The sequence below is a fragment of the Coffea arabica genome, chromosome 1c (assembly GCF_036785885.1).
Source record: "Coffea arabica cultivar ET-39 chromosome 1c, Coffea Arabica ET-39 HiFi, whole genome shotgun sequence".
Classification (NCBI taxonomy): Eukaryota; Viridiplantae; Streptophyta; class Magnoliopsida; order Gentianales; family Rubiaceae; genus Coffea; species Coffea arabica.
In genome coordinates, this window is record NC_092310.1 from 10,027,726 (window position 1) to 10,099,814 (window position 72,089).

The following is a 72,089-nucleotide window of genomic DNA, read 5'->3' on the forward strand; positions in this document are numbered from 1 at the left end:
TTCTGATGAATATGGTGGTAATTGTAACTGGAATTGAAAAGTTTTTTTTTCCTTTGCTCATTAATCTGTTCAAAACACAGCTCCAGAAAAATTGTATTTGAAGTAAAGATTGGTTATACAGCATATGGTTTCCTTCTGTCTCTTTTTCCAACTTTTTGCTTTTCTTTTTTAAATTTTTTCTAGCAGGGGAGGGGTGGGATTTAAGAAGCGGAGAGGATCAACTTTTTGCTTGACCTAGTTAAAATTTAAATTTCTTCTTAGCAATTGAAAGTAGGTATCATCATCTTGCAATCCTGGTCTTTTTTCACTTATCATTGTGCAGCATATGTACTAAAGAAACTTATCTCAGTTGGGAACCAATTAGCAATTAGTAGAGAGCGTCAAGATCTTGCTTTTGGATGCTTGGGAGACTGATTTGGGACTTAGTTTCTTTATAAAATGTGTAATGCAGGAGCCAACTATTATGTAAACTTCAAAGCTGAATTTATGAGAACTGAACTGGGTAAAGTCATCCTAAAGTTTATAGTTGTGACTAAGCTGGTGCAGAGCTAATTAATCACTGGATCAAGATCAACAAGATTGCTGGCAACATTTTGCCAGAAACAGTGGCAAACTTTGGGAAATTAATCTTATGTGCTGTCCAGTTTAACTAAATGATAATATGCTCCAACTCCCATTGCATCCCCTCAACCTCTAGATCTCTAGAAAATGCTTAAGAAAACCAAAATGAGAGAAATAATCATTTAGCTGATGAGTCTACTTATTTCTTGTAGCAGGGCATATTGCATACTTGACATCCAAGATAGAAGATTAATGTTAAACTGAGCAAGTTCTATGAGCACATCTGTAATGATGTTGGATACCTAGAATAATTACATATAAGCTGAGTGAATGGGCAAGAAGTTAGTGACCTGCTAAAATTAATGTACGACAGTCAAACTACTTAGGATATAAAATGTTTGATAAACTAAGCTTTTTGCAGCTGTCTTTTGGTCTAAGATGGTAAAATATGAGATTTCACCTGAAACTTTAACTGTTCATAAATGTACATATCTTTGCTAATAAGAAATTCCTTTACTGTGCTGTTGCAGAACCTTCAATGCAATCCAAGATATGCTCTCTCTGGAGATTGAATCCTACAGGTTCAGGATTTGCCACTGTGGATTTTCTGCTATTGTTCTAGTGTTCGTGTGCAGACTATTCAGAGGAGCTTATATGGTTGCAATGCATCTCACAGAGATTAGGTTTTTGGTGGATTAACCTGAAGCAAGGTTTCATACAGTTACACGGAGGGTCTTCATTTGCAGATGGTGAAGTTTATCCATACTTGTAGATAATTTGCTCCTGCTTGAAATACTTTAATATTTGCTAATCAGAAATTCAGACCCATGCACAAATGAGAATAGGGACAAACATGAAGCTGTGATAGCGTTGTGCCAAAGAGTTGCCATGAAGCAAGCCTGACAGAAGGCAGGTATCTATTCATGTGGTCGAGAAAGCTGATATGCTCAATTTTAATGAATATTTTTCTAGATTGCTTAAATAAAAGATAACAGTAGTTATTAAATTATTTCTTGAATCTTTCTAATCCTTGCAAATTTTCATGGAAGGTTGCATACCCATGCTTAGAGATCTTTGATTGCTGCACAATGTGTTCAGCTAGAATACAGATCGCTAATTGGATTGCAGTATTATCTCAATATGTACACAAAAGTGTCATTTTTCTTTGTTTTGCTATTTTAATGTTCTATATACTTAAGCTGGAGAAAAAAAAGAAAAAAAAATTAAGATAAAAAAAAGGCTGGAGAAGAATTTCTATAGGAAATGACAAACAAATTCATTGAACAAAAGTTTCTAGCTATTGATATTTTTAATTGCCCTGGATTTTTATCACATGTTCTAGAATTCGTCTCAAAGCTTGAATTCATGAAAATGAATGCTACTGAAGTAGCTGGTGGATTAAATATAATATAGTCAACCTTGAATTCAGAATTAAAAGCTTTCTTTCTTATTTTTCATTCCCGGTTTAATACATAACTGAAGTACTGTCTGAGGTTCAGATAGAAAATTGCATTATATTCTCCTTTAAAATCTTTTAACTAGATTTTGCTGAGTTTATTCAAACTTACTGCTGCTTGGAGAGTTACAAGTTAAAGTTGCTTACCTCGATATTCTCATTTAGCTTGGTTAATTATACGAGTCATAGGGAGCAGGCCGCTACATGCCCTGTTATCTTTGCAAGATTGTAACTTGTTTATCTGTGAGTTTGAAAGTTATTGATTACCTGGTTTACTTAGGTTAATGACCAGGTCCACATCAGCTAGGTTGCTGAACTATTAGATAAGGTGAAACATATCTGACAACGTTAAATGTTGGTGCCTATGAGTTTAAAAGTTTGACCTCTTCTTTGTCCCCCAGCCAGAATCCCCCCCCCCCTCCCTCCTCCAACAAATGATGAAAAAGTGGGAGAAAATGCTGAGGATGTCAAAGAAAAAGAAACAAGATACATCAATGCCAAAATTCCATACATATTTAAAAAATTAAGTTGCAGAGTATAGCCCAAGGAAGCATTTGCATGTTACCTTCTTGACATGTTAAAGCCAATTTGAAGATGCTAGCAACTTATCATGTGAAAATCTTTTGTAAACTATGCGTGTATAGTTTGTATTCTTGCCTAAAGATGCTAAAATTTCACTTTTCATTTGAAACTATTGCCATTCAGATGTATTTGCTTTTGTATTTACATGAAATTCATTTTATTGGACAGTTACAGAACCTTCAAATCATCTTAACATTGCTTTCTCTGGAGATTGGCTCTAGGGAGTCCAGATTTTTTTCCCCATTCACGGCATGCAATTCTGGAGTGAAAGCCATGTGAAATCCCAATTCTCATAATTTCTTAGGGATTAGTTTCACGAGTGAATAAAAGAGAAGGTTTTTGCAGTTGCAGAGAGGACGTTGATTTGCAGATGATGAAGTTCAGCTGTACCTTGAAGACAATAAATGAACTGCTTCTGTTTGAAATAAGTTTATTAGCTTCCAAAGTACAGAACCATGCTCAAGGTGGAACTCCTGATACCATTATGGCAAAGATTTGATAGAAGTTCAGCCTTATCTGGCAGATAATAAACGAATTGCTTCTTGTTGGAGTAAGTTTGTTCGTATAGAATCATGCGCAAGGAGGAATAGAGGTGGAACTCCTGACAAGTGATACCATTAGGAAAAAATCTGCACAAAATGCAGCACAAAAACAAGGAGACGAGATCTGAGATACAAGTATATACAATGGTATAACTTGTGCAGGTTAGCTTATATGCTTTAAGTTTTTAAAGAAAAGAACTAAATGCTGCTGCTTTACTGGATCTCACCAGTGATTTTTGTCCCTACGAATTTAGAATTCCAATTTTATGTTTCAAAGTTTTCATTATTTCTTTTTGTTGGGCTGCGACGAATGTAGTTCATTATGTACATATTTGTCTTGCTGGTGCTGTATCTACAATATTCAGGTGTATTATTTTGTAAATAGTAGATAAGTATGTTTTAATGCTAGCGTCATGCCCCAAATCCGAGTCTCTAGACTTATTGTGGCACGCCATACTCGTGAGATCTTACTCCCACAAATACAAGGTTTCATGAACATAACTTTAAAAAAAATTCACTAAAATTTAAAATTTAAAATTAATAAAGAAATACATACTTTTCATTTAATATATCTGCTAAACACCTTATTCGGTACTCTTAGAGTTTAAACCTTTGTCTATTTACTTCTCTCTTATCTTTTAAACGTACCTGATTTTGCCTTCTTGATCTACAAGAAAAATGAAGAAAACATAGGTTGAACAATGTATGTTCAGCAAATAGCACACTTATTCAGTTGCCAAATCATATAGCTATTTATACCATATATTTGCAAATTTGATCACGCAATCCCACATGCATATATCAATTTGAAAACCTCTGGCATCGTTTCATATATTATAAATACATATCTCATTGAGAAGTGAGTGGCATGAGCAAAAGTGGTCTCTATCCAATATAGTACTCATTCCCGCAGGCTGTAGAGATGGACCTTGTCCAAATGTGATATAAAAACATGTGACCAGACATGATCATATTTATCGAAAATTCATGTAAATCATATAACATGCCAATCTTCTAACGTTTCTGGAAAAAAAAATAGATAACATGTCAATCATATCATCTCATTTTATAAAACATAGCTCATAAACAACTACAAGTAATATCCAACTTATGAGCATTCAGCTCAGAGATTAACCTTTCTCAAAGGGCACTAGATCAAACATTTTTTTATCTTTATTTTATCTACTCATATATAGGTCAACGATTGGGCATACGGCCACAATTGACCATCTATAATCGATTAAGCATTTTTCCTAATTTTTATTTGATCATCATAACATGATAGGATTATACCTCCTATCGTCTATCCCATAACCGTTCAGAGTTTTTCATAACTCAAATTGATTTCACACATCACGTGCATCTTTCTTTCATTTCATGATAACATACTACTCAATTCATATTTCATAGCATAGCAAAGTACTTCAAATAAGTATACACAATTCACTTTACATATAATAAAGTAAGATGTTCATGTGAGAAAATTCATATTTAGCATTTCGAAAAACATAGAAGGGTATGCAACAGCTACCTCAAATTGCTCGTTTGAAGAGGTTCTTAGCATGTCCTTTGACTTACTTTAGACCTATAACAAAAAAACATATATACTTTAGAATAAATTTTATATACACTATCACGGTTGAATAGATAATACATGAACAAATTTTAAATTTTAAATTCAAATTTTGCACATTAAAATTCAAATTTTGCATAAATGTTATATATCTAATGGTGATAGTCACTGACAGTGTATATAAGATTAATCCTATACTTTAATTAGTTCACTTATCCTTAAAGTGCCTAATCCTATCTTAAATAACCTTAAAAAACAAATGTTTGGACATCCTTTAAGTGTACTTGAATAGTTTTCCAAAATAGAAGATTTCATGTTTTGGAAAGTTTTCCTTTTTAGAAATTGCCATAATTTGGTTACCCATGAAATAAGTATTATTTATTTATTCATTTGCTTTTGTAGAGATGGCCTATATTAATTTAGGTCAAATTTGAATTTGAGGTATGGATCTAGACTTAAGTCCATCATGAATTAAAATTCTTTATATTCAAGTTTGGATTTTGAAACAATCTTGCACTTTTGATATTGTTATTAGGTTTATTTGTCAAAACATAGGTTTTCATAACAAAATTTGGACTTTCAAACTTGCTCAAAGAATATGTGTAAAAAATTGGGCCCTAAGATCCCAGGATCGAGTGTGAGGCCCACATTGAAAATACTACACTTTTAATTTTTAAGGCCTGTGAAATAAGTTTACTACATTTATTTGGAAAAATTTAGTATATACAATAAGTCATTCAGTTCAATTAAGGTGGCATTTGGTTCGCACATCGGAATTGGATTCGGATTCGGAATCAGATATCTTGGGTTTGGAATGAGATCATTCATTCCAATACATTTGTTTGGTTCAAGTATCTGGAATGTGTATCATTACTATAGTTGATGTTTGGTTCGTCGACTCTTTCGGAATGGAATATAATAAATATATTATAAATCACATTGTAAATGATAATTATTGGCTCTTTGTAAATGAGATATAAGAAATTTTTACTAATTAATATATTAGTATAAATATATTAGTAAATTTAGTCTAACTGATTAATAATTTCTATTAGTAAACATGTATAATTATTAGTATAATTGATAATATTAATTATATTACACAAATTAATATACATTATATAATATATATAACTAATATTTTTATTATTATTATTATAAGTTTGTAACTAATTAAATTAAATATTATATATAAAATTAAATATAAATATACAAATGTTATAATATAAATATACAATTATAATTATATAATATATACAAATATTAATTATACAAATATTTTATATAAATGTAATATATATTACATATTAAATATAGTTGTTATTATATATTATTATATTTAAAATAATAATAATAATTATTATTATATAATTTATTAATATTACATACATGTATATATTATAATTATACGCACATATAATATACATTTATAAATATACATATATATTATAAATATATTATTATATAATATTAATAAATTTATAATATATATTATATAAGTATAATTATATTTAACTAAATAATTATAATATATAATTATATAATATAATAATATCATTATTATAAGTTTGTAACTAATTAAATTAAATATTATATATAATTAATTATAATTATATGAAAGTTATAATATAAATATATAAATATTAATTGTACTAATATTTTATATAAATATAATGCATATTAATTAGATATAGTTATTATATATTATTATATTTAAAATAATAATAATTATTATAATTATATAATTTATTAATATTATATACATGTATTTATTTTAATTATATGCACATATAATATACATTTATAGATATACATATATATTATAAATATATTATTATATAATATTAATAAATTTATAATATATATTATATAAATATAATTATATTTAACTAAATAATTATAATATATATTTATATAATGTACTAATATTATAATTATAATATATTATATATATGTATATATTATAATATATAATAAATATAATATATATAAATATTAATTATATCATTGTATAATTATAATATGTAATTGGATTTGTTTCTTGGAATCAAACTTGGGAATCGGACAAAACCCACCAAAATACTTGGGAATGGAGAAACACCAAATTTTTAGAAATCATTCCAAGATTTCAATTCCCATTCCAGTGAACCAAACACCATTTATGGGATTCATTCCATTCCCCGAATCCGATACCCTCTTACCAAACGCCCCCTAAATTATCTAGCCCATCACTGGTTTTGTTCAAAAGAAGTGATAATAATTCAACCAAAGCCCAAATTCCCTTTGGTCCACACGTTAAAATCAACTCTTAGCCCAATTAAATGACCGAACCTAAGACCACCTGGACCAACTCTTTTTAAAACAATCTAACCCATTTAAGTTTGATCCATTTTCCCCAAATTTGGCCCCTTTTTCACCTAATAACCCGACCCATTACCTAGGGCGTAAAAGATTAATGCTGTTTCACAGCTAGTGTATTGAAAATGCAATCACTTTTCATGAATGTTTGCCTGCTTCTGGCACAAGGAATTCCTTTGGTATTCAAGTATTTGTGTAGTTTTAGAAAATCTAAAATATGGCTGGAAATTAAAAGCTCATTTTGATTTATATTTTTTGAAGTTTTTGTAGAAAAATACACTATAACAATTTGATATATATGAGATAAAAAAATAATTGAAACCTGTGTTCAAGGAAAATAAATTTTTTTTTGAGAAATTGAAAAGTAACAATCCAAACAAGGTCTAAGATAATTGAAGGATAAGGAACTTTTATATATTTCCTTCGAAAAATTTCTAATGTTTTATCGAAAATTCCTTAAGTAAACTTTGTTTCTTTTTTTTTTTTTCAATTTTTATTCCTTAAATGTAAAACTCAAGCTAGTGATATACGCCAAATATTTGTGTAAGAATGGGTGTAAAGTATCATTCAGTAAATAATTAGACCAATATGTATCAATACAGTATCATTGACATTTTCATTGTTCAGTCGACAAAGTGTATATAAGATGCCAATGACTTTGTACCTTTTTCGATTCTCATACAGATTTGGGAAAATTAAGGTAGAAATATTTAGCACAAGAGAAGTTTATTAGTTCTAGTGAAATTTATGGACTTTTAACTCCTGTGAATTTGAGGAGTTACCCGGTTTATTGATAAAAAGAAAGAATAAATAAACCTAGGAAAAATAACATCGTCGACCCTATATTTTATGTTAATTACAAATCTTCCTATTATAATTGCTCCGCAGTATTATCATCCTCAAATGCATTCTCGCCCAAACTAGCGAAACAAAACCTGCTTGAAAAGCCAATTCAGTTGAGTTTAATTAAGTATCAAAGATGGTATTCTGATTTTTTTTTATTTTGTCTCCAACCAACCTCTTTGAGACACTTGACTACTGTCTGTTTCAGGAAAAGAACTATAATCTGTAAACTGTATACATTAGACAAATTAGGCAGATAAAGCTTGGGAAAAAATGTTTGGCCTAGCTAGGAATGTGACTAAGATGATCAGATTCTTTAATGTTATAAACATGTCCATGCAATAAATATAAGAATTATTTTATGCCTAAGCATATAAGATAATAAAAAAAATATTACATCGTTTAGGAATACTTGTATGAATAATAACTAGACATACTTATTACAAACTGTTTACAATGAATAGTAGCATATTAAAAAAAAAAAGGATTAATCACATTTTATTCCCTTAAAAAATACTCCATTTCTCAGTTTACCCCCCTAACCTTTAATTTTCTTCACTTAACCCCCTTTAGGACAAAATTACCCTTGCATTATTTTGACTTTTCATTTACCTTGTTTTCCTTTCTTTTATTTCTTTTCCTCTTTCTTCTTTATTTAATTCTTCCTCTTTCCCACAAAAATCTTCACCTTAATGATTGAAATTAAAAAGAGGAATTGCAGAGATCTATCTTCTCCTTAAATGATTAAAAAAAATATTCAAATCACTTTCCTAAAATATAATTTTTTTAGCCTTTCAATTCTTTTAATTTTGGGTTTTCCTCTTTTCTTTCTAGTTTCTCATTTTATTCTCAAGAAAATATCTTAAGATGAAATTATTTTCCTTTCTTTTATTTCTTTTTCTCTTTCTTCTCTCTTTCCTTCCCAATAGAAATTCCATTTCAACGAAAATTTTTGTTTGAGTTTATAATTGCATATTTTTGGGTGAAGGTTTAAAAAACATCAAAAACTAATTTTGATTTTTTGTATGATGCCACGTGTCACAAATTTCAATTAATGATTATTAATCAGGTCATAATTTCATTTTTAAGATGTTTTCTTGGAAATAAAATGAGAAACTAGAAAGGAAAGAGGAAAACCCAAAATTAAAAGAATTGAAAGGCTAAAAAAATTGTATTCTAGGAAAGTGATTTGAGTATTTTTTTAATCATTTAAGGAGAAGATAGATTTTTGCAATTCCTCTTTTTTAATTTTAATCATTAAGGTGAAGATTTTTGTGGAAAAGAGGAATAATTAAATAAAGAAAAAAGAGAAAAAGAAATATAAAAAGGAAAACAATGTAAATGAAAAGTCAAAATAATACAAGGACAATTTTGTCCTAAAGGGGATTAAGTGAGTAAAATTAAAGGTTAAGGGGTAAGCTGAGAATTGGGATATTCTTTAAGGGGATAAAATGTGATTAACCCAAAAAAAAATGTTACATCGTTTGGGAATTGGTGTAGTAACAACTGACTCTTGCTAATTGTTTTTATTTTATATATACTCTTGCGTAAATATTTTAAACTTTGGGATAGAATAGAAGAACCATTAATATAAAATGATGGATATGGTTGATCGACATATTTATTATTATACTTACTAAAGTTTGGATTACAAAATTTTATGCTGTCAAAAAAAAGGGAAAAAAAAAAAGAAAGCTGAAGTTTGGCATCATGATCTAATACAACGCGTACTAGGTAAAGTGGATTGTCAAGATACTATCATTATAGCTTACATCATGTAAGTTCCATGAAGAAAATGATTTTGATGTTTTACTCTCTACTCGCAATTTGAAATTTAACTAGGCATCAAAACATAATTCCTCGAAAACATTCCTTTTACCTTAAATGTTAGATACTTGCACAGTCAGAATTTTTCCTTTAAAAAATTAAATACATCCATTCCCAGAAGTTAACATTTTTATTTTGCTGCAACTGCATCAATATTAAACTACTTTTGAAGAAAAACCCAATTGAATTTTGGGTGAAGGGGTACAAGACGAATTCTCTCCTAGTTTATATTTATTTATTTTTTGTGTTTAGATAGCAAAATAGATATTAAAATTTGACACTTACAAGTCGGAAGGTATGATTTGATCACTCTTAAATGATACCAATAAACTAATTCAGTACCACCTAAAAATTTTCTATAATTGTGCTATGCTACAAAAACAGGTGTGTTAAAATTCCAACTTATGAGTCTATGTCACCATATTTTTTTTTTCTGTGTGTTATTTTTGTTTTCCATTTTCCAAAGGGAAGATGCCACTCTTATTTCTTGTACTAGCTCCGTGAGAAGAGACTCTCTCATTAAATAGTACAAAAGAGTCACACACACACACACACATAATCCTTATAAGCCACTCTTTTTTCTTTCCTTTTTTTTTTTTTTTTTTGTAATATGACATATGATTGATAAAAGAGGATTGCAAATATAAAAAGGTGACTAGAAACGTATTTATGAAATTTGTAAACAATTTTTTCCCAAACAATAACATATGAAAACAAACAAGCACAAATTATAATGTTACAGCAATTTTTGGTAAAATGCCAACATTGTCCCTTGCAAACTTTTATATTGATGGCATTTTCTAGTTTGAGTAGGAGGGATGATATTGGCATTTTAATATATAACTTTTTAGTGTAAGGTGTGGTGTGTGGTTATATAATAGGGTTTCCCCTCCCCCTTTCCGTCTATCCCACATCGATTGTGAATGGTGTGTGTGTGTACTATTTAAGGTCCTTAGTATAGCCTGAAAGTCAGCATGTCTTTTGGGTTGGGCTGTAAGTTTCCCTTAGGTAGTGTGTGTGTGTGTTATTTATGGTTGTTGATGGATAAGGAAAACCATGGAGTGGTAAAAGCCGTTGACGATTGTGAGTGGTGTGTGTGTGTATTACTTAAGGTTTGGCAATAGTCTTGGTGTTTCCCCTCCCCCTTTTCCTCTATTCCACATCGATTGTGAGTGGTTCAGCATGCCTTTTGGGTTGGGCTGTGGGTTTCCTTTAGATAGTGTATGTGTGTGTTATTTAGAGTTGTTGATGGATACGGTTTCATAATAGGGTTAATTTCACTTCCAATCCCTTAACTATGTTTAGATTGTAGTTTGCATTCTAAACTATTAATTTCAGCACTTAACTACCTTTGACTTACTAATTTTTGCAATTTCCTACAATTGACCAAACTCCAGCAAATAAAAACAGAGTCGGCCGGCCATAGATTGATAGAAATACCCTTTTATTCCTTGCAAAACTCTTTTCCTTCCACCAGAAACTCATCCAGCTCTTATACTTTCAAACTTTCTCAAACCAACAATAAGTACCAAATGCAAGTTATCTCTTTCCCATCACATTGACAATGGTTTCTAGTCATGGAACGATCACTTTGCCCTAACATCGCGTTAATTATTGCCATCACCATGGTCATATCCTCTATACCGACCACCTGAGCCACCACTTCTCCTGCGGTAGTAGTTGCATCATGCCATTAGATTATCAAAGAATCAATTACTCTCAACCCTAATCGAGCCAGATGCCTTGTACTTTATTAACCCTCCTCAGATGTGGGGTTAAAAAGTCGCTATCACGTTCTTAACCCCATTCAAATTATGAGTTTTTCTAGAATTAAGGATGGCAATTTCTAGGCCTTTTCTTGTTGCCAACCAGGTTGAACATAAAAAAGTAGTGCCTAACGTTCCAATTGATTCCTTTTTTTTTTAAAAAAATTGTCTTTGACAGAAAATCTAACCTTTAAGAGAGATAGAGAAATAAGCTTTTGAGAGATGATGAGTTTTGCTAAAAAAGCGAAAAGATTGGAAAAGTTGAGTATAAGATTGAAAAACAATTTCTTGATCGTGTATTTTCTCTTACTAAGGTAAATTCGACTATTTTATAAAAATAATTGTTGAAAAGTTTTTCAGATTAGATAAAAACTTTTACAAGTATGAATAAATAAACTCATTTCGATGAAAAAATTACTTCAACATACATGAATAAAAAAACTAATTTCAATGAAAATTATTTTAGCATAGAACCTTTTTAGTTTAGACTATACACTAATGCTATTAGGGAGTATAAAGTGGCAATTTGTAACAAAAAAAAGTGCAAAAATGAGTTCAACTAAAGCCAAAACTGTAAATTCAACAATTAATTATGAAACTAATTCTAACCAATTTAGCCAAATATTACATACACAATATGATTTTGTAGGAAGTTGGTATTACACGTTCACTTTTTTTCTTTGAAGTCCAATTAAATCAACACTTTTAGGAGTACAAAAAAACTTTACTAAATATTTTTAATTTTTAGTGTAGATTATAAGATAGGGAAGCGTGAACTGTGTTTACCTACTTGTGAAATAGAAGCAACGAAAAGAATAAAGGAGCAATGTTTAGGTGCTCATTTTTGACCAACAATCATCAAGATGATTCCTACGGAAATTGAAATAGATAAGCATGGCAGTTGAAATTTTTTAGTTTCCATTAATGTTTTGAAACTCAGACCGTTAATTGAACTGATAAGGTGTTCGATCGAGATTTAACCGATCGGATCAATTCAATCCTAGTTCAATGAATGTTTTAAAAATAATTTATATAAATATATATGTACAAAATAAGACATGCAATGGACTAATTTAAAACTTTATATGATGAAAATTTTAATATTTTCAAAGAATTTAGATTTTCACAAATAAAAATTTTAAATTATAAGTTGCAACAAATAAATTTTATCTCAGTCTCACTTGTATCTACCAAAAAATAATTTTAAATCCAACCCAAAAATACCACAATATTCTAAAATGATACAAAATTCACGTCCATGGGAGTTAGACATTGTGAGTTTAAATTTTTAATTCACGTTTTTAGAATTTAGATATTGCAACTTAAAAAAAAAGTTTGGAGTTTAGAGGAAGTTAGGAAAATAGAAAATAGGGATGCAAACTTGATAAGAGGCAAAAAATGAGAAGAAAGTGAGTGGATGTGGCATTTAATAATTAGTCTTTAGAGTTAAGGAAAACCTATTCTTATATATATATATATATATATATATATATATATTCAATTTAATAGACAAAAAAAAAAAACAACCGGTTCAACAATTCAATCCGGTTCACACGGTTTAAATGGTTTTTACAGATTTTAAATCCAGTCAACCCGAGGTATGAACCGGACCGGACCTATGACCGATCCATGGTCCGGTTCGGTTTGGTTTCAAAACAATGGTTTCCAACGTTAGTTAGTGATGTTTCACTGCACCTTCTCCAACTAAAGTTAAACAAGCATAGTTAGTAAAACCAATCCCAACCAGTGATAATCAGTTCATACATGTGTTCCTTGGCCAAATATGCATCGCGAAAAGCCGAGAATGAATGTATAAGAGAGGATCCAATCCCCTTATTTACTGTGTGAATACAGAAAATTTTAATACTTGAATGCCTTTTAATGAGTGCTCTCATTAACCAAACCCATATTAATATATGGATTAACTTTTTTATGTATTAACAATGTAGTAATTTTTTTACACTAATAGTTTTATTTATATGTCATGTCACATATGCATAATTTGAATTTTAATTTTGAATTCATGTTATGTAATATGATCTAAACCTGTCAGTGTAAAAAAAAAAATTAGACGCTAATAGTGCATAAAAAAGTTATGCTTAACATATTATAAATATTAATTTTTTTTATACTAACAACTTTGAATGTGTGTGATAAGTGCATGTTTTGAAAATTTTGAATTCATATTATATGTGGTATAACATAAAAAGTAGTGTATACTTAATATATTACTAGTTGTTCAAAATCACTTGTAGCTAGTTTGGGAGGAAGAAACTGAAAAGAGCAAAAAGGTTTTGAAAGGATAATAAAATTTTCCATTATCTGGGAGCAAAAATGTGAAGGAAATTGCTAATGGTAAAAGGGGGGGTTTGAATGTAGGGGCTGTTCTTATTTTACCGGAGGGGTTTGAATTAGCTCCCCCGATCGTATTTCTCCCGAGATTAAAGAAAAGATAGGCAATTTGTTTGTCATTTTTCATCTGTGAATTGTTAATCAACCCACCTCATTCATCGACTCTATGCAATCTAATATTTCTTTCACACGAGTTCTAAATTCTTGATCAATGGAGGAACAATATCACCATTTTTGTTCAATAAGATACCAAAGAAAAGATTTGGAAGGATTTTATCTCTCTTCAAGTAAAGGAAAACTTTCCGCCCAAAATTAGTCAAAAAGGGAAGGAAAGTGCGAAAGTCCTCAGTGAATTCTCGAATATGACAAAACTACTTTTAAAATCTCAATACAAAAAATTTTAATTTTCAATGAGTCCCCCCACTACAAAACACCTCCTTTCACTTTATAGAAAGAACATATTTGAAAAGTAATTTATTTAAATATCTTTTCTTTTCATTTGTATTCAACTTACAAAAAAAAAAAAAAAAAAACCTACTCACCTTCTTTTCTTTATTAAAACTTTCAAAGAATAAGTCCTTTTCCATCCTTTCTTTTCTTTTTTAACTTACCCTTTCTCTTCTCTTCTTTTCTATTCTAAACTCCCAAACTAGCTATTAATCATTGAATTGGTATTTACGGGAAACAAAATGAATTGTTTTTCCTGTTTTCCGAGCGTACCCCCTTCCACCTTCCCTTTTTATCCATTCTCAATCTCACACGCCACGTCGAAGAAATACGCACACATACACAAACACACAGTCACACACTTCATACACTGAATATCCAACACAGATTGCACAGTACACTACTTTTGAACTGCAACTGTCTCTAACTTTCTATACCAACCCTGCAGAAACCAATCTTCTCACACTTCTGAGCTGGTCTTCTTCCCATCAAATTTCAATATCTATTTCTTGTTCATACTTGTCGTAACTACTAATAGAGTCTCTTGATCTGGGCTTTTGCTATTTTTCATCCTAAACCCATATTTCAATCCATTTTGCTCAATTCCTAGCTGTTAACAGCATGTCATAGAAAAGTTCATCTGGGCTCTTGGTGGATTGGAGTTTTATCTCAAGATTTGGGAGATTCTCACCAATGGGTCTTCTAATCTTGCAACTGGTGAGCTCAATTTGTATTGGAGACTCTGGAAGCGAAATTAATTGTGTTGAATTGGATTCTGGGTTATAGTTCCTTAGCTGCACTGAAATTATGGATCTGGGCTATTTCAATTTGCTTCAAGTTATTAGCTTTTCTTTGATGAATTTGTAGATGATTTTGTACATATGCTTAATGATCTGATTAGACCTGTTACTGTTGAGTTCTGCTGTCCGACCTGGGAAAAATTCTGTCTTTGACATGGTAACAGTTGTAATTTAAGGTTTGTGGTAGAATTTTGTACTCTTTTAAATGTGGATTTCGGCTTGGTCTATTCCAAATTGGTAGGATTTTTTTTCCTTTAATCTTTTGACAGTTTCATTGTACTCGCATTTTCAATAGTAAATTAGCTTGAGATGCTTTTACTTAATCAGATGTTGATTAAAAGGATGTACCTGTGATATTCATTTCAGCAGCTTACCACCTGAATTGGCATTTCAGATAATCCTTTCTATTTGTGCAACTTGTCACATTGACTTTCTCCCTTAGAAACTCTTCATATTGGCAATATGATTTTATAGCCAGGTTGAAACTTGTTAAACAGAGGAAGATTCTCAATTGATAAGCTTTTTATATGAGTATACATAAAGTTTACATAGGAGTGGAATATGTATGAAGTTTCAAGATACGTTGTTAAATTATTTTCTTTAATTTCTTCTCCAGTGTTCACAAAATATGCATGCATTCTTGTGATTCTATGTTACTATAGAAACTAGAGGTTAGTGTTGATTTTTAAATGCTTCTCTTCATTTGGCAGATGTATGTATCATGTGTTTGATGTTCTTTGAGGGTAATGGGTAGAGGTCGAGGAAAGGGAAAGAAGCTAACAGTGACTAACAATGATGATGAAAGTGGGGAGGAAGAAAAAATTCCTGCTCAGAAGAGAAGGGGAAGACCACAGAAACTCCTTAAAGATGAGATGGATGAAGAAGGTTCTGAGAAAATAGAGTTGGAAAACAGTGACGACACAAAAACTGGATCATCTAACAAAGAGAGTAAAAGTTCTTCTGTAGACAATGTAAAAAAGAGGAGACGAAATTCTCTACCAAAGGAGAAGATTGATTCAGGGAAGGAGGAAAATGGCAACGGAACCTTGTCTGCTTCTGGTGAACCAGTCAAGTATAATGGTTTTCGGAGTAATGGGAACAGAAGGAAAAGCAAGCCTCGTCGAGCCGCTGAAGCAGTTGTTGAGTGTCAATAACTGTAGGAGTTGCTGCAACAGAGATTAGTCAATTCCTTATTCACCAAAGCAGACAGATCTCCTGCCAGATCCTGGATTTTGTTATTTTCCTTGTACTTTCGTGATTTTGATAGTCCTTTGTCGGAAAATCCTTCGTGAATTTCAACTGAAAATCAGAACTGATCAAGGTTTCATCACCATCCTGACTGTCACCTTTATTCCCAGATATGAGTTGAATTGTCTGTTATTATGCGCATGTGGTTTCTCTCTGTTCTAAGAGTTTGATATCAGTGCCTCTATGGTATACGCTGAATTCCCAGAAGGCAAATTTTGTTCTTGCAGATGCTCCTCTTTTGTCCTAGACTGTACAATTTATGACCTCAAGTTCCTAAATATTTTGCTTGTTTGATTTGAAAGACTAATAAGAAATATTATTGTTACAAGTTGAAAAGTTCTCTCAGTGTATTTTTGCTTTCATCAATCTCCAAGTTATGTTGATTCATCTCTATGATCTGTGGACACAAAATATTGATCTCTTGTAATTGATAATGTCATCTACCAGGGAGTTACTGCTGTCCTTTGCGTTCTTTTTCCTTTCATTTTGAGTCATAATGGATGTTCTGTTCTCTATAACTATGGGGAAATGCCACATCTCTGGTCTTTTCACTGCACATACAAGAGAACCTTTCCCTTTTCCTCGGAAGTTAAAATTGTTGTGCCCTTGTTCTGGATATGATTACGTTTGTTCTGCACACCTACAATCTGTGGTTGCATGCTGAATGGGCGTTTTACTCCTGAATTTCAGAGCAGTTGTGCTCTTTGTAAACTGCCGTTGAAGTTGTGTTAAGTGGTTTCAGAATCATGAATTGAAAAGTTTGAGCATGGATGAACTTAATTGTGGAAGTTGCTTCTAATCATGATGGTCCTTCAGCTGGAATCTGAGTGGCATTACCCTTGCAGCAATCAATGTTTTTATACTTCGGATTTGAGTAGTCTATTTTTTCAGTCAAAGGAAAATATTTTGTGTCTTTGTTTACAAGAAGACTTCATTCATTCCATAGATATATTTTAGGTGCAAGAGCCTTTGGAAGTATAACTTGTTTGGTTTGAAGTATTTGCATTAGCTTAAATTTGATTCGAGGCTTACGTTAACTGGCTTTCCTCTGTTGAGCTAGAATCTAGTGAATTACCTACTCTGAATCTGTGAATGAGCTTTTTTGTTCTGAAACGATGGTCATAGGCTACCTACTAGGTCATGACTTTGAAAGCTTTGATTATGTGTAGTCTGGATGTTCAACCACTAAAATGGTAGAATGTACCATGTTTCCTTGATGGTCTTGATGGTCATGGGCTACCTACTGGTCTGGATGTTAAACTACTAAACTGGTAGAATGTGCTATGTTTCCTTGATGTGGTGTTGCCAAACCTTCATCTGTTACTGATAACAGATTCGAGAAATCGTGGTGATTTAGGTTTTAAGATTTGAATACTATTGAGGATCTTCTCATTTTTTTCTTTTGGAAATTTTCCTGTAGAAAAAATGTAAAAGTAGTCGACTGCAAACTAACGGATTGCAGAAACCATAAGAAAAAGAATCCTAAAAAGTGAAGAATCCAAATAATACAGTGCAGCTGGAATTGCCATATTATAGCTGTATATATGACCTTCAAAATCACCCAAAGAAAAACAATTGAATTCTGCATATACATGATTAACTACAATCAAGCACATAAACAACTAAAGAATTGATTTAACAAACTAATTAACCATCTATAATCATGGAAATGTTTAGACCTTAATCAGAACAAAGTGCAACCACAGCTGCACCATTTCTTCAGGCTTCAATCCTCTTCACAATATACTTCATAATTGTTCATATACTTCTTTTTGAACTTTATTCTAGATTGAGCAAGTGATGCATGACTCGATTAAAAGGGCGTTTATTATTGCTTCTAGTTTGTTATGGATGTTGAATTTGCCTCTCTCTTCTTCTGTCAGGAACCCATGTTGGAGAACATGCTACACTGGAATTGCTAATCTTTGAAGCCCAGGATTGACATCTGAAAAAGGCAAATTCTTTTCAATCACCAAAAACAGGGTCCTCTGCCGCGCCCAAAATTGTTTATGTAATTGTTCAACACCAGTGGAAATTGTGGTTGTTTTTTTCCCTCTGGAGGAGGACTAGAGTCACCAGTTTGCTGCATCGTCACTTGATCATGAATATTGATCACAAGAGGCTCTTCTTAAAAGTCTTCATCTTTCTTTGCCCACACAATTCCTTTGAGGCTGTTGATTTTTGCTCAAAGAATGGTTCTTGTTGATAAAGAATGAGCAAACTGAACTCGGTACTTTTTGCCGACCAAACCATTCTTTTCCCTTATCCTCCAAAGCATTCTTCAAAGGTACTGCCTATTCACTTGATGGACAAAGTCCAACCTCATCAGCAGAATTCTTCTTGTCTTTGGCAATCTGGTTCTAGTACTTCTTTGCAAAAGAACCAATTTTTTACCCTTATTCACCAAAGATTTTTTGAAAGGCACCATTTTTTTTTTTAAATCAAGGGACAAAATCAACTCATCTTGAATAGAAATGAACCTTGCTCTGCAAAGATTAATTCTCTTTCGAGGGCATAGGTGAAAACTTAAAACCACCATTCTTGATTTTCCATGTGATATGGTGATCAGAATTCTAGAAACAAAAATGCAAATTTTTAGCTAGAATTAAACAGTATATTTCAACAATGAAATCTGCAATTCAAATTCTCATTAATTGATCTAATTGAAGTAACAGAGCTACAGAAAAAGTGGAACAGGAAAGAAGGGGAATTGAGAATGCAGGAAAACTTGGCGAATAAGGATGAGAGAGAAACCTCGATAGAGCAATCTTCGCCAAGTTGCATACGCAAAACAGGATCCAAAATCTGACGAAATACATCCAATCCTACTACGATACAGCTACTGCAAATAACTAACTCCACATCATCCTGCTTACATTGTGAAAAGTGAGCAAATGGAAAGTGATAGCTTGAGCCAAAGCTTCACGCATGCACTGCTTCTTGGCGAAGTAAAGCGTGATCCAAACTCGCGCCTTCGTCCCCAATCTTCCAGTAATCAAACCAGGTCTCTCTTCTCGGCTTCGCGCCTTCGGTACAAAATAGCAGAAATAACAGCATTTCAACCTACCCTTTCACCATTTGGGTTTTGTTAATTTCCTTAAGCTGTTTGTCTTTTTGGAAGAGCATTTACCAAGAGAAAATAGTTGCTTTAGTTCCTTATCTAAATGGATCTAGCAAGATTAGCATTTATCTGAGCAGTAATTTTAAGGTATACTACTAGTATCACTCCGTAGACAGCATGGCAGAAGAATTGTAGAAAGGGTAAAATACAAAAACCCCCTTATGTTTTGGGGTTCGGTCACGATGCCTCCTCATTATTTAAAAACCCTCACATAATCCCCTTGTACTTTGGATTTCTTTGAAACTTGGACAGAAATCATCCAAATTAGCAGAGTTTGAATGCACGCGCGTGTCCAGCAAGTTTCAAGAACAAGAGTATATATGCGGCTTAGTCGACCATTCACAAGACAATAATATATGTTCAAATGAAGTTTATTGAAGATTAGAGTTTAGGAGCTTACAACGTCAAAACTTGCTTGATTGTTGATTGAAGCTTCCTCCCAAGTTTAAAGTCTAAACGAGTTTGTATTTTAGAGAGAAGGAGGAGGATTTCTTCACCTTAGAGAGAAGTGAGTTGAAGGAATTGTGGCTCTGTTTGGATTCAAGTATTTTTCAAAAACTAGCTTTTCAAATATAATGCTATAATAATATATGAACAAAAACAACTCCAAAACACCTTATCCATACAACATATAAAATACAACTCACAAATATACAAAAACATTTTAAAAAATTAAATTTTACAATATCTTCCACCTATCATCACCCACCAACCCCACCCACCATTGCCACCACCCCCTCCTTCTTTGTTTCTCCTCCCTCTTCTTTCTTTCTTCCTCCTTTCTTCCTCCCCTCTCTCTCTTTCTCGCCACCCCTGCCTCTCCCTTCCCCACTCTAATCTAGCTTCAACTAGATTGTGATAGGGAAGAGGGGAGGGAAGGGGAGGGGCCAGATCGGGAGGGGGGGAAAGGGAGGGGCGGGGGGTGGCGAGGAAGAGAGGGGGGGACGAGAAAGAAGGAAAAAGGAGGTGGTGACTACTGTGGATGGGGGTGGTGGCAGTTATGAGTGGTAGTGTTAATTTTTAAAAAGAACTTTAAATTTTTTTAATTTTAAAAAATACTCCAAAATATATTCCAAAATTCCCTGCAAAAACACCACATCAAATCTCCTGATCTGGCCCCTCCCCTCTTCCCTATCACAATCTAGTTGAAGCTAGATTAGAGTGGGGAAGGGAGGGGCGGCGGGTGGCGAGGAAGAGAGAGGGGGAGGAGAAAGAAGGAAAAAGGAGGTGGTGGCTATTGTGGATGGGGGTGGTGGTAGTTTTGAGTGATAGTGTTAATTTTTAAAAAGGACTTTAAAATTTTTTTAATTTTAAAAAATACCCCAAAATATATTCCAAAATTCCTTGCAAAAACACCACATCAAATGGTGAGTTTGAGGGGTATTTATAGCAAAATTTTTGTTTTATAACAGTACTTGCTACAATATATATTACCTATAGTGTTGCTACAATGTGCGCTACAGTGTACAATATAGTTTTTACTGTCATGTTTGCACAGTATCTTGACGGATCTCTATTGTGATTTTCAACATTACTGTTTACAATTGTTTATTGTTTGTACAACTTATTAAATTTGTGAGAAAATTCATAACAGCTGGTTCTTGTTTAGGTACTTGTGGTTTTCCTTCTGATTGTAATTGAAAAAAGATTTGTTGGAGTTGTTGGACATATTCTTGTTTATCCGTAATTGAGGCTAGGTTTGCTACTGTTATAGACTTCTGCTGCAAAAACTGGCTTGTTTGTAGATCTCTTGATTTGATTGATTTTGGATTCTTTTCAAACCATGCTTGAATGTTTGTTGGTTGAATGAAGTCTTTTGTAAATGCTGGCCACAATTTCGTATACTCCTATCAGATAAGGATTGGAAGAAATTGGGTTTGTTTGAGATATTCATACTTCTACTGATATACCCATGCTACAGAAAAGATTGAAGACTAGTGTAGGCTGGTGAGAATATAATTGCTTGGTGATTCAAATTAGTTGGTAACCTTCTTTCACATCTGGTGCGAGTATCTGCAGGTTTGGTCAGTGTGCATTCCACCAGGTTACAAACCAGGCAAGGAAATTGTACTTCTTTGTCTTCATAAAATAGAGTAGGTGTGAATGCTGGTTTAGTTCATTTTGTAATGAAAAGGTATGAAACGAAGATGCCTTATAATCCCAATAGGTTTATCCAAGAGGATTAAAAGGAATTGTGAATGGTTTAGGTCAACTTAGGTTGATTCCCTATTCAAAGGGCCTAATAACTTTGGGAATTTGTGCCCAAGAATGGGTATTGACTATGGGATTACCATTGTTGTCTTTTTTCTATGGGATTACCATTCTTGTCTTTTAATTCTCTGTCATGAGGTTTGAAGGTTATAGACTAGGAATCTGTCAAGATAAGTTTATGTTATAGACTGGGAATCTGTCAAGATAACTTTGTAGTATTTTAGGGTTTCAGTTACTGTTTGAAGTACAAAATGATGGTTTGGAGGGATAATAGATTTGGCAAATTTGTTTGGGTCATTTTGTAGATCTAGCTCAGTTAGGATGAGGTTCATGAATGAATTTGTTTTAAAGTAGTTGCTAGGGATGGTTGGTTTAAATGATTTTTGTTTGGACAATTGTTTTCCTATATTTGGAGCAGGGGGTTTTAATTATTGTTGACAACTTGGACTGAGAGTACCAAATTGCTTAAGGTTTAGATAAGCAAGTGCCTTTGTTCCTCAACCATAGAGCTCTAGCTCAGTGGCCACCACCACTCTTGGTGGGGTGGGAGGTCAGGGGTTCAATCCTTGGCTCCCATCAAATTGTCACTTTAGGTGGCAGTCTTAATTGACTTTCTTCGATTCCTTCCTTTCCCCCTAGATTAGGATAGATTAGGTTATAGGAATTCTGTCGTTTCGACAAAAAAAATAAAAGTGCTTTTGTTCCTCTTCTTCAACCATATCAACCCATGATTTTAATGGAAGAGAAAATAGGGGTTGTACCAGGCTATTGGCTCGTATAGGTTTTGGGTCAGTTGGAAATATTTCAATCATGGGTTGTTTCTCAACCTTTTTGGATGTTTGGGATGAATTTGAGGAGCTTGGTGAGTTTGAATCGGGGTTTTGTGGGTTTATCAAGTGACAAAGTGAAGTTTCTTGGGCCTCTAAGGCTGCTGCTATTGCTTTTTCTTTCTGGTCATTATTTTCTCTACAAGACTTCACGAGTTAGATAATTAGGAAACGAGTTTGAGGACTCTTTAATATATTCAATCTCAAAATTAAAGATTGATAAAATTATTTGCCAGCTAGTATAAATCTGTTTCGAGACAAGGTTTTTAACATTTTTTTCTAAAATATGTTTTGCTAATTTACAATCTACTGTTAATAAAAACTTTTGGTTTAATAACTCTCCTTGAAATTTTGAAACACATAAAGCAATAGCTAAAACTTCTTTTTTAATAGTAGAATAGTTTTGTTGGGAATTATTCCAATGTTTAGAGGTAAAGGCAATAATTTGTTCTTTGCCATCTTTAGATTGTTTGGTATGCCACCATAACATGTATCTGAGGCATCAGTTTCAACTATTTTAAGGATTGCTTGATTAGGGAGAGAACGACAAGGAATGAATTTCATTTCGGCTTTAATTTGGCGGATTATGTGAGTATGTTTGTCTGTCCACAAGGGTGATAATTTTTTGAGTCTATCATACAAAGATTTGGCTAGGTTATTGAGATCGGGGATAAAGTCTGCAATGTAATTGAGACATCTCAAAAACCTTTGAAGTTGTTTTTAAAGGATTTTATCTGAGAATTTGCGAGCAAATTGGATGATCTTTTTATAGGATAATCGTTCCTAGGTAAAATTCGACATATCGTTTGTAAACTATGACAAAATTAGCCGGTCTCTGATATCTTGATTCAGTTTTTCAACTTTTTGTAAATTCCCATTCTTGCACAAAAAAAGCTACTTACTGTTTCTTGTGTAATTACTCTGAAAACTGTGTTGGAGTGTTCCCAAGATGATTTCATGGGAAAACTGTTGGATATTTTAATAAAAAAGATCATTATTATTTTGAATTCATTCACATGCTTATTTTGAATTCAAATACAATGAGTTACAAATTTTGAAATGAATTTTCAGTTACAAAATGACCATTAAAAATGTAACTTATGAGTTACAAATTTTGAAATGAATTTTCAGTTACAAGATCACCATTAAAAATGTAACTTATGAGATTTATGTCTTGTTTTTTGTAACCTATGTGATGATTAGGTTTTAAGAATTGATTTATTAAATTTTGACTATTATACAATGACTTAGACCTTTTCAAATTTTGTAACTGAAAATATGACACATTTATTCCATTTAATGGTGGTATTCTAATACTCCTAAAATTCTAGCCTATAAATAGAGGCCACTATCAACCAAGTTTTAGACACTTTTCTTGCTATCTCAAAAAACTATCTTCCTCTCACTTCTATTGGACATTAGTTAGGTGTTGAGAAGAGCTTTAGCTTCTCTAAATTGTGTAGATTTAGTAGAAGCAACAGCATAGGCTGGGCTGTTGTACCCCAGAGACAACGTGCCATCAACCTTCTACACCGGGCATAATCCCGAGAGGGGCGCGAATCGTCTTAAGAGAGCGACCTAGTCCACGCCCCACCTAGCCAAAATTACTTTACTTCTCTTTCTTTGACTTTTGTTTTGCAGGTTGATCGGGCATATCAAGTTCTAAAGGAACAATAAATACCAATCACAAGCGTCAAGTATTGCAGACTGTAGTAGATGAAGAATTTGGCTAATTGATTAAAATATTGTTAGATGACAAAAAAGTTAGTCAAATGTGGTGGCTTGGCTGATTGGTATCAATATATGCTCGTCGTGCCATCAATTTTTTTTAAAAAAAAGCTTTCTGGCCGTCGCGCCATATAGGAGCGACGGCTAGAGAATGCAGAAATTTTTTTTTTAAATCTTTCTAGCCGTTGCGCCATGTAGGAGTGACGGTCAGAGAATTCAGAAATTTTAAAAAAAAAAAAAAACCTTCGGTCGTCACGCCATTCAGAAATGTTTTTTTTAACCTTTCTACAATTCAGAAAAATTTTTTCTTTTAAAAATTATTTAAAATCAAAATTTTTAAAAACAATGCAGACAGTCCGACAAAATTTTAAGAACAAACACTGGCCTCGCGTAGCATTTTAGCATTTTAAAGGATGCTAGATTTTAAAAATTTGATCCATTTGTTAAATGATTTAGGGGTTCGTTAAAGAATTAAGGTTTACCATTTTAGCAAGTTTAAGTTATATAACATGTTTAATTATTATGCTTGTTAAATTTAGAAAATGGTTTAATAATATGATTTAAGTTTAAGTGATTGCATAATGGATGGAAGTATTGCTTAATATTATTATGATTTGTTAATTTTAACTTTATTATCTATAATTCCGATAGAATGTTAAAGGAGCCGTAATTGTCTTAAAAAATGAAAAATTACAACACGAATTGCAATTTTTATATTTAAATTTTCATATAAAATGCAATCATATAAAAAGATTAATAACATATTTGTAGAAATGAAGAATTGTTTGTGTGTCATTATTTGGTATACGATAATTAGTTTAAATAATTTAATCAATTAAAATAGCCATAAAATAACTAGTACTTATTTGTTTTGTAGGTATTATCCTATAGGGACCCTTCTATCCAATTATAGGGTTTAATAAAATAACTTGTACTTCTCTATTTTTAAAATATTTAAATGTTATTCAAATTGAAAGTGATTGGATTAAACAGAAAAAGTAGGCAACTAAATTAAATTAAATGTCAAGATTGTGTGGAATGCATTAAATGGATGAGATATAAAACATTGTCGAAAACAAAATAATATCGATGCCTCGTCGTTTTCTTGCCCTTACCCTTGGCCTAGCTAAAATGGTAAAAATTAATTCTTTAAGAAACCCCTAAATCCTTTAACAAATGGATCAAAATTTTAAAACCTAGCATCCTTTAAAATGCTACGCGAGACCAGTGTTTGTTTTTAAAATTTTGTCGGACTGTCTGAATTGTTTTTAAAAGTTTTGATTTTAAATAATTTTTAAAAGAAATTTTTTTTCTGAATTGTAGAAAGATTAAAAAAACATTTCTGAATGGCGTGACGGCCGAAGAATTTTTTTTTAAAAAAAATTTCTGAATTCTCTGGCCATCGATCCTACATGGCGCGATGGCTGGAAAGATTAAAAAAAAATTTTCTGCATTCTCTGGCCGTCGCTCCTATATGGCTCGATGGGCCAGAAAGCTTGTTTAAAAAAATTGCCCGTCGTGCCAAGATGGCACGATAGGCATATATTGATACCAATCAGCCAAGCCACCATATTTGACCGACTTTTTTCTATCATCTAACAATATTTTGATCAATTACCCGAAGTGGATCAGCTTATAAAAGAAAAGTTCGGTCTACTTGTGAAGGAAGTAATAGCCACACATTGATAGTCAGTGTATATAGCAAGTAGTTAACTTTAACTTTAACTGTATATAGCAAGTAGTTAACTTTAACTTTGGAATGAGGTGATCCCTCTTCCTCCTAAGCTTTTTTCTTTTTAAAAAATATAAAATGAAAAAAATGAGAAAGGATATCCTTTTCCCTTATATATAAATCTGAAGGGTAAAAATCATACACTTCCACCAAAAATAAGCAAAAAATAGCAAACAATACTTAGTGCATTATCGACCGAGAATTTACTTGATAAGGGAAAAATGCACTTTTCATCCCTATTGTTTGGGTGTTGGATAATTTCATCTCTAAAGATTCAAGTAAAACACATTTCATCCTCATAGTTTTATAATTTTTACCAATTTCATCCTTAAAGTTTGATGCAAACACATTTCATCCTTATAAGTTCATAAATTTGACTAATTAAGGACAATTGATGGATTGTCAAGCAATTCGAAGGGGAAAAACCCACTTTTCGTCCTTAAACTGTTAGTTAGGGACACATTTTGTTCCCAAACTTTTAGACGCACCATATTTAGTACATGAATTAATTATTTTGGACCACATTTAGTCTAAAAACGGTAAAATATTCAATTTGGATGGAGAAGTTTGACGTGGCCGTTAATTTTGACTGAGAAATTATTTTTACTTAACGGTCACATGTCAAACGTGACTTTCTCCATCCAAATTAATCAATTTACCGTTTTTGGACTAAATGCGGCAAAAAATAATTAATTCATGTACTAAATGTGGTGCGTCTAAAAGTTTGAGGATGAAATGTATCCCTGTCTCAAAGTTTAGGGACGAAAAGTGGATTTTTCCTCTAGCAGAACTATTCTTTCCAATAGATTGCACCAAACAATATGTTATCACAAGCTGCACGTCATTTTTGGATTCTATATAAGGGAAAAATCCACTTTTCGTTCCTAAATTTTGAGTTAGAGACACATTTTGTCCCCAAATATTTTGACAAAACACATTTAGTACACAAATTAACAATTTCTAGCCACATTTAGTTAAAACAAAGGTAAATTGCTCAATTTGAGAAATTTTAGGGCAAGTACGAATTGAAGATGAAGTTTTGCTGCTTGATATGGTGGATTACTCCATTAACTCTACTCCATTTCTTGGTAGATTGTAGATTTGGAAGCTAGGGTTTAAGGATGGAAATTGTAAATCGGTGTGAAAAGGGGAAATTTGGAGAAGGAAAGCGACGAAGGTAAGAGAGAATAAAATGGTGGGTTTTGTTTCATTGGTTTAGACTGATATTTTACTTTTTGTTGATGGCCACATGATACATACATGGCCTTCTCCATCCAAATTGAGCAATTTACTGTTTTTGGACTAAATGTGGCCAGAAATTGTTAATTCGTGTACTAAATGTATTCTGTCGAAAAGTTGGGTCTCTAGTTAAAAGTGTAGGGATGAAAAGTGGATTTATTGGAATGTCATCATTTGACCAAGGAATGTCAGTTAGTAAAATACAAAAAACATTGGACCAACAAAATCCTCAAAATTTGTTTTTTAATTCACTTTCTTGTTTAAAAAATAAAAAAATTTTAGCCACCATTATTCTCTTCTTCATCACAAATTGAACAAAAAGATCGAAAGGAAATGAAGTTGTGGAGAAGAAATAACCCAATTGTAGCCAATTGGACAAATTTTTCAAACAATTCCATTGCAACCAATTGAAGAAAAATATTAAACTGAAAGAAATAATTGTTTAGATTGTCATTTATTTGCAAAACTTTGTTTTATTGCATCATATACATGTTTTTCAAGTTGTCTATCTATCATCTAATCTATTTTTTTTTATCTCACATATATCATATCACAAATTAAAAAAATAGTTTCTTATTCGAACACACTCATTATTATTTATATAATTTAATCAATGACTGAATTAAGTATAAATAATACAATTATTAACAGGAAATGCTAGTCATGTGATGATATTCCATTCAAATTGGTTAACAATCATTCAATTGTCCTTAATTGGTCAAATTTATGAAACTGTGAGGATGAAATGCGTTTGTATGAAACTTTAGGGATGAAATTGATCACAATTATAAAAATACGAGGATGAAATGGATTTTGATTAAAATTTTAGGGCTGAAATTGTCCAGCACCCCAAACATTGGGGATGAAAAATGCATTTTCCCTACTTGATAAGGACTTAGATATAAAGAATTATTAAAACAGTCACTACTTAACGGTCATTTGGCATAGAGTTCTTGAAAACTGAAATGGCTTGTAGTAAAAGAAATTGGATTCTTGACAAGTAATTATTTACATTAGAAAAATTTGTGTTAACTTCTTGCACATAAGCTTCTCAATTGTCTTTTCCATTTGGACTTTCGTGCTTGTGCATCGGTTTTGCATGTGCCATTAAATGAAAGCTACGTAAAAACAAGCCCTGGAATTTCTTGGGATCTCCTTCCCTGTATAAACCTTATGCTCGAGTAGCTATTTGCAAACGTAAAACAAGCCATGGAATTCCTAGGGCATATCCTTCTTGTACTTCTAGTCATTTTCCATGTGCATGGGGCAAATGCCTTTGCCCATGGAGTGTCCGCAAGGGCTCGTGGCTTGCACAAAATTGACCGTGGTGATGCCCCATTATCGCCAAGCTTTGGTATAGATGTACTCAACCGGAGCAGTTTCCCCAAAGGGTTCGTCTTTGGGGTTGCAACTTCTGCTTATCAGGTTTGCAATCTATTTATTTAGCATTGTTTTCTTAATTTTTTTCATCAAGGATGGAATTTAAGAAACAGAAAAGTGGTAAGCGATTTAAATCCAAAATCACTAATTCTTAGGATTTCAAACTTCACCACTACATTAAGGCTTTCACAGATATTTAGTAGTTGATTTCATGATGCCAGCCATGTTTCTCATTTTTGGATATCCTAAAATATTTGTGATGCTTTGACCAGTGCAGTTAAAATTTTTTATTTTTTGTGTTCATTTAATGTATTTTATTTATTGCACCTTGATCCTTTTCTGTAGTTGGAATTCTGAATTTGGAAGTAAAAGAGTAGATGATTAGACGACTATGAGTATCCCTCCGTTGTCGCTAAGAAGTTTAGAACGGAACTACGGATTATTATCTTGTTGGAGCACACACAGGAATGGAATGACTGACTTTCTTCATTTCATATAGGTTGAAGGTGCTTGGAACATTGACGGAAAAGGTCCTAGCAATTGGGATATTTTCACGCACAAATTTCCAGGTCTACATTTTCTCTAACCAGTAAACCTTTCTCTTCTATGTTTAAGGTTTGAGGCATTTAAGAAAAAAAAAAAAAAAAGGGTTTGAGGCATTTGAATGTTCCCGGTCATTTTGTTGTTCATATATGTTTTCTACAAAATTATGGTCAACAATCCTTTTGATTGACACCAAATTTTTTCTGTTCATATGGACTCCTCTTCTCATAGTGTTTGAAGCTTTGCTTTCTACATGAGTTGGAATCGGATAGGATGTTAAATTAAATTACTATAGAAATTAAGTGCTATATGAGGCTAATTAAGTGGTATTTTGCATTTTGTACATAATCGAAAATTTTTTTCAGTGACTTACATTCCAAGGTTAATCAACTTTTGTCTATATCTTCTTGCAAGTAAAACTGTACATTTCTCTGTTTTAAGTTGTAATTAGTACTTTTGTTTGTCGTATTAAATACTATTTAATAATAGTATTGGTCTATGCGGTGAGATTTCTTATGCTTTTGTGAATATTTTTTTATACCATTTCCAATTTATTTAACATCATAATCAAGTGTTTTTCAATGCAATATGTCTAAAGTACTGATAATCTAGTCTGACCAACGTCACTCTGAAAGTACCAGGTAAAATTGCAAATGGCAGTAATGGTGATGTGGCAACAGACTCCTACCATCGATATAAAGTAATGCAAGTCAAATCTTTTTTTTTTTTTTTTTTTGTTAAAGAAAAATTAAACAGTAGTAATACAGATATGATACAGGCAGAATAAGCTAAAAAAAACCAGCAAGAATAATCGATTATTACTGTTTATCATTACTTTTTTTTTTTTTTGGCAAAAGTTCATTTCTACAATTTTATCTTTATGATCATATGACAGGATGATATCAAGCTCTTAAAGGAAATGAATGGAGATTCTTATCGCTTCTCAATTGCATGGAGTAGAGTAATTCCTGGTAAGGCATCAGTGAATAAATCTTAATTACGCTATAATTTTGGCCCACTAATTATCCAAGAAATGAAGCTCAAGTTGAATTTGATGACATACTATTACTAAACTTTACAATGATTTAATTTGCAGATGGCAAGACTAGCAAAGGAATAAATGAGAAAGGGATTCAGTATTACAATAAGCTCATAGACGAACTTCTGGCTAATGGTATATAACATTAAAAAACGCAAGGCTTCTCTTTCCATATGATCTTCTTAACGGTCTATGCATTCATCTTATCAAAGTTCCATTTGTACAGGCTTAACACCAACTGTGACAATTTTCCACTGGGACGTTCCCCAGGCTTTAGAAGAAGAGTACGGCGGTTTTTTGAGTCCTAAGATTGTGTGAGTCTTGATCCCTCTTCATATAATATTGCTATATTAATCTGTTTGGATTTCCCCCTTTTTAAAAGACAAGCTTTTCAAATACAATATTATAATAATACACAAATAAAACAATTCAAAAAAATCTCAAAAAAAGGTTACGTTTGGATTAGCCGTTTTTGGAGCTATTTTTGAAATATTTTACTGTAGTAATGTAAGTAAAAATTTTTTATTGTAGATGAGATTGTTTTTTGAGGCTATTTTTGGTGTTTTTGAGGTTTTTTTTTGTGTTTTTGAAATTTTTGAAATTGTTTTTTTTTTGTATTTTATATAATTATTTTTATTTGTGTATTACTATACTATTATACATGAAAAACTTGTTTTCATAGATATTGTTACAGTAAAGTTTTTCAAAAATACACCAAAAAACAACTAATCCAAACTCAGTTAAGAAGCAATAACAAATCAACGCATATAACACATCAACAAAACACAGTTTAGCAGAAAAGCAAGAAATAAATGATTCAACAAACAAATACAATGTATGTTGATTTCGTAGTACCATAGTAAACATAATTACCGCTCCTCACATTTCAATAATTATACTTACACCCTAAAGAAGGGTTTGTATAATTTCAGGGGAGAATTGCAATTTTGTTACTCAAATTCTGAGCACTGCACCAAATTGTTTCCCAAAATTTTATCATATTTTTTTATGCAAAAAAATTTCTACAAAAAAAAAAAAAAAAAGGAGCATGAATTTTCCTTCGTAACTTCTTACTGTATACAAGATTAGCTGTGAATTTTCCTAAATTTACTACAGTCGTCTCACATGGTAATTTAAAAAAAAAAAGTCCTTTATATCTTCCGCTTGATTTCTTATTCGTCCAAGAACTAGGAGACAAGAGATAATAACATACCTGAAATAGAGCTTTCAACACTTTTAATGACTTTTTTTTTTATTTGAGCAAAAGAGATCAAACTTATTGATAGAGCATTTAAGTTTGTGCAACTCAAGCAAAGAAGCCTGAATAGATGCAAGAGTATCCTTCCCTAGCTAACAACAAGAGGCTACACTATACAGAACATGAGCTAAACACTATCGAAACATTCATGGGAGACCCTTCCCCTTCCATCACCAAGTCCCAATTAGTCTTGGTTCTAGCCACACTTCTCCAAGTCCCAACCACTCCTTGAACCTCAGTAATGATATTAGATACAATTTGTACAGCAGACAAAGACCGACGCCAAAAGATAGCAGAATTTCTTGCCCTCCATGCATGATACACTCTGCATGCAGGAGCTTAACTTTTGAGTTGATCACCGAAGGATATAGACTTCCAGTGTTGACATATCCATTCAAGCTCAACAACCCTGGGGTAAGTACCCGTATATACCGCGCATAAGGCCTGTATCTTGTGCCAAATTGCAACAGCTACGGTACACTAAGAGAATAGATGATCAATGGTTTCATCTGTACATCTACATAGCACACATTCTGGACTACCTGAACAATACCCCCATTTCCTCACTCTTTCTTTAGTATTTAGCCTTCTTCTGCAAGCTAACCATAGAACAAATGCAAATACGTAACCCTTGCTCCATACCACCTTGTACTAGTTTACCTTTTGTCTAATAGGTCTGAGTATTTTCAATGCTAACATGACAGTGAAAATACCAGATGAGCTGGCTAACCAGGCAGTTTGATCCTCATCAGCAATAAAGAGGACGATTCAAGAGTCATCAGAGCGAGTCGTCACGGATATAGTAATATCTGCGATTCGGAGATCGGTATTGTACTGATCCTCTCCGTTCCAGTTATGACTCAGCCGATACGTATCGGTATCGAATGATATAGCGGGCCATGTTTGCATCTAGGATGGTACTCATAATTAGACTTGGAGATATTAGCAGTGAAAAGCATAGAAAATACCTCCATAACAAGAAGAAAAAGATAGGGAGAAATAGGATCTCCTTGTCTTAATCCTCTTTCACTATGAAAATATCCCGTTAAAACACCATTTAAGGTGATAAAAAATTAAGCCATGGCTACACATTTCTTTACCCATAGAATAAATGTTTCAAGGAACTGCATTAGCTTCATAGTGTGAAAAAGAAACTCCCAGCTTAATGTATCATATGTCTTCATTATGTCAATTTTCAAGATTGCTCTAGGCTTTGCTCCTTTTCTACTGTAACCCCTTACTAGTTCATGCATCACCAATATATTGTCCACAATCTGCCTCCCTTCAACAAAAGCACCCTGGTATTCAACAGTTAACAATTTTATGCTGACATTTTGCATCCTTTTTATACCAATCTTTATCAATTTTTCACCCTGGTATTCTTTTGATACCATTATCATTTTTGCATATTCAGCACTTAACAATTTTATTTTACTGATAAGATCGGTATCAAAAGGTTGCTCTCACCTCAATAGTTGTATTTGTGAAAAAATGATCCTTTGTCTGCATCACTCTGGAAGATATTTGACTATAGCTGCTTTATTTCTCCTCTATACCATAGTCAACATGAACTGAGTATTCCTATGTACAACAGAACAAGAGATGGTCTGCTCACGTTTGGCTATCATAGTACAATTGACATTATGTTTCCAACAAAATAGAACTTTGCTAACACTAGTTTTAGTACCATTATGAATATACTGCCAACTAGGAAAACAAAAAGAGGCAATATGATTGATGTTACAAAGCCTCACTTTACTCTCTACAATACCAATGATGTCATAGTTTGTACTATTTACAATTTTTCTTAGTTCCAATTGCTTAATAGGTCATTCAATCCTGCAATATTCCAGAATAGTATTTGCATATTAAAGGGTAAATAGTTTGGTACTTCCCTTCTTCCGGGCTCCTTTTCTGAATTTCTCAACCTTTAATTCTGCATTTTGTTTGGTAGACTCCATCTCTACCCCTCAGCTAGGGGATTGTAGGTGTTCCTTGTCTGTAAAGGAGCATCAATATTCTGCCTGGCTTTTTGACCTTCTATTGCCTTTCTTCTGCTACTAGCCACTGCACTATGCTTCTGCATCATCCAATGTTTCTGGTCAAAATTCTCTCTAGTAAGCAACATCCTTTCCTGGTCTGGAGAGCTCTCCACAATATCAGCCACTTCATGATCTAATACATCATTGACAACTCCAACAACTACCTCATTTCCAGTATAACCCTGATCCCCAGCATTTTCCTGAGCCTTAGATTCAGAGATAGTACTCGTACAACCAGCATCCAATATTGCATTCTGCTTTCCTTCCTCAAACACAGGCGATTTTGTTTCCTTGCCATCCGCATTCCATTTTGTTGGCTTCATTTTAGGCATCCATTTTGCGGTAAGTTTAAGATTCAGGGGTAATGAAGTATGATGATGCCCAAATTTCTTACACTTATCACAGTTCACTGGAACCCATTCATAAACAAATTCCTGATAATCCATTCGTCCAAATTCATTTATGTAAGGTATCCTAGATGGTCTTCCAGTATCAACTCTGAATTCAATACAAATTCTAGCATATGAAACTCTACTTTGAGTGGCAGTTTGTTTATCAGTGTATAACAGCTTCCAAGGTAACTGGCAAATTTACAAAGCCCAGCTTCAGTATAGTAATGACGTTTCAAATGTGGGAGACGAACCCAGACTGGAATTACCTCCAAATCCTCGCTTTTTTATATCCAAGTTTAGAGTCCATGGACGCAGGTATAGCATTTTGCTTGCCAATGACAAAGGTGAGCTTTCCAGATCACGTAATTTGCTCTCCTCATTCTCAAATTTGAAGATAAAGACTCCATTGCGCAATGAGATAATCTCTACCTGCCCTAATTCCTTCCATCGATAGTCCACAAATCTCTTCATCACAGAATAGGGAGGAGAGTACCCTAGGGTAAAACCCACTGCATGCTTCCCATTCTCTCATGGTTCAAAACTCAGTTGAGCTAGAGACGATTTAAACGAGTCATCACCGGAACGGAGCTCTATGTTTCGATATTAGAACGAAATGACTCCGAGATACATAGACTGCTGAGAACTCGGTTGAGAAATTTTTTACACAGATAGAAACGATCGAGTTATCTTGAGTCATCCCTTTACTAATTTTACAAATTTTCTTTTGTCAAATTTTTTTATTATTTTTGTTTACTATATTTTCTTTATATTATTCATAATTTTCAAAATATTAAATATTCAAAATTTGCATTTTATGCCTAACCGATATAAGAACAATTCACGCTGCAACCGCAATCGCGATCTCCTTTGAACTATTTCTCAGTAGCTACGTGAACAGGGCAATTAGGATTTGGCGGACGAAATTGCCAAGGCATTCCCCTGTGGACTCGCCCAGCAACTTGACCCCAAGATCTGGGTTGCACGCGAGGATCCTTATTAACAAAAATGATTGTCACTAAATTGACCAAGTACGACAGCAAGCTGTCCACTTCGACTCAAGTCTGCCCAACGAACTTGGGCCGCCATCCTCTGGTCGTTAGTAGCAGACGCCGAAGCCGTAGAAATTTTCAGGCGTTGAGAGCTACAGGGGCGGTTACAACGGGAACAAGAAAACCACAACAAAACTAAAGAAACAAGAGAAAAACAATCAAAGAAAAAAAAAAAGGAGAAGAACGCACAAAAACAGAACAGATTTGATCCAGTAACGGTGAAGAGAGCTTCGGCGCCCGACTCTAAGGGCCCAATTAGGATTGCAATAGCTTATTTAAAAGTACCTCCTTAATAAAGTTTTCAATAAAAGTACTTATTAAAAGTTTAAGTACTTTTAAATATATTATTTAGAGACATAGTTCAATAAGTACTTATTATATTAGATAATATGTAATTTCAAAATTTTTAAAAGTGTTTATCTCTTTATTTGGTTCATAATATAGGATAAAATAATTAAATTTGATGTTTTATTTTTTAAATCATAAAAGCTATTCTAAAAGCTTTTACTAAGAGTGTTTTTAACACCAAAAACTTTGTTCTTAACTTTATAGAATAATATTTAGAGTAAATTTTATATACATAATTAGTGTATACACTATTATAGTTGGATGGATGACAGATAAGTGAATTTTAAATTTTAAATTCAAAATTTGCACATGTCATATATCTAATGGTTGCATTGCATACATTAACAATGTATATAAGATCAATCCTAATATTCACTAAATATTTTAAAAGTACTTTTAGCACCTAAAAATATTTTTTAATTAAAAGCATCGCGACTCCAAACGAGACCTAAGTCATAAGAAAGATAAGTCCTAATGCATAGTGCACAAGCAAAAGCCTTAATTTGGAATGCCTTTAGTTTAACCATTATTATTCTTTATAAAATACGGCCACCAAATGAACTTTCCACAGGTAATAAATCAAATGGGAGTAATTCGTAGTGTAAAACTTGATATGCATCCGGTTCTACATTTGATGGTGCTATGTACTTTGCAGAAAAGATTATCGCGACTTTGCCAACTTATGCTTTGAGAGGTTTGGTGATCGAGTGAAACATTGGATCACATTTAATGAACCTTGGACCTTTAGTACAATTGGTTATGAAAGTGGTGCCTTTGCCCCTGGTCGATGTTCTGCTTGGAAGAACAATAATTGCACAGGTGGAAATTCAGGGACTGAACCCTACTTGGTGGCACACCACCAACTTTTGGCCCATGCTGATGTAGTCAAATTATACAAGACAAAGTATCAGGTTACTCATTATATATTTGATTTTAACTCATAAATAACTTAATAATCAATTTTGAGTTTTGAATTCCCTATTACTGATTAAAGTGTGAATTTGTTTTAGGCTCACCAAAAAGGAAAAATTGGGATTACACTGGTTAGTGACTGGTTTGTGCCATTTTCCAATTCAGCTCTTGATCAACGAGCAGCCATTCGCGCCCTTGATTTCATGTTTGGATGGTAAGTACGCCAAACTATTCTGCGAGAAGGTGATCATCAAATAATGTACAAAGCAGCCCCCGTAAGAATATTTTTGGGCTAGCACCTATTCAACAAAACATAATAATGTTTGTAAAGGATTTCATTCTGCTTCTTACGGATACATGAAAAAAGTTAGGACTAAAATTACTTCCTCCAAAGAACATTAATATTTTTATGCTATTCTGTATGCAATTTAGGTAGTGAGTAATAATGACAAAAATTTTCTAACGGGCTCACATCATTTTTTGGTGTGCTTATGATCGATGTGTCTTTAGAATACAAAATAAACACAACATATTGACACCTATTCAAAATTGGCATGTGTTTTAGGTTCATGAATCCTTTGGTCTATGGTGATTATCCCCCTTCAATGAGAATTCTTGTTGGCAATCGGCTTCCAAAATTCAGACCTCAGCAATCTAAGAAATTGATAGGATCATATGATTTTCTTGGCTTAAACTACTACACAGCTAATTATGCTGTCCATCTTGCATCTCCTCCAAATAAGGTGAACGTAAGCTATAGCACAGACGGGCAACTTAACGTAACAGGTAAGTTGAGTTCAACTTCCAAAAATGTACTATTACATTTAATCTACCTAATATGCCTATGCTTTTGGGTACTCTACTATTATCAATGGATTTTGAATAATATTACGGCGTATATTATTATTTCAGCGTCGCGCAATGGGCAACTTATCGGTGTACAGGTAACTATTTTTGTACCTTAGAACTATGTTTTGTCCAAATTTTGACCGTCTAATTTTTAACCAAAAGAAGATATTTGTGCAATCGATTCAAATAATTCTATACAAATTTCAAAATTGATTATGCAGGCTGGTTCAGATTGGCTTCATGTTTATCCAAAAGGGCTTTGGGATCTTCTTATCTATATAAAAAGAAAATATAAGAACCCAATCATTTATATTACAGAAAATGGTATTCTTCTACTCTTTTCCACTTCTTATTTTCTTTGCCTATATATATATATATATATATATATATATATATATATAAACTCACTATTAATCTCAATTTTTATCTCTTTCTTGAGGGGTTGATGAGAAAGACAATCAAACATTGACACTTAAGCAAGCTCTTAAAGACAACTTTAGAATTCAATATTATTATCGTCACCTTCAATTTCTTCGAAAAACAATCAGGTAAGTATCTTGAAATACGTCAATGAAGATCATAAACAAATTACTTGCTCCTGTAATTATATCTGATATTTTAATTAACCCTTTTTAACTCGGTTTTCGTTTTCCCATTTTTTCTTTTTTAATTTGCAGCAATGGCGTTAGAGTGAAGGGATACTATGGCTGGTCACTTATTGACAATTTTGAATGGTCTGATGCATATTCCGTCCGTTTTGGGATCAATTATGTAGACTACAAAACCTTGCAAAGATTTCGCAAACTTTCTTCTTATTGGTTTGAGAGGTTCCTCCGCAAGTAAAATGTCTACGCATGAATTTGTCACATAAGGCCGTGCCTAGCTCTATATCCGAGTGGGAAGAAGTGTAAAACAACATCAGCTGGAATTTGTTAGAATTTTCTCATTTTGATTCATTTACAGAATAAATGAAAATGGGCATGAATAGTAAGCAATCCCATTTTTTCTTTTTTCCTTTTCGATTCTATCAATCCTATTGAAAATGCAAATCATCATGCATGTCCAATTTCGGTTTCTCGTTTCTGATTATATTCTTAGAAATGAATATTTTCGAGTCCTTTTTTTTTGGCAAATTACACTTTATTTCTTGTGATTTAGTATTTTTGTACATAACCCCTCATAGTTTCACAAGCTATACATAACCTCCTTATAGTTTGGATTGAAGTATCAAAGTAACGGAATTTGCAATCCATAATAGAGTCATGTAAAATGTCAAAAATACCTTATGTAAAGTTGAAAATTATATATTAACCACAGGGGGGTTATGTATATATTTTGAAAATCATAAGGGAATTTTATGGTAAAACATAAAATCATATGAAGTTAGTGCGTCATGTATATTATATTTATATATTTTGGTCACTTCAACTATTTTAATTTTTAAACAAGGATAATTTCAACATTTTTAAAGGTTCCGTTACGAATGATTATTTCCGTCATTTTGACACTTTAATCCAAATCATGAGGGAGTTATGTATAGTTTTTGAAGCCATAAGGGAGTTATGTACAAAAATATTAAATTATAGGGGGTAAAATATAATTTGCCCTTGTCTTTTCATGAGAAATACATTTCTTGTGGCTTATGTTGTTGATGCTCCAATATGGGAACGTGATCTTACAAATCAAATATATTACCATGATTGACTATAAAAAAAGCTTCCGTACAAAATTCTCGAGATTTAAAGACATCAAATCCTGGATTAGGTTCATTTCCTGTGCTCCATCTTACACCAAATATATAGGTAATACTTATCCTTTTATTCAAGGGTATCCATTGTGGTTTGCTGCATTATCGCATAATTCTCCTATAGTTTAAAAACGTACATATAACTATATCATGGTTTAGGTTAAAGTTATCATTAGTTTTTTCATTAAAACTTACGGTCAATAGTAAAAAGTCAAATTCAAGCTAATAAATTGACATATTCACCTTTTCACTACTTTTTTTCTTTTTTTCCTTTTCTTTCTCTCTCACTCTCTCTCTCTCTCTCTCTTTTTTGGAAAGAGAAGAGATGATTTTGAAAACCTATAGTTTGACCTACAAAATCTTAATTTTCTCCAAATATAAAAGGAATAGAAGGGAAATAAAAAATAAATAAATAAGAAATAAAAAAGATGAAAGGGAAAACAAAACAAATAAATAAGAATAAAAATTCCAAATCTGTTTTTATTACAAATATCATTATAGGCTTTGAAACCAAATCATTACGGGTATTTTCTTATTCTTATGTATCAATTTTTATTTCAATTTCTTCTTTTTTATATTTGGAGGGAAAAAGAAGTATTGAAAGCGTAAATTTGTCAATTTGTTAGTTTAACTTTGACTTTTTACCATTAGCCATTAGTTTTGATGTAAAAACTAACAATGACACTTTAATCTAAATCATGAGAGAGTTATATTCAGGTTTTTAAACCTTAAGGGCGTTATGTGGCAAAACACTAAACTGCAGGGGGTAAGAGGTAATTTAACCATTATTTAAGTTCAATGGGTCTAAAGGTGATTCAAGCACTAATCAATCACAAGCAGATACAGCTGCAGAGTAGAACAAAAAAACCTGCGATCTAAAATCTACAACCTAACAAGTGACAAACAGAAGAAGAACCAGAACAATACCAATAACAAAGCCAAGTGGAGAGAAAATTTCAGCTGAAATTGGAAAAGAAATTAACAACAACTGACAAAAAGATGACCCGAATTATAGAAGAACTCAATTATAATTGACTTTCTTTAGTTATAAGTTATAACAAAAAAAAAGTGACCTCATGTAGCAGTAAATATGAAAAAGGTGATCGAATTGATTGCATCATCACTTGACTATGCCATCGCTCCACGCAGAAATTAATTTAGGCAAATTTATTCTTTGATCAAATGTCCTTTTTTTTTATGAATTGATCTATATTTTTCTGGTCAGGATTGGGAGCAATGACCAAGTCGAAGCAAACCTAATACTTCAAGCAGTTGATAATACTAACGTTTCAAGAAGCTGAAGTAATCTTGTAAGATCTAAAGAAATAAAGCTTGATTGGAATTTGAACTTAATTTAGCTTTTGTTTTCCTTTTATTAAAGGCACTGATATCCTCCTTCACTTGAAAATTAATACCGTCTCCAGAATATAAAAAAAAGTAGTATTTTGGGAGTTTCAACAAATGGCTTTACTTATATATTAGAGATAGTTTAATAAACCTCCCCTGAAATTCTGACAATTTCACTGAGATTCTTTGAGATTTCAAACATGACATTTACCTCCTTTGATTTGACCATTTTAGTAACCAAACAATTGTATATACAAGGAATAAATTTCAAGTTTTTCATACCCATATTTATTTTTTGGTAATCAATTATGGCAATAAATTTACCACTATGATAAGTTATTTTTTATGGTACTTTACTGTAATGGGGATGTAGATTGTTTCTAAGATGGAGAAGAAAGTGTCCCTATGATTTTTTAAAGTTTGTGAATTTTTTTGAGATGTGGAAGTACCAAAGTTTCATAGTGGTTTAAAGCCAGTTTGTGAAATTTTTGAGCTGTGGAAGTGCCATAGTTTGGTAGTGTTTTAAAGCTGTTTTCCTTTTGAGTTATTGTGGATTTTGACACAAAAAGAAATTCATAAAAAAAATTGTATCATATTCAAAATTATCAGAAAATATTTCCAATTTGCCATTTGGTCATAATAGAAGTTAGGGATAAAATTGATAGTTCTATGGTTTTGCTGACAAAATATAAAAGAAAGGATTAAGAAGGAAAAAAATAATTAGAAAACTCATTCTCTATAAAAGCATACCAATTAAAAGAATTTTATTACAATGTTAAGGCTCGCATCATCCATTTAAATAGACAAGAAAGGTAAGTGTAAAATTTTAAGAGTGTTCAATGAAATTGTGAGATACCTCAAAGGAGATTTCTGAAATTATCCCTTTAATTTAACACAAAAAAGTAGTTATAGTTGAACTGGAACAAAACTTAAGTGAAAAATTAAGATACTACAATGATGAGCTATAGTTGACAGAAATAAAAATGGCACTTGCTTATCCGACTCTGGCAATTTTTTTTTTTCTTTATAGACAGAACAAGTAATACACACAAGTAATCCGATCCTGGCAATTGAAAGTGCAATATTTATTGTGACGTTTCCTTTGAATCTGTGCACTGATCTGATATACCGGCACGTAAAGATTGCCTCAGATTACACAAAACTGGCTACGTGTGACTTCTCAACTTTTCATAAATATGAAATTAAATTCGAAAATATTACTTTCATTATCATATAAAAAACAGTTGCAGTTGAACATACTAGTTCATACTCTTGTTGAATTTTAAAAAAAGAAAAAAAAATACTAGAATGATGGGCTTGATTTGACAGAAATACAAATGGCACTTGTTTATTCCTTCCTGACAATTGAAAGTGCAATTTTTATTCTCACGCTTCCTTTGAATCCGTGCATTGATCTATCGGCAAGTGAAGATTGAATCTGATTATACAAATCTACGTGGGGATTTCTCAACCTCGAAGAAATGAGGTCATAGTTTAACTATTGTAAATTAAATTCCGAAATTTTACAGGACAATATTAGACAAATATCGGAAAGCATTAGAAGACACAACTTTTAGTTATGGGTTAAGATAATCAGCTACAAAAAGATGAAGAAAACTACTAATGAGTGCTTGTTTTGCATGTTTTTCTATGGTTTGTTATGCATATTTTAGTGTGTTTTTATTTAAATTCAAATCAAATAACTAGGTTTCTAGTTAGATTTTGCATTTTGAGGTTCAAGTGAGGAATATTGTGTTTCTATCAATTTAAGTGGTTTAAACTTCATATTTTTATAGGTTTTAATAATTCAATCATCAATTGGAATGAAATGAGAAAATATTTGAGTGATTTTTGATGATTTAAAGTGATTTTGAGTGAATATAAAGTGCAAAATGTTCAATAAGATGAAATGCAATCAAAATCAACAAAATATAAGATTGGCTGCCTTGACATGTTCTGGTATCTTAGTTATAAGTATTGGATTGAGATTATTCTTGAACCATTTTGAAGTTATGATGACAGACTACAATTCTTATAAGTTATCAAAATCCAGTTCTATTGTTTTCATAGCCTAATGTCTAAATTACACAAGAATTTTTCTATTTTGATGATTTGAAACAGTTTTTTGAGCAATGGGGAGTATTTTGATTATAACTCATCACCCAACCTACAAATGATTTGATTCTTGATCTATTGGAAAGAATGAGCTACAACTTTTCCGTTTTAAATGAGAGCTAATTTGAAGTCCTTTTGATGGACCCAAATAGATAAATACACATAATCCATAGGAACTGATAACAGCTAAATTTGTGATCTTTTTTAATGTGTTTCATATCAGTTTTGAGTCCATTTGTAAGATTAATTTGTATAAATTATCTATTTTATGTCATTAATTTGCATCTTAAGTGATTAATGAATTATTATGATTTTATCATTTTACTTGTAAAATTTCTTTGGTTTTGTAGGTAAAATGATTAAGCTTAATTAGATGTCAAATGAGCGAGGATGAGAAGCTTGAGGAGTCACAACAATAGCTAAAAGAAATGGTGCAGGGAAAGGATGAAACTTGAAGAAGAAAAGAAAAAAAAATGGGGAGAAACCTTGGATGAAACTGCCCATGGTTTGTGGCCAGTGAAGCTGTTTCGCACTGTTCTGTACAATCCTTGGAAGAATCCCTCCAGGGATTCGTCCGAGGGATTTATGGTGGTTGTAACATGCCAACTTGCATGGCTTCTCTTTCTTTTTTCTTTTTTTTTTTTTATCTTGGACAAGACACAAAAAGATATTTTGTACCAACTTTTGGAGGACCCAGAAGCTATTTTTGTTGACTCTTAACAAGAAAGAAACACATTATTGAAGAGAGAATTAGTTCTTGACAAGAAAGGGAACTTTTTCTCCTCTTTTCTCTTTAGCTTAGTTTAGTTATAATTTTAGATCTAGTTTTCATTTTTCTCTTTAAGCACTTGAAGAACTCTTGACGTTCAATATATTTTTGATGGCAATGAAGATAACGAAACTTGAAGATCTTATTTCTTTACTTGAATAACCATTTCTTTCTCTTTACTCTCTTTGTTGTGTCATTAATGCTTAGTTACATTGAATACCTGAGTTTTGTTGTTAAATCTACAATATCTAGCTAAATTTTCTTGTTCTAGGTGACGTGCGCGGCACATAACATTTAGCTCATCCACAATCAAGTTTTACTTATAAATTTCTAAATACCCCACACGCGATTTATCGCAAGTATACAAATCGTGAGCGAGTATAGGGTATTAAGAGTTGATCCCATAGAGAAGATTGCAATTACCGGTATTTTTCGAACTCATTTATTATCTAGACTACCATAAATATAAAATTAATGAAAATAACACTAAAAAGCTCCTAGAGATATGGAATTCCTTACTACTCTTACAAGTGAAGTTACCGGTTAAGTGAATGCTATTATCTTGGCTAATTATGACGTAATTTCCTAATGTGAAACCTACTCTCGTAGTGAATTAACTATACTTGTAACTAAATCATATCTACTCTCGTGGTTATGAATTAATTATAAGTTCATTTCTTCTATGAAATTACATGAAACAAGTCACTAAAACCACATAGGTGCACCTCTACTCTCGTGAGTGTACTCCTTAGGTTTATTACTTCTTTGAACTAGTGTTAAATTTCAATTCTCATTGCATACTCAACACCTTTAGATAATCACAACTAATGGCCGGTTAATCATGATTAGAAAAGCAAAAGTGATAAATAACTTGCTCAAAATAATGTCACCAAATAACCAAGTAAACATCATAAACAAGATATAGAAAGTTCATCCATACTCTAGGCATAAACTTTAGAAACACATATTGAAACTCAAATCCAAAACTTGCATTAACAAAACTTAGAGTTCAATACAAAGATAAAGATGTGGAAAGAAGAAAACCCTTGTCACTAGAGTTTCTTGAGCCTCTCCTTCTTCATCTCCCTTGGCCTCCTTGTTGAGCCAATACAAGAATGAATAACACTCAAAACTACCTAAACTAATGAACTAAGAAAAACTAGTGAAAGCTACATTTCTTGTAAGTTTCTCTAGCCTTCCTAAGTTATTTTGAATCTTACAAGTCCATGGCTATATATAGATGAATGTAGTCAGGAAATGAGGCTTGAAACATCCCTTTTTACAGCTGCTAATTGGTTGTCATACGTTCATCCATAACTGTGAATTATTGAAGGAGAAAACAGGTTGTACCAGTGGAGAGCAGCTATTTCTGACCAGAATCTGGCTACTTCAACTGCTATTTTCTCTATGATGGTGGCTGAATTAGCTCTTGTGCAAAACATAGAAATTGTATTCCTTTGACATAGCTGTCCAATGCTTCAAGAATCATCCAAATCAGAGCTTTGTAGACTGAGATATGACCAAAATACCAAAGCCTGGTCAGAACTCTATTTTCAACTTTGGACAGCAGTGTTGAACTTTGGTATTTTGACCTTTTGACTGAGAAAACGGCTAAAGTGGACTCTGATGTCTTCATACCAAATTTAGATGCTTCTCTTAGCTTCAAATTGGTTTAAGAATCATCCCAATCCAATGTTTGTAGCTCAAGATATAGCCAAAATACCAACCGTTGCCAAGGCTGACTTTTTGTTGCATTCTTTTGACCTTAATTGCATTTATTCTTTCACACTTCATATTCTATTTTTATCACTTTAATCCATCATCAATCATCCAAATATCTCCTTAATGTACTCCATTTGATGATTGAATCATTAAACCTACAAAATATGAAGTTTTTACCGTAAAAATCCATAAAAATGTAATTTTTACCACTTAAACCATAAAATGTATATTTTCACTAGAAACTTAGTTTATTAGCTATAAAATTAAATAAAACACACCAAAACTATTTAATAAAACACACTAAAAATAGGTAAAATATATTCTTATCACTAGGGATATATGAAGCTATTTGTGCCTTGATTATGGTTGCATAAAGTTGATTATTGCTATATCTTGTACTTGCTAGTTCACTTATTTTTGTTTTAACACTTGTGAATGCTTAATTACCATTTACAAGCCATGATAGTTGTTGTTAAACTATGAGAATAGTTGACAATGATGGAATGGAATAGGTGAAACCTAAGGAATAGGCACACAAAAGTAGTGGTATACTTAGGTGGATATTTTTGGCATTTCCAGATCTAGATTAAATCTTCACTTTAGATTTCACCATGAGAGAAGGGAAACTATAGTGTTAGGTAAGTTCAGTTCATTGGCAAGAGCGAGTTCCGATGACTTGAGTGAAATGCATCCTTAGCAAGATAAGAGCATAAGTGATAATTGGCTATTTCATCTGTAGATAGGTACATTTAGCAGATTCTATACCCTAGAACATTTGTCTTTAGTTGACTTTCTTCAAGTTGTTAATCTACCTTGCATTATTTTAGCTTTTTGGTGGTTTCATTTAGTTAAAATTCTTGAGTGGTTTAGATAATAGAGTGAGCAAAAAACCTTAGTAGTTGAGAGTGATTCTCGTGGGATTCAACCCTATTTCCTTTGCACTACAATAAATTACTCGTACACTTGCAGTTAACGAGAGAATTAGATTTAAAATTAGAGCGCAGGTATAAAACTCGTTAAGTTTTTTGGCGCCGTTGTCGGGGATCATAGCAATATTAAGGTTAAGTAAACTTTATTAGTCTAAACATTGTGTACATTGTGAATATATTGAGACTTAATAGTTAGAGTAGTTTAAAGTAATTTAGGGGTTGCTTGTTTCATATATTGGAATCGAAAATGGAAATGGAATCATGGACTCTGGTTTTGGAATTAAACTTTTTATTCCAATATCTAGCTTGGTTCACACATTGGAATTAGTATCATTCCAATTCCTGATGCTTGGTTTGATGAGTGTTTCGGAATTAAATGCAATTAAATTCCAAATTTACCCCTGATATAACAATTTTTATAAAATAAAAGAATTACACATACGACAAATTAACATCTCCATAATTGTAACTACAATAGTTATTAACTTTTTGATAAAACATAAGAAAATCACGAATTTTAAAAAAATTAATACCAAAAAATAAATGTAGTGGCTGCATTAACATGGAGTAAATTCCCAAAAAGAGAGTTTTTAAACTAACTTCCCAAAGGATGGCGATTTGTTTAGATATGTTATTTTGATAAAAATGCAACCTTTAAATACGTTATTTTAATTTTCATAAATTTATTTAAATATGAAAAATTGGTTAAATAGCACATAACATACCAGCTCTTTATGGAAAATTGGCAGGTTTTATAGTATGTTTTGTACCAACTCTTTATGGGAAACATACCAACTCTTTATAGGAAAAATTGGTTAAATAGCGGCCAAAGGAAAACTAGTATGTTTTATATTTATAAATTAAATATGTGAAAGTAAAAAAAAAAAAAAAGAAATAGCGCATAAGATACCAGTTCTTTATGGGAAACTAGCAGTTTTTGTAGTATGTTTTGTGCCAACTCTTTATGGGAAATACACCAGTTCTTTATAGGAAAAACTGGTTAAATAGCGGCCAAAGGAATACTAGTGTATTTTGTATTTAACATAAATTAAATATGTGAAAGTTAAAAAAAAAAAAAAGAAATAGCTCATAAGATACCAGCTCTCTATGGGAAACTTGCAAGTTTTGTATTTAATGGCCATAACTATGAAACTGAAAGGTATTCAGGCAAACAATTTTACAAATATGTACAAGGCAACCAGAAGCCCACCCAAACTATACCAGTATTCACGGATCAAATAACCAAAATATCAAGAATCGATTGACCCTTTGTTTCTGAGCTTCCATTGAATGCGTAATTCAAAAAAACACAGTAAGTAACATGAGTGGAATAAAAGTGAGAAGGTGATTGGTCCAGAGGATAGCATTTTGGTCCAGTTAGTGTTATTGTGTCAGATTCCCTTCTTTTCTTTTTTATTTTTAGCTAGCTAGTGAGTAGTCTGAAAAAACAAAGAAGAAAGAAGAGAAGAGCTTGCATACGGAGAAGAAAATTACAGAGGCAACGGAGAAGAAATTTTGGATAAGAGATGAAGAAGAAGAGAGAGGAAATCTGATGAAGAAGAAGACCAGAAGGTGCTGCGTGTGATGGAGAGAAAGAGAGGGTAGACCCGTCATAAATATTGTCTGAGGGAATCAGTTGAGGGTTTTGTCCAAAACCTCCCAATTTGCTCGAGAATGAAGGAAGTCCGATTTTTTAGAAATGATTCCAAAGATTGCATTCCAATAGGCTTAAGTCAAGCAACAAATAAGGGATTTATTCCATTCTGTAATTCCCAAACCCTTTAACCAAGCAGCCCCTTAGTGTTAATTGTTTGGTTTTAGTTTCAGTAAATCTTTTGATTGTGGTTTCTTGTGGTATACAGAGAGTTCTAAGAGTCACTGTTCCATTGGATCCCGAAATTGAAAGGACTCTAAAGAGACAAAGAAGGCAAGTACTATAAGAAGCTATAAAGACTCAAGGTGAAGGAAAAATAACAATTGAATTTCCACAAATTGAACATATGGCAGAGGAGGTGAATACAAGAGTATTACGAGACTTCGCTTTACTAGGAGGTGATGGTTTGCAAACAAGTATAGTAAGACTTACGGCAAATGCTAATGATTTTGAGATTAAACTGATAAGTGAATATTTAACATACATTTTGTACAAGTTTGGCATGAACTTTTGGTATGTTTTGAGAAGATTAAAACCATATTTGAACTCTTTTGGTGATAATTGCTTAAATATTGTTTAAGTGTTCAAAACTTGATAAATGAGTGGATTAACACGTTAATTTTGTGAAATTATGAAGGATTTTGATATATGAAATTCATGCACGAGATGAAGAAAATGTAAAGATTATCTAGAGGATAAAGTACAAGGATACCAGGAGCAAAATGAAGAAAAAGGAAAGAAGTAAAAAACTGGAAATTAACCAGCGGATCTCGGATCCGTGTGAACAAATGGCAATCCGAGCCCTCATCTGTACTTCTGGAGTAGAGCATTCGAGATCATACTATCCGAACTCGGATCTATATGGAAAAGGTCTCGGATCAGTAATGATCCGAGCTCGGATCCTTTTTTACCCCTCAGATCTGAGGTTCGGATTTGCCTCCCTCTTCTGCAAGTGGCACAGCCGTTTTTCTCACTTTTCACACAACTTTCCAGCTATCTTGAGTGAGAGAATTTGGTAGCACATGCTTCTGCAACAAAAGGGAAGACAAAATGAGTTATTGACAAGTCAAAACAACATTTCTTTTGACTTTCTTTACAAAATCTGAGTTGTTGGAATCATGAAGGAGAAAAAAGTGCCTTTCTACCACCTTTTAATGAGAGAAGCAAGGAGAAACCAAAGAGGACCATACATAACTAGTTTTTCCTCTTGTAACAAGTTTCTCTCTAGATAGAAATTCTTGAAAGAGCACTTGGAGACTTCATCTTGTAATCATCCTTCAGTGCAAGACATAGCAGAAATTGGAGGGCTTTACCATTAACTTGGCTAAACTTTTCTTAACCTTCTTGTACTTGTAACTTGAGATGTTTTTCATTAATGAAGTTATGAGTTTGCATTGTTATATCATCCATGAGTAGTTAATTTTCTTTATCTAGGGAATATATGAAATTTATGGCTAAATGATATGAATGGAATGTGTGTTACACTTGTTGTATCTTGTATTAACTTGTCTATTTGTGCAATTATAATTACTTGTTGTTGTTTGATCATCAATTGCATGTTTATAGTTGTTATTAGTCAATGAGAATTGGTAGTAACAATAAAAAAACATGAGTAGAGCTTGAGTTGTATGTTCATGAAAATAGAGGTACACTTAAGTGGATTATCTAGCATTTCATGAAGGAAAACAGAGCAGAACTAGTATTTCACCATAAAAATAGGGAAAACTGGACTGCTCTAGGCCATTTTACCATGAGAATGAGATTTGGTAATATTGGAAATGAATCCCTAGTTTAACAAGAATAATAACAAAAGGTAAATCTATTCATTTGTATTCTTTATGCCATAAGTGGAATCTATATCCCTAGATTTAAGTTTTTAGTGAAAAATCTCCATTTGTATCTTTCAATTTGTTCACTCAGAATTGTAGAAAGTAGCAATATTATTTCTCTGCTCAAATTTAATATAAGTCTAAATAATAGAGAAAATAAGGACCTAGTACTTGTAGAGATTGCTCCTTGTGGGATCGACCTGATATTTGGCCAAAACTACTAAGTGACCTGTATACTTGCAGTTCAAAGGGTAAAATTTGGAAATAAACTTGCATTGATATAAAAATCCCGGCATAAACCATCTCTTATACAATTGGTGCAACAATCTCAATATGGAGGTAATGCTACTGAAGACCCAAATTCCCATTTGTTTATATTTCTAGAAATATGTGATACAATTAAATTGAATGGTGTTAGTAATGATGCAATTCGACTTAGATTGTTTTCATTCTCATTAAGAGACAAGATCAAGGTTTGGTTACAATCACATTTTCCTAATACATTCACCACTAGACCCGATTTATCAAAAGCTTTTCTAAATAAGTTCTTCTACCTGGCAAGACTGTTAAACTTCACATGGATATAACTAGTTTTTGTCAACAGCAAGGCGAGACATTGTATGAGATTTGGGAGTGCTATCAGGAGTTATAACGAAGATGCCCTTACCATGGTTTACCCAATTGGCTCATAGTCCAATCATTCTCTAATAGACTCATCTATCCGATGAAGACACATGTAGATGCAGCAGCTGGTGGAGTTTTGATGGGTAAGTTGGCCGAGAAAGCTCAACAAATAATAGAGGAAATGGCCGCAAATAATTATCAATGGGTCAATGAACGAGGTAACACGAGGAGACTCGCAGGTATGTTTGAAATTGATAGTTTGACTTCCTTGAATGTTAAGATGGATAATGTGGTCAAAATACTTAACAGGCAAGTTGGTTCAAGTTCGGTTTCTAATTTGAACACAGTTGTTGCTTATTGTACTTTATGTGGAGGTAATCATGATGAATCTACTTGTGATGGTATTGAACAAGTACAATACCTCAACAATTACAATCGCCAATCCCAAAACAACCCATATTCTAGTACCTACAATGCAGGGTGGGAAAACCATCCTAATTTTGGATGAAAGGAGCAAGGAAATCAACAAAGGCCAACAAATCCACCTGGCTTCCAGCCAAAGCAATCACCTCAGGAGACCAAACCTTCTTGGGAATTAGCAATTGAGAAACTAGCTAATGTGACAAATGATAGAATGGATAAGTTAGTTAGTGCTATCACACAAAGATTAGAAAGCATTAAGGGGAGGATGGATCAACTTACAAGCATGTATAGGAATGTGGAAGTTCAAATTGGGAAAATAGCTAATGCTATAAATAATATGGGACAAGAAAAACTACCTAGTAAAATTGAGATTAATCCAAGAGAATGGAAAGCATTGAGGGGAGAATGGATCAACTTACAAGCATGTATAGGAATGTGGAAGTCCAAATTAGGCAAATTGCTAATGCTATAAATAATAGGGGACAAGGGGAACTATCTAGTAAAACTGAGATAAATCCAAGAGAGCATGTTAAGGCTATTACCTTACGAAACGGTGTCGCGCCCCATTTTTTGAAAATAAAGAAAAATAAATTGTTTTTAAGACAATGAATTTTTTGGATTATCTTTGAGTGCAAAATGTGTTTTTTAAAAATAAAGAAAAATGGGTCTAAATGGGACTTGAAAATACGACAATTTGACCCGAAATGATAGTTTAAAAAGGGTTTTTAAATAAAAATTGGAGTCGCCACTTGTATTGAATTGAGATGTACCAAGTCACCTAAAATGAATTTTTCAAAGAAAAGGAAAGAAAATAGGAAAACTCTTTTTAAATGACTTCAAATCTACGTAAATCAAAGAAAAGGTTCGGGAGTCATATTTGAAGAAAGAAAAGGCAAGGATAAAAAAATCCGAGATACCCTTTCAACCTAACCAAGGCTAGTTGCGCGATTTAGTCAAAGATTTTCTTATTTTACCCTTAAAATTTATCACATTTGGATGTACTATATGAATGCATACCCTAGACCTAAGAGGGTATCGGAGGGTCAAAATATGTCTTTAAATTTAATTGGAAACAATCACATTAATTGTGATGCCCAATAGGGACTCTTTGAAGAGGTCACTAATATGCAAGTCATGAGACTCGAAAGAAAGAAAAAGTAAAGAAAATAATAATATACAAATGTGTATGACCTAAAGGAATGCATCATAATGGGTGCGGGGAACTTATACTCGTGACTTCAATGTTCCCTTTAATAGAGGGAATACGAGCGTGTTAAGGCTAGAGAAGTCAAACTCGTCCATATCCCATATCTAAGGGGTAATTTCCCTAGTCTAATCATGCAAATGTACTATCCTAGTTCTAATTCTTAAATGGGAATGCAAGTCTAATGTCATGTTTTCATACAAAGGGGTAAGGAATATACATATAAGGGGAAATACGGGATAAGAGCTATACATATAAGGAAAGTGTCATGCAACATGGTAAAACCCTAAAAAGTGAAAAAACATGCATGAGATGAAGTGATTTTATCACACAATCATGATCTAACGTGCGGATGGTCCCTAAGGGTCTAGTGTTGGACTAACCCATGTCTATGAGTCCTCACTAGCGTTGGACTAGTGGAAAATCGGAACAAAGGGCCACGATTAGCGTTGGACTAGTGTGGTATCGGGAAATGGATCACAACTAGCGTTGGACTAATGTGGTGACGACATACATTTATTACAATCAAATAAATCATGTAAGACCTAATAAAAGCATGTAAATACATAAATCACGTATAGCACATAACACATAAGTATGATATCTAGATACACGGCCCTATGAAAGCGGATAACACATAACACATAAGCATGCAAAACATATCAAACAAATAAAGCAAACAAGCCCTAACTATTACATTGGGTGGGCCCTACTACAATCTAAGGGGGAAAGAAATAAATAAAATAATAACCTAACTATTACAACTTTGGCATTCAAGTGCCTTTCACATGATCAAAATTGAACTAAAAATGAATATACAAAACTAAAGTCAATAAAGCGAATAAATAAATAAATAACAAAAATAATGAAAGAAAAGCATTCAAGAGACATGCAATTAAACGCGTAAAATCACATAGGGCACGTAGGGTCAAATAGAGTAAAAAATAAGGGATATGGTGTACCTCCCTGGAGTTGGAGCCCTAATGGAGTGAAATTACTTATTTATCCTCCAAAAACAAAGAAAAGGTCAAGTCATCGTTTTAATTGAGAAAACTAAAGAAAATATACAAACACAAGCTCAATTGGTCATAAAGCCCTTAAAATTATGAATTAAATGCAATTTAAACAAAATATGGTGGCTAATTGAAGCAAACAAGCAATGAAGTTGCGAAATTAAAGTTGCCAATGACCAAATCGCAAATATCAGAAAGTTTTTAGGGCCAAATCATGATTTCCAGAACTTTTAGGGCCAAAATAAAAGGAAAGATAAAGTTCAAGGACCAATTTACAAATTGTAGCAGGGACCCAATTGAAAGCCTTTATAAAAGTTTTGGGGTCAAAATTATGAAGTTCTAAAAACTTTGGGGTTAAATCACAACAACAGGGGCAATTGAAGGACTAGAATCATAACTTAAACAGGTAGTCATCTTCCCCAAGCGGGCTAAATGCCCGCTGCCATCTTCGTTCTTTTTTACGGATGAAGAACACTTGAAAGTTCAATTGGTATTCTAAAAAAAAATGAAAATCACACAGGCCCCTTTTTACACAATGTCAAGATGCAATTCGGATTCATACCAGAGAAAGAGCAAGAAAAACATGAAAGGCACCAAAAGAAAACACATCAAAACTTTTCACAATTCTGTTTGAACTGGCCGAATGTATGCGAATACAGAAATCAATGCGTCCTTCAGGCCAAAATCTCAATCGGGCATTTCATCAAACAGCAAATGGGCATGAAGAATTTCAGTAAATTTCTGCTCAAATGATGTAATTTAGCGCCCAAAATTATCAGAAATCAACGGACTTCGGTCCAATTGACGCAGAAAAACATGTACAACCCAAAACCATGAGCAATTAATAGGAAGATTGCAACGAACAAAAGCTCGGCAAACATGCTCTGAAAGCTTGGGGAGGAACTGAAATTCAAAGGAAATGGGTCAACTTACAGTGCTCCTGCTTGAGTGGCGGCGACGGTGGCTATGACGGTGTCTGACATCGTTTGAGAGCTTTCATCCAGTGTTGTAGAGAACCGCAGCGGCCAAGGCGAGCCCGGCCAAGGCCGTGACAATGATAGCTACTCCGGCATTAGAAGCCGTTGGGTACTTCCAGAATCTACTGTCGTGCCCTTCATCTCCTTCGCCTCCACCGATGTCACATATTTCCTTGCCCTCTGTTTTTCTTTTGCTTTGGTTTCCTCCACCAATTTTCTTTTTGCCGACCTCCCTTTTTCTTTCCTCCGCCCATTTTCCCTATTTTTCTGGTTGCCTCCTCTGTTTTTTTTTTCTCTCTTGGCCTTCATTGCCTTTTCCTTTTCTTCCGTCACTCCTTTCTCCTAGCCGCCAACTGCCTTTGCCTTTCTTGTCTTGTTTTCCTCTCCATCCGTTTTAGCCCGAAACAGCCCAAAGCCCATTTCTTTGCTTTTTCTCGTTTTGCTCCTTCCTTGCTCTGTTCTTCCGCCAGCATTCCTCTCTGTTTTTTTTTACTTTCCCTACCATCCAAAGCTGCCTTTCTTGCCTCTTCTCAAGCTCTCAATTTCTTCTAGTTTTTTACCGTTGCCCTTCGGGTCACTCTATCTCCCCCTGTCTTTCTTTTGCCAAAAACCCTAGCCGCCTCTTCCAGCTCTCTCCCTTGCGTTTTTCTCCTCTGTTTTCTTTTTTTCACCCCAGACATCTCTCTTGCATTTTTTCTTTTTTTCCCTTCTTTCGCCGTTGTTCCTTCTTTTCTTTTTTTTTTTCCATTTTTTATTCCCCCAAAATTTATTAAACCACCAAGTGTTTAGACACATAATCCCTTAGGTGTTGTGTTGTCCAAAACACAAAGGGACACTTGTCCCAATGCATGCCTCCCACTTGCTATTTTTATTGTTTTTTCTTTTTTTCCTTTTTTTCTTTTTGCTTTTTTTAAAACAAAAATCAACTATATATATATAAAAAAGAAAAGCCAAAATTTTGGTGTCTACAGTTTGCCCCTCTTTGTCTGAGTTTTGGAAAAACTTGAGATAAAGAAGTAGACACCAAAAACTTACCTGCGTTATTCGGCTGCAAACCACTCGAACCAACTGACGCTTTTGAAATGAGGACTGACCCCTTTAAACTTTCAAATGGGATTGACCTACACGAAAAATTTAAAACGGGACTGACCCGAACAAGAAATTTAAACGTGACGAAAATTCAAACATGGGACTGACTCGAACCGGGAATTTAAAACATGGGACTGGCTCGAACGAGAAATTTAAACATGGGACTGGCCCGAACAAAAATTTAAACACAGGATTGGCCCGAACGAGAAAATTAAACATGGGACTGGCCCGAACGATAATTTAAACATGCGACTGGCCCGAACGTGAAATTTAAACAGGGGACTGACCCGAACGAGAAATTTAAATATGGGATTGATCCAAACGAAAAATTTAAACATGGGACTGATCCGAACGAGAATTTTAAACATGGAACTAACCCGAACGAGAATTTAAACACGGGACTGACTTGAACGAGAATTTTAAACATGGGACTGACCCAAACGAGAAATTTAAACATGGGACTGACTTTAAACGGCATGAAGTGAAGTGAAATGAAGTGTTAGTGGGACTAACCCATGTTTAGTGGCGATGTGAATGAAATGCTCACTAGTGGGACTGACCCACGTCTAGTGGCGGTGCAAATAAAATGCTCACTAGTGGGTGGGACTGACCCACGGCTAATGGCACTATGAATGAAAATGCTCACTAGTGGGACTGACCCACGGCTAGTGGCAGTGTAAATGAAATGCTCACTAGTGGGACTGATCCACAGTTAGTGGCAGTGTAAATGCAATGTTGGTATATATGAAGAAACTGTATAAGATTTACTTGGAAAATTATCCAAAGATTTGCTCCAGTGTGATGAATTGGTCAGTGGGATTAAACCCAAACCTGTCTTGAGAATCAGTCAGTGAGATAACACCCGAACCTGCCGTGAGAATTGGTCAGTGGGATTAAATCCGAGCCTGTCTTGATAATCGGTTAGTGGGATAACACCCAAACTTGCCTTGAGAATCGGTCAGTGGGATTAAACCCGGGCCTGCCTTGGTTGGTGGCACAAAATCCAAGCCCAACGTAATGTTTGTGATGTTGGTGGCACAAAATCCAAACCCAACAGGATGTTGGCGGCATAAGGTCCAGGCCCAACATAATCTTTGTGATGTTGGCTGCACAAAATCCAACCCCAACGGGATGTTTCAAAAACAAACAAGAAATTAAATTTGATTTGTCAAGAAACAAGAAATTAAACTTAATTTTTTTTATTTTGACTTTTTTTGATTTTTTTTTTGGATTTTGGATTTTTTGTTTTTTTTTTGTTTTTGATCTTCTTTTTTTCAATTTTTTTTAATTTTTCTGGTAATTTCTGGTTTTTTGAATTTTTTTCGAGAGAATCTTTTCAAAAATAATTTGCCCCAGTGTAGGGCCCTTTTTCCTTCTTTCTTCGGTATCGGCCTTCCACATCACCAGATGTTTTTTCGTCGATTTCAGCCATAAATACCTGCACAGGGGGCTCACCAAAATGTAACACGCACTTAAATTTCTTATTTTATCTTTTTGAAATTGATGCGCCTACTATTCATGAAAAGAGCAGTGTGATTGATTCGAAAATGTCATGCTTGACTCTTGGGCGAAATCCTCAAACGTGTTATAAAAATTTGCCCCAGTGTGGGCTTTTTTGGTTGCAACAATTTGTTTGGATGATTCTCCATTTATTTGAACAAAGTAAGAAACTAAGGTTTCCTATCATATAATGTGAAAAATTAAACATCTTGCTTAAACTCATACAGAAAATTTCATGATGAATCTCTCAAAATAATACCAAATTACGAAAGATATCTTCCTCATTTTAGCATTGATGCTTAGCGTAATGGGTCACCACTTCTTGTTAACTCGTTTTTCAAGACCAATCAAGTGATCTCATTTCTGATTTTGAGGTGGCTAAGGAAAATGAGAGGTCAAAATTTGTCTTATTCTTGTGCCCAAATTGTATCTAACACATTCAATATCACATCTTAATGAAAGCAAATAGTTTGTCACCCCTATTTCTTAAGAAAATTAAGCTAACATATAAGATTTCTAGGCTTGTAACATATGGGTAGAAACGATAGCTGAACATGTGAAAACAGGTTATAGCCTTATGATCCCGAATGATTGAAGGATTCCTCAGAAGCATAATCCTTACTTTGAATTGTCATAAAGGATAAGTCAAGACTTTATGAGTTTATAATGCGGCTTGAAAAAGATAATTAAAATAAATAGATTTTTAACGATATTGCACTGAAAATTGTATTTCCTCTCAAAAATTGCCCCAATTTTGGACTCAAAGATCTTGGACTTTATTTGACTTTTATCATCACTCACAGGGACTTTCAGCATCAAATCTTTTTGTATTTCCTTTGCCTTTATTTCATTCGCTTTTCCTTTTCCCTTTTCTTCTCTTCTTTTCAAAGGTGTCCTCGCGGGTTTTCACATGAAGAGCAGTGTCAACTTCACACCCAATTAATTCAGATATATTTAAAAATTTCTTGGCATCAGTATATGAGCATCACTTGCCAATTAGAAAATTTTTTGACAGAGATATTGCGAAGAACAGAAGTCAGGGCTTTGGCTTTTGTAATGGGGTCTGGTGGCGTACTTAGAAAAGTTAAGGTTTGAAAGCGAATTTCTGAAAGTGGTTTAAATGACTTGAGATCGCATTATTGCACCAATCCTATTTTTAGAGTTAAATCAAAACCTACCCCAATTTATTCTCAACTGAGGCCCTTTTCTCTTTCATTTTCTTCTCTCTTTTTTCTTTTTGGTCTTCTGCCATTCTTTTAAAATTTTCAAAATTTGCCCCAGTTTATGCTTGACCGATGTTCTTTTTCTTTCATTTTTCATTTTTTCTTTTGTTGCTTTATCACTTTTCACCTTTTGAGACTTTTCTTTTCTTTTCAACTTAAACTTGCCTCAGTGTGGGGTTTGCGATCCTCAGTGGTTGTCAAACTAAGTATTTTATTCTGAAAGCTCGAAAGGGATAACTAGGGATAGAATATTTGATTGGAAAAGAATAGGGCCTGACTTTTTATTCCGTTCCTTACATTAACTCTGAAAGAAACTTTCATTAATGTGAAATTTCTTGCATATATTTGAATTAATTGACTGAGGAAGACTCCTGTTCTATGAAACATAAGTGATCCACCGGACAAAACTCTTCCTTTAATTTTTTCTTTCTTTTTCAAAATTGAAGCCCAGATATTAATGGTAGAACTACATTTCCCCAATTTGCAATTCCTTTTCTTCTTTTAATTTTAACATTTTTGCCTTTTCCCTTTTTTTCGTGCAATCTCCAATCTCCTTCCCCAATGTGGGGTGCGATCATAAGTGCTTTGAAAAAAATTACCCATTTTAGCTCAAATGAGGATGTAAGGGATAAATAGTATTTAGATTGTAGAAACGATAGCCAAAGCATCATTCTTACGCTTCATGACAACCAAAGTAACGAAATACTCATTGAGAATCCATTCCCTTTTGATATTTGAAAATTTTCTCAATATAGGGTAGTGATCATTAAACCTCTTATTTGAAACGAAATTATTCTCTTAAAGGCTCAAATGGGAGAGTAAATGATAACATCGGTATAGATAAATAAACGAACGCTTGAAGTATCATTCCAAACTTTCAAAACAAACAAGAATAATGTACATTTTTGCTTTTACTTATATGTGGATTGAATCGATTTAGACACAGCGGGCATTTTTAAACAAAGATTGCCCCAATTTGTAATTTATCGATCAATGTGACTGATTTTTTTTGGGCTAATAGAAGTGGGCAAAATATGAATTGTACAGTGAAGGAGAAAATGTATCTCATTGGGCCTTTTGAGTGGTCTCTTTTAATTCTGAGCACTCTTATTGCATAACTCGGATCACCAATCTAGTGTATGTAAGAATTTTAGAAAGCATACACACCTGTGAATTTTCAGACAAGAGGTTGAAAAACTTCAATTTAGTCTTAGTTCTTAAAATTCATCATGAAATCCCTCAAATAGCCAATAAAGAATGAAATTTACATGATTATATACAAAGCAACAATTGTATAAATAAAAAACTTTATTGCTGAAAAAATTTGAAACAAAATTTCTACAAATGAAAAAAGAAAGATTTCTGAAGAGCTCGACATATATACACTTTTTACCTCCTTTTTGGAACAAATCAAAATAAACAGAATTTTTCTTTTCTTTGAACAATAATTATGAAATCTCTTAGAGGTTTCAGCCTAGTGCTTCCAAATAGATCCTTCATGTTTTCATTATAGGGTCCGCCTAAGAATCAAGTAATACTTGTAATTTTTAAACTTTATTAGATCAAAATTGTTATCAGATATAGAAAAATATTTTCACCTTATTGAAATATTTTTATGAATGCAGGGGGAAGGGGAAAAATAAAAGAAAAATACCCAGAATTAGTAAGTAAAATTGTAAAATCGGTATGCATGCCTTATGGGGGAGCCATTTTATGCCAATAGTAGGTCAAGTATGAAAATGCAATCCTCTGGGATAAGCACCATACAATATCTGATGAATCCGACCAATTTATTGAGTGAAAAATAATTTGAAAAAAAAAGTTCAGCCAAATGGAGTGAGAAGAGACATTTGCCCTAAAAATGAGGACAAAGTCTGAATGGATTGCTTGCTTTGATCGACGCATGATATGTAAAAGAACCTACTTTTCAAAGGATTGCAATGTCTCGACTAATTTATTCAGCGAACCTTAGATCAAAACCCTAAAAGAAAATAAACGGGTCAAATGGATTGGATGAAATTGATGATTTATTCAAAATCGACCGAATTGCCCTAAAAATAGGTAAACTGGTCAAATGAATTGAATGAAATTGATGAGTTATTCAACAACGACTAGATTGCCCTAAAAAATAGGTGGATTGATAAGATGGACTGGATGAATTTGATTGTTCATTTGAAAATCAATTGAATTATCTACACATTGGTAGTTTGGCCTTCATATATTTATCGTCTCAACAATGAGGAATCATTTGTGAATTTCTTCAAATTAATGTCCTTTACGCATGGGAATGTTTACCAATTATGTTAAAATGGCCAAAAGACAATTGTTAGATGCCCATATTCTAATGTACAAAAATTGCTTTGCCGTCTTTGAAAAGATTGAATCCTACCTTATCTCGTGCACTACCCCTTTGGATGATACAAAATATAAACGTGCAAGTCTCCTTGGATTAAGTATCTGAGACACGAGGTGGCTTATTCCTAACACGGAATCCCCTAAATAGCATTTCCTTTTTAGGGTTTATGCATGATGCTATTTTATCAAAGCACGTAAACATGCAGTACACCAATGAAACGTGACCTAAAAGAACCCCTTTTTGTATGTCGGGGTGAGCCTAAAATGAAATGCATTCATGGTACAAATGCGAAACATTGAATTTAAACGTGTCACATCAAATAGGGTAGGCTCCTATAGAGTACCATGCCAGGACTCTTATTTTCTAGGGTTTATGAATACAGTGGAGATAAAAAACAAGAAAAGTTAATTCAATAAGATAAATACACATAACACATTGTAGCAAAGCAATACAAAGAGATAAAGCAATAAAAGAAAAAGAGGGATTGGATCCCTCCCCTTGTGAATAGTATCCCTAACAGGGTAAGGCAGACTCTACCCTAAGTAAACTATCATGAATGCATGAGGTATTGGCTCACTAATGCATCTAGACTCGATAGAAACGTCCTCGAACCTTCAGATTTGGAAACCAAAGGTCATCACTCCCAAGGTTCCTTGTCGGTGGCTCGAGCGATTCCCCAAACACCGCTACGCACACATCGTGTCACGGTTACGTGTTTGAGTGAATCTATCAAAAATCCTCAACCTTCGACTAAAAACTAAAGGCTATCAACCCAAAACTTAAAATGGAAGATTGAGTGACCCCTTGGATTATGCTACGCACACATCGTGTCGCGATCACATATCCAAGTGGGTCGCCTAATCCTAATAGGGAAGAATGGCGTGACAAGCCACTAAAAGAAAAATAAATTAGGGATAAAAAATAAAGCGTATGTACGTATGCTAGTGCTCCGTTTGGAGGGAAGGGTCGAGAACCAACGCGAGGCTCTAAGGTAATATCCCATCATCCAAATGCAATGCAAGGCGCGGAATCACATAAATAAAACCATCCATTAAATCAATTGTTCGCAAATAGGTGAGAGAGTGAGTTGATACGCGCGAAATGCAAAAATCCTAAAAAAAGGAAAAATGCAACCCTAAACATTCAAATGCGATATATGAAAAGGGTAGAAAAGGAAAAGATTGACTAAATCAAGTGCTCGGACCCACTTAGAAAGTCCCCAATGGAGTCGCCAAGCTGTCGCGCCCTATTTTTTGAAAATAAAGAAAAATGAATTGTTTTTAAGAAAATGAATTTTTTGGATTATCTTTGAGTGCAAAATGTGTTTTTTAAAAATAAAGAAAAATGGGTCTAAATAGAACTTGAAAATGCGACGATTTGACCCGAAATGATAGTTTAAAAAGGGTTTTTAAATAAAAATTGGAGTCGCTATTTGGTATTGAGTTGAGGTGTACCAAGTCACCTAAAATGAATTTTTCAAAGAAAAGGAAAGAAAATAGAAAAATCCTTTTTAAACGACTCCAAATCTACGTAAATCAAAGAAAAGGTTCGAGAGTCACATTTGAAAAAAGGGAATGCAAGGATAAAAAAATCCGAGGTACCCTTTCAACCTAACTAAGGCTAGTTGCGCGATTTAATCAAAGATTTTCTTATTTTACCCTTAAAATTTATCACATTTGGATGTACTATATAAATGCATACCCTAAACCTAGGAGGGTATCAGGGAGTCAAAATATCTCTTTAAACTTAATTGGAGACAATCACATTAATTGTGATGCCCAATAGGGACTCTTTGAAGAGGTCACGAATATACAAGTCATGAGACTCGAAAGAATGAAAAAGTAAAGAAAATAATAATATACAAATGTGTATGACCTAAAAGAATGCATCATAATGGGTGCGGGAAACTTATACTCGTGATTTCAATGTTCCCTTTAATAGAGGGAATACGAGCATGCTAAGGTTAGAGAAGCCAAACTCGTCCATATCCCATATCCAATGGGTAATTTTCCTAATCTAATCATGCAAATGTACTATCCTAGTTCTAATTCTTAAATGAAAATGCAAGTCTAATATCATGTTTTCATACAAAGGGGAAAGGAATATACATATAAGGAGAAATACGGGATAAGGGCTATACATATAAGGAAAGTGTCATGCAACATGGTAAAGCCCTAAAAAGTGAAAAAACATGCATGAAATAAAGTGATTTTATCACACAATCATGATCTAACGTGCGGATGGTCCCTAAGGGTCTAGTGTTAGATTAGCCCATGTCTATGAGTCCTCACTAGCGTTGGACTAGTGAAAAATCGGAACAAAGGGCCGCAACTAACATTGGACTAGTGTGGTATCGGGAAATGGATCACAACTAGCGTTGGACTAATGTGGTGACAACATACATTTATTACAATCAAATAAATCATGTAAGACCTAATAAAAGCATGTAAACACATAAATCATGTATAGCACATAACACATAAGCATGATATCTAAATGCAAGACGCTAAAAAAGCGGATAACACATAACACATAAGCATACAAAACATACCAAGCAAATAAAGCACACAAGCTCTAACTATTACATTGGGGGGGGTCCTACTACAATCTAAGGGGGAAAGAAATAAATAAAATAATAATCTAGCTATTACAACTTTGGCATTCAAGTGCCTTTCACATGATCAAAATTGAACTAAAAATGAATATACAAAACTAAAGTCAATAAAGCGAATAAATAAATAAATAACAAAAATATTGAAAGAAAAACATTCAAGAGACATGCAATTAAACGCGTAAAGTCACATAGGACACGTAGGGTCAAATAGAGTAAGAAATAAGGGTAGGGTGTACCTTCCTGGAGTTGGAGTCCTAATGGAGTGAAATTGCTTATTTTTCCTCCAAAAACAAAGAAAAGGTCAAGGCATCGCATTAAATGAGAAAACTAAAGAAAATATACAAACACAAGCTCAATTGGTCATAAAGCCCTTAAAATTATGAATTAAATGCAATTTAAACAAAATATGGTGGCTAATTGAAGAAAACAAGCAATGAAGTTGCGAAATTAAAGCTGCCAAGGACCAAATCACAAATATCAGAAAGTTTTTAGGGCCAAATCATGATTTCTAGAACTTTTAGGGCCAAAATAAAAGGAAAGATAAAGTTCAAGGACTATTTTGCAAATTCTAGCAGGGACCCAATTGAAAGCCTTTATAAAAGTCTTGGGGTCAAAATTATGAAGTTCTAAAAACTTTGGGGTTAAATCACAACAACAGGGGCAATTGAAGGACTAGAATCATAACTTAAACAGGTAGTCATCTTCCCCAAGCGGGCTAAATGCCCGCTGCCATCTTCGTTCTTTTTTACGGATGAAGAACACTTGAAAGTTCAATTGGTATTCTAAAAAAAAATGAAAATCACACAGGCCCCTTTTTACACAATGTCAAGATGCAATTCGGATTCATACCAGAGAAAGAGCAAGAAAAACATGAAAGGCACCAAAAGAAAACACATCAAAACTTTTCACAATTCTGTTTGAACTGGCCGAATGTATGCGAATACAAAAATCAATGCGTCCTTCAGGCCAAAATCTCAATCGGGCATTTCATCAAATAGCAAATGGGCATGAAGAATTTCAGTAAATTTCTGCTCAAATGATGTAATTTAGCGCCCAAAATTATCAGAAATCAATGGACTTCGGTCCAATTGACGCAGAAAAACATGTACAACCCAAAACCATGAGCAATTAATAGGAAGATTGCAACGAACAAAAGCTCGGCAGACATGCATTGAAAGCTTGGGGAGGAACTGAAATTCAAAGGAAAAGGGTCAACTTACAGTGCTCCTGCTTAAGTGGCGGCGACGCTGGCTATGACGAAGTCTGACATCGTTTGAGAGCTTTCATCCTGTGTTGCAGAGAACCGCGCCGGCCAAGGCGAGACCGGCCAAGGCCGTGACAATGATAGCTACTCCGGCATTAGAAGCCGTTGGGTACTTCCAGAATCCACTGTCGTGCCCTTCGTCTCCTTCGCCTCCATCGATGTCACATATTTCCTTGCCCTCTGTTTTTCTTTTGCTTTGGTTTCCTCCACCAATTTTCTTTTTGCCGACCTCCCTTTTTCTTTCCTCCGCCCATTTTCCCTATTTTTCTGGTTGCCTCCTCTGTTTTTTTTTCTCTCTTGGCCTTCATTGCCTTTTCCTTTTCTTCCGTCACTCCTTTCTCCTAGCCGCCAACTGCCTTTGCCTTTCTTGTCCTGTTTTCCTCTTCATCCGTTTCAGCCCGAAGCCGCCCGAAGCCCATTTCTTTGCTTTTTCTCGTTTTGCTCCTACCTTGCTCTGTTCTTCTGCCAGCCTTTCTTTCTGTTTTTTTTTTACTTTCCCCACTGCCCAAAGCTGCCTTTCTTGCCTCTTCTCAAGCTCTCAATTTCTTTTGATTTTTTACTGTTGCCCTTCCGCTCACTCTATCTCCCCTGTCTTTCTTTTGCCAAAAACCCTAGCCGCCTCTTCCAGCTCTCTCCCTTGCGTTTTTCTTCTCTGTTTTCTTTTTTTCACCCCAGACCTCTCTCTTGCGTTTTTTCTTTTTTTCCTTTCTTTCGCCGTTGTTCCTTCTTTTCTTTTTTTTTTTTCATTTTTTGTTCCCCAAAATTTCTTAAACCACCAAGTGTTTAGACACCTAATCCCTTAGGTGTTGTGTTGTCCAAAACACAAAGGGACACTTGTCCCAATGCATGCCCCCACTTGCTATTTTTATTATTTTTTATTTTTTTCCTTTCTTAAAACAAAAATCAACTATATATATATATAAAAGAAAAGCCAAAATTTTGGTGTCTACAAACGGTAGGCAATTGAGTGAACCTTAGGTTGTTAGGGAAGAAAAAGAAAAAGAAGGTGAGAGAAAAGAAGAGGATATGAGTGAGGAGGTAATAACGAGTGAAGGGAATAAAAATAAAAGACAAGAGTTGATGAGTGAACCTTCATATTCCGAAACCATTCCTATCCCACCACTAGTACCATTTCCCAAAAGATTGAAGCCGTCAAGGGTTGATAATGAATTTGAAAAGTTTTTGAAGATTTTTAAACATTTGCATATTAACATTCTCTTTGTTGATGCAATTTTGTAGATTCCTTCCTATATGATATTTTAAAAGAAATTATGACCAAGAAGAGGAAGTCGTAGGATTATGAGACAATTGCATTGATTAAGGAGTGTAGCGTTATCATCCAGAATAAATTACCATATAAATTGAAAGATCCGGGAAGTTTCTCTATCCCTTGCACCATTGGTGATATCGAATTTTCTAACGTTTTATGTGATTTGAGTGCTAGTGTCTCTTTAATCCTTTTAACCATGGCTAGACAATTAGAGTTAAGTGAGTTGAAGCACACTAAGATTTCATTGCAATTAGCAGATCGTTCTATTAGGTATCCCCTGGGCATTTTAGAAAATGTACTTATCAAAGTACAAAAATTTATCATCCCAGTTGATTTTGTTGTATTAGACATGGAGGAGGATGTTAGCATACCTATTATTTTGGGTAGACCATTTTATACAACTATAGGTACAATCATTGATGTTAAGCGAAAATGGTCTACCCATTGGTGAGGAGGAGGTAGAATTTGACTTGAATCAAATGGAAAAATATCCCTCTTATACTAACCATGTTTATTCCATTGGTATTATTGAAAAGCTAACCAGAGAAATGAGTCGAGTGAACCTTGACTATGATTCTCTTGAGATTTGTTTAAATGGCATAGGTATGCAAGAGGAAGAGATGGCCAAATACTTAGACGTTCAAGTACCTTACAAGAGAGGCAATTCATACGAGAGCCTAAGAGTTAGTAAGGGATTTTCACCACTATTGGAGGAACAAGCGCTAAGGTTGGAACTCAAGCCATTGCCAAACACCTCCTTAAATATGCCTTCCTTGGAGAGAATGAGACATTGCCTGTAATTATGAATGTTGAGTTAAATGCGAAGCAACTTGAGAAGCTTTTTAGAGTTTTGAGAAAATATTTAAGGGCTATAAGATGGATTATCTCTGATATTTAGGGTATTAGCCCCACGATATGCATGCACTGGATTTTGATGAAAGAAAATTGCAAATTGGTAATTGAGAGTCAAAGACAGCTAAATCCAAATATGAAGGAGGTGGTAAGATTAGAAATTCTCAAATGGTTGGATGCATGTATAATTTTTCCTATTTCATATAGCGTCTAAGTAAGTCCTATACATGTTGTGCCAAAAATGGGTGAAATTACTATAATTTGTGGTAAAAATGATGAATTGATTTCTTCTAGACATGTGGTAGGATAGAGAGTGTATTTAGATTATAGAAAGCTTAACTCTACTATTAGAAAAGATCACTTTCTCTTACCTTTTTTTGATCAAATTTTGGAAAGATTAGCGGGTTATGAATTCTATTGTTTTCTTAATGGTTTCTCTGGGAATAATCAGATAGTCATTGCTCCTGAAGATCAAGAAAAAACTACATTCAATTGTCCTTATGGCACATTTACTCTTAGGATGATGCATTTTGGGTTGTGCAATGCCCCATTATATTTCAATGTTGCATGATGTCTATTTTCTCATATTATATCGAGAAAATTATGAAAATTTTTGTGGATAATTTCTCTGTCTTTGGATCTACTTTTGATAATTATCTTAATAATTTGGATTTAAATTTGGAGAGATGTGAAGAAACAAATCTTGTTCTTAATTGGGAGAAATATCATTTCATGGTTAGAGAAAGAATCATTTTAGACCACAAAATTCCTCCCAAGGGTATTGAGATTGACAAAACTAAGGTTGAGGTGATTGAGAAAATGCCCCTACCTAGCAATGTTAAGAGAATCTGGAACTTTCTTGGACATGCAGGGTTTTATAGGTGATTCATTAAGGATTTTTCTAAAATAGCTAAATCTTTGTGTGATTTACTCAACAAGAATGTCTCTTTCAATTTCACTGATGAATGTTTGTTAGCATTTAACAAGTTCAAAAAGGAACTGATATCTGCATCAATTATAGCATCACCTAGTTGGAGCTTGCCATTTGAGTTGATGTGTGATGCTAGTGACTTTGCTGTAAGAGCATATCTTGGTCAAAAGCGAGAAGGGAGTTGCATATGATCTATTATGCAAGTCGACTGCTCAATGAAGTGCAACTTAACTATGCGACTACAAAAAAGGAGCTCTTGGCAATTATTTTGCATTAAATAAATCTAAATCTTACTTAGTAGGATCTAAAATTATAATTTATATGGATCATGCAACTTTGAAGTATTTATTGAGTAAGAAGGATGCAAAATCACGAATAATTCGTTGGATTTTACTATTGCAGGAATTTAATTTGGAAATCAAGGATAAGAATGGATCGGAGAATCTAGTGACAGACCATCTTTCTCATCTTGAATATGTCCCATAGAAAGATCAAATTCTCATCAAGGAGGAGTTCCCAAATGAATTCTTACTAGCAGTCAAAAAGTCACTTTGGTATGCCGATTTAGTTAACTATGTAGTTAGGGGAGTAATTCCAAGGGAAATGAACTATTATCAAAGGAAGAAATTTCTTCATGATACTAAGCATTACTTCTAGGAGAAGCCATTCTTTTATAAACACTATGCCGATGGGATGATAAGAAGGTGTATACTCGAAGAAGAGTTACATGGTGTTTTATTACATTGTCATAATCTTGAAATTGGAGGACATTTTAGTACATCAAAAATAGTGACAAAAGTATGGCAATCAAGATTTTATTAGCTAAATATGTACCAAGATGCTATAAATTTTGTCAAAAGTTGTAATGAATGTCAAAGAACTGGCAATATTTTTAGAAAGAATGAAATGCCTTGACTATCTCTATGGAGGCAGAAGTTTTTGATGTATGCACTATAGATTTTATGGGGTGCTTTCTGAGTTCTTATAATAATAAGCATATATTTGTAGCAGTTGATTATGTGTCCAAATGGGTAGAAGCTATTGTATCACCCACTAATGATGCTAAAGTTGTACTTAAATTCCTTAAAAAGAATATATTTTGCAAGTTTGGAGTTCCAAAAGCCATTATAAGCGACGAAGGAAAGCATTTTTGTAAGAAACAATTTGACGTTTTGTTGTTTGAATATGGTTGCAGGCATAAAACTTCACTTGCTTATCATCCTCAAGTAAATGGCCAAATGGAGTTGGCCAATCGGGAACTTAAACTCATTTTTAGGAAAAAAAAAAAACAATGAATAAGTCGAGGAAGGATTGGGCGGGAAAATTAGATGATGCTTTGATAGGTTGCGATTTTATTATTTATTTTATTATTAATTTCCTCTATTACCTGACCTGATGTGGATTAATTATTAGATTCTACTCACTTTTCGAATTTTGCAGTTATTTCAGGGAGTAGAACGAAAATACCACAACTAATGCCAATTTGACAGTCATCGGGAAAAAATTCAAATAGAAGGCATTCAGGGGCATTTTGGGAACAAAAGTGACGCGAGCCCTTTTTGGATAATTTGGCCGAACTCTTCTTTTCGAATGGGGAGCCGCCGCACATCTGAAAAATTATTAGATAGAAACTAGAAATTGGAGGGGATTGGCACTACTCTAGGGGCTTAGCTTTTGATGTTTTCTTTTGGATGTTTTGAGTAAGACTTCTCCGGCGCATGTCAGGAGCAATTAGGAATTGCTTACTTTGACTTTTCTTGTTCTTGTCTTTTAGTACTTTGTTTCCCTCGAATGTTAGGACGAAGGGGAAGCATTGAACTTCCCTCTGTAGCTTCGTTTTCCTTAATTGCTCAAACGAATTGAATTCGCCTATTTTCCAACTGATGGCCGCAGCTCTTGTTTCAATTTCCTGTGGGTTTTGTTCATCAAATATGTACTAATTTTTCACTCTAGTCAAGGGACAACGGAGGCTCTGGTTCACCTAAAATTGTGAGATCGATTTAATTTTATCTTTTCCTTTATTTATTGGTATTTGCATATTTCCTGATTGCAGTGCTTATGGTTATTTAATTAATTGATTGTCTTGGATCCGGATAATTAGTTAACTTGATAATCGAATGTCAATTAGGGCATTAAATCCGTAATTGTTTAATTATCTTGAATCAATGACAATTGGCATGATTAGTTTTGTGTCAGGGGAATACGCGGGCTGATATGAAATAACCCTGGTAGTGCGTTATTTGTTTAGAATAGGGATCTTCTAATACTTAAGGCAATTGAAAAATTAAATCTTATGGGCGTACCTAAGATTATCTCTCAAATAAGGGAAGTGATTAATGGGCGTACCTTGATCACCAACACAGTAAGGAGGGGTTGACTGTCATCGCTTGTTTGACAGTTATAACCTATTTATTAATAAATAATTGAAATTGCTTGTGCATCGATGATCAATTAAGTGAACCATTGCTGAAATTATTTCTTGGCTAAATCTTCAATTATTATTACCTTGATTTTAGTGACTTGTCATTTGATTTTTAGTTGCCTATTTTATTTTATTTTTAATTATTTTCGTGCTTTAATTGTTTTGGACCTTTAATTATTGTTACTCTAAATTTAGTGAATTGTCATTTAATTTCTAGTTAGTTATTTATTTTTATTTTTTTATTCAAATTTCTTTGATTGTCGTCGTTTATACAAAATCACCCCCCGTGTTACTTTGGATTTCTTAAGAGACAAATATCCCCAATCCCTGAGGATACGACCCTACTTGCCCTGACTACAAATTCATAATTATTTGTGAAAAAAAGTCATCACATTCGGGTATATCGGATCAAGCAAACTCTTCGAGAACAGGGTGAATCAAGTAACCCATTGCACACCTTGAGTTCCTGCTCCAATACTTGGAATCGGGTGTTGGCTATTTTAACTAGCAATTAGATTTAATTTTTATTATTGTATAGGTTTCGACAACCTGTCAATTTTTGGCGCCGTTGCCGGGGACTGACGTTATTGTTTGTTTCTTTTTATGTTTATTGTTGTTCTAATTTTCTGGTATTCTTCTAGTGCATGCCTCGTTCTTCTCGTACGGGTGAGTTAATTTTTTACCCTGAGGTAGAGAAGACCGCGCGGAGAACACGAAAAGAGACCAAACAGTTTCAAGAGGAGCACTCCAGTGCTGCATCTCAGAGACCTGAGTCAGAAGTTGACCCAACAGATTCATTTGACGATACTTCGAGTGACTCGAATAAAAAAGAAGTCACCATGGAGAATACACGAATGCTAAGGGAGTTGGCTACTTCTGATTTAACTCAACAGCCTTTATGCATTACTTTTTCAAGTTTAAATGATAACACTCCATTTGAGCTAAAATCTGGACTAATTCATCTTTTGCCATCCTTCCATGGTTTTTCAGGTGAGAAACCTTATGAGCATTTGCAGGAGTTTGATGTTGTGTGCAACAGTATGAATCTCTCGAAAATCACAGAAGAGTAGATAAAAATGAGGGCATTCCCATTTTCCTTGAAGGACTCTGCAAAATGCTGGTTGTACTACCTACCCCCAGGTAGTATCACCACGTGGGACCAGTTAAAGAAAAGTTCTTAGACAAGTATTTTCCTGCGTCCAGAGTTGCAAGTCTAAGAAAAGAAATTTGCAGTATCAAACAGCATCCAGGAGAGTCACTCTATGATTACTGGGAGCGATTCAAGAAGTTGTGCATCAAGTGCCCTCAGCACCAAATAAAAGAGCAATTACTCATACAATATTTTTATGAGAGACTACTCTTCAGAGATAGGAGTATAATTGATGCTGCGAGTGGAGGGACACTGGTGAACAAAACCCCTCGAGCGGCGTGGGAGCTAATTGAGGGAATAACTGAGAATTCGCAACAGTTTAGTATAAGAGAGGATGTCCCGATACGTAATGTGAATGAGGTGGAGACATCCTCTATCCAGCAGCAACTGACTGAATTGACTTCTTTTGTTAGACAACTGGCTATAGGAAATGCATGTCAGACTAAGGTGTGCGGGATTTGCACTGGTATGGGTCACTTTACGGAGATGTGTCCAATGATTCAAGAGAAAAGTGTAGAGCAAGTGAACATGGCAGGTCACGTGCCCGCGCCAAGAAAGCACTATGACCCATATTCAAGTACCTACAACCTTGGCTGGAGGGAACAGGCAGTCTAACTTTGTGCCGAATAGACAACAAGGGTACCAGCAATAGTACCAACCTCGACACCTCCGCCACCGAGCTCAAGTCCGTCCATGGAAGAGATGATGAAGCAATTACTTGAGAATCAACAAAAGACGGATTCAGACTTACAAAGCATGAGGAATCAACTGGGACCACTGCAAACTCAAGTAAATCAAATGGCCATCGCAATCAACCTTTTGGAATTCCAAGTCTAGGGTAAATTGCTATCTCAGCCTGAATTGAATCAGAAGAACGTAAGCGCGATGACCCTAAGGAGTGGGAAGGAAATTCAGGGGCTGAGCCTGTGATCCCTAAGGACAAGGATGAGGAAAAGATCGAAAATGAGCTTGAGAGGGAGGGTAGCAATGGTACAAATCCAAAGGTACTTCCAGACCCAGTTATTACAGTTAAAACTAACTCGCCTCCTTTTCCTAACAGGTTGGAGAAATCGAAGAAGTAGGATAAGGAAAAGAAGATCCTGGAGGTGTTTCACAAGGTAGAGATCAATATCCCCTTGTTAGACGCAATCAAACAGATGCCGAAGTACGCAAATTTTTTGAAGGACTTGTGCGTCAATCGAAGGAGGCTGAGGGGAGATGAAAGAGTCATTGTTAGGGAGAATGTGTTAGCGATCCTGCAGAGGAAACTCCCACCAAAATGTGGGGACCCAAGTATGTTTACTATCCCCTGTAAGATAGGCAACACTGTGATTAGGAAGGCCATGTTGGACTTGGGGGCATCAATTAATGTAATCCTAAATCTATCTATGCTTCTCTGAACCTAGATCCATTAAAAGAAATTGGAATAATCATTCAATTAGTTGACTGAACTAATGCATATCCTGATGGGTTGATTGAAGATGTGTTGGTAAAAATTAATGATTTGGTGTTCCCAACTGACTTTTATGTGCTTGATATGGATGATGACCACTCCTCCGATCCCTCATCTTTGTTATTAGGTAGATCATTTTTTAACACAACACAAACAAAAATTGATGTTAATAAGGGTATCTTATCCATGGAGTTTGATGGGAAAATTGTGCGTTTTAATACCTTTGATACAATGAAATACCCCTCAAACTCTAACTTTAGCTCTATTTTTTTCTGTGAGTGCTATTGATCTTGCGGTACAGGAAGTGTTTGAAACTGTTGGTAGGAATGAGTTGAAAGTTGGAGTGAAGATTTGAAATGCACAATAGGGGCATTACACTCATTGCCAACCACAACAAAAAGGTATGAAGTCTCACAAATTTTCATTCCCGAACCTCACTAGAGGATACTGCCATCTGTGGTGCAGGCACCTGTATTGGAGTTGAAACCCCTCCCGAAACACTTAAAATATGCGTATCTGGGTAACAACGAAACACTCCCGGTGATTATCTCAGCTGCACTCTCGGAAACCTAGGAAGAGAAACTAAT

General features: G+C 33.7%; 3 protein-coding genes and 2 non-coding genes across 6 annotated transcripts in view; 3 read left to right on the top strand and 2 right to left on the bottom strand.

Moving 5' to 3' along the window:
- The window catches only part of LOC113713947 (pentatricopeptide repeat-containing protein At5g59600), a 5,791-nt gene extending 2,201 nt beyond the window's left edge, over nt 1-3,590 (top strand). Inside the window, exons 2-3 of one of the 2 annotated variants that reach the window (XM_027237771.2) lie at nt 1,092-1,474; nt 2,768-3,590. The gene's annotated coding sequence lies outside the window, so the exon portion shown is untranslated. The remainder of the gene's footprint in view (nt 1-1,091; nt 1,475-2,767) is intronic. The other variant, XM_072056651.1, reaches the window with a different exon arrangement.
- Nucleotides 3,591-14,629: 11,039 nt separating this feature from the next.
- Nucleotides 14,630-16,691, top strand: LOC113714116 (uncharacterized). Its single transcript, XM_027237936.2, has 2 exons — nt 14,630-15,024; nt 15,818-16,691. The coding sequence occupies exon 2, from the start codon at nt 15,854-15,856 to the stop codon at nt 16,259-16,261; it is 408 nt and encodes a 135-aa protein (XP_027093737.1). The 5' UTR covers nt 14,630-15,024; nt 15,818-15,853; the 3' UTR covers nt 16,262-16,691.
- Nucleotides 16,692-28,422: 11,731 nt separating this feature from the next.
- Nucleotides 28,423-38,036, top strand: LOC113737927 (beta-glucosidase 12-like). Its single transcript, XM_027265067.2, has 13 exons — nt 28,423-28,638; nt 29,093-29,162; nt 29,778-29,836; nt 30,032-30,107; nt 30,233-30,310; nt 30,402-30,489; nt 35,920-36,175; nt 36,275-36,390; nt 36,742-36,962; nt 37,089-37,120; nt 37,247-37,349; nt 37,465-37,573; nt 37,703-38,036. Exons 1-13 carry the CDS (start codon nt 28,423-28,425, stop codon nt 37,866-37,868), a joined length of 1,590 nt encoding a protein of 529 aa, XP_027120868.1. The 3' UTR covers nt 37,869-38,036.
- Nucleotides 38,037-49,705: 11,669 nt separating this feature from the next.
- On the bottom strand, nt 49,706-49,812 carry LOC113743884 (small nucleolar RNA R71). Its single transcript, XR_003461227.1, has one exon. It is a non-coding gene; the product is annotated as a small nucleolar RNA R71 (small nucleolar RNA).
- A 20,297-nt stretch (nt 49,813-70,109) lies between these two features.
- On the bottom strand, nt 70,110-70,216 carry LOC113743854 (small nucleolar RNA R71). The gene has a single exon (XR_003461222.1). It is a non-coding gene; the product is annotated as a small nucleolar RNA R71 (small nucleolar RNA).
- Nucleotides 70,217-72,089: the final 1,873 nt, after the last annotated feature.

Bases quoted from the DNA above. Each gene is read 5' to 3' on its own strand.
- LOC113714116 (XM_027237936.2), top strand. From the start codon at position 15,854: ATGGGTAGAGGTCGAGGAAAGGGAAAGAAGCTAACAGTGACTAACAAT.
- LOC113737927 (XM_027265067.2), top strand. From the start codon at position 28,423: ATGGAATTCCTAGGGCATATCCTTCTTGTACTTCTAGTCATTTTCCAT. The intron at 30,108-30,232 runs GTAAGGCATCAG...TTTAATTTGCAG, and splicing joins ATGGAGTAGAGTAATTCCTG to ATGGCAAGACTAGCAAAGGA. The intron at 37,121-37,246 runs GTAACTATTTTT...TTGATTATGCAG, and splicing joins GGCAACTTATCGGTGTACAG to GCTGGTTCAGATTGGCTTCA.